We start from the raw sequence: 72,089 nt of genomic DNA, 5'->3' as shown, positions 1-72,089 counted from the left end.
TTTTAAAAAGTATGACAGGAAAATGCTTTGTGTCTCTTGAGTACATATCTGCTTGGGCATATAAAAGGCATTATTTACCATTTGCAGATGAAACAAAAAACCCAGATTTAGTGCTTCAAAATAGTTCTAAAATGTGAGTCAGGGATAGAAACAACCAATGTAAAAAGGTTTTTCAGTATAATCAATGTTAAGTATTGTCCAACATACAAAATGTGAACAGTAGTTGTAATAATTTTTTTTTTCTAGACTAAACCGTCTACACTCACAGTTTATTTAGAAAAATAGTGATATTTCCTTATATTCTAGGCTTTATTGTGAATTTTTTTGTATGGTATGATGTTTTGTGATAAACTGACTATACACATATGCATCAAATGTGCTAACTTGAACATTTTTTAAATCACTGCTCCCAATGGTAAACAATACATCTAAAGCCCATTGTATATATGTATATATATAGTATTTTTTTTTTTTTTGGGGGGGTATTCTATAGGTTATCAAAAATCAGAGTTTGATTCTGACATCTGACCTTGGTTTAGAATGGTTGATTGTACTGTAAGACTGTTGAAGACTGTAAAACAGTTTTTCTTCTTTTACTATGGGAAAGAATTAGGGGATCATTTAGCCAATCAGTACATTTGACAAATCCTTTTCAGTTAAAGATATGCATATAGCATTTTAGTAATTTGACAAAATCATGCATTTTTTAAATCAGAATTTGTAACAGTATTGACTTCTAGTGTCAATCTCCTATGATGTACTCTTGATATGATAATAATATATATATATATATATATATATATTTTTTTTTTTTTAGATATGACATTCTTTTAGATATTAAAGCAACCCTGTATTACATGTGAGGGAGTGTAATGAGTAAAACTAATGAGGTACATGTATATAGTTACATGTATACATAAAACTTGAAAGTACACTTTGCTAAGATGTCACAGTAATGTGCGTTTCTTTTATAGGTGAAACTTGTTTGTTTTCTATGCCTATATTATATCATGATAGCTGGCTTGCAGAAATTCAATAGGTCATAACGCTTCATTATTTGCCATAAATCTAATGATCAGATGCTTCTGCCTTATGGATTTCATTAAAAGTAATGGCCTCTCCTGTTGCAATTTCTCCTGTTAAGCATTACTCTAAAAATGATTCTCCAAGCCCTTGAAGAGACTAAAGATCCTTTACGTTCCTACTATTTTGTTACATGTACGTCCTAATTTGATTTGAGATTTTAAGTTTCCCCTGCACAAGTTCCATAAAGATCGCAATGCTTTCTACTCTCGTCTGCGACCTTTCCACTAATCCAGGGACCCGATAGTAACAGCTAGCAGACACTCCCTCTTTTGATGTTTAATTACGAGGCTGCATCATTGATACGGTCCAGCCCCCCTTTGTCATTTCCGGGATGGCAAGTGGGTGGGTTGGGGGGGGGGGGGGGGGGAAGGGGGAGTAGGAAGCAGCTGGTTGAGAGAGAATGGATTGGCGTGACATATATATAGACGACCTTTTCTCACGCAGGCTTGGAAGAATGCAATTCACATCACAGTCTTGCCCAAAGAATCAATTTCTTCATGAGGAAATATTGATTGGGACAGTGGGAATGTATTTGTCTGCCTGTGACATTCTTGCGATCAGTCAATGGTCGTATTTCTTCTTTTTATCTCTTTTCTCTTTTTGAACTGGGAAAAAAGGTTCCCTCGGGATTGGCTTAGCAGGTTGAACAATCTTCTTTCATTTGTTGTGTTTTTTGTTTTGTTTTGTTTTTGTTCATTTTTTTGTCAGTTCAGCAGCATTTAGAATGTATTGCCGTATGTCAGTATTCATATTTGGTCCACACAGGGTAATCGAGACACTATACCGTATTACTTTGGGACCCTCTGCGACAATAACTTTAAAAATAGTGAATCAATCCCAATACAATTTCGTGGTATGAAACTACATGTATAACTTTTTAAACTACCTGCATCTTACAGTAAACTCCATCCAGTTTGCTTCAGTGGTCAAGGAGATATGAGGATCTTTGTAGAGCATGTCAGGAATCCCTTCTGTCCATTGTGTTCACACATTACTGTGCTGTTCCAAGAGCATCCAAGTACTAAACTTGGAAGAAACAGACCCACGACATGCTTTGCAACGATCCGCATTTCTCTGTGACCACCACTTAACCAAATTGAATGGGGTTTTCTGCAAAATGTAGGTAAGATGTTATATTTTTAGGCCCTGAAATATCAGTCAGACAGTTTAATCATATTGAAAGTTATCAATGCGAAAATCCAATTGTAATTTTTTGGGGGACATACTGTACTTCGAGTCCTCAGTCAGTCCATTAGTTTTTTCCCTCTTTTAAAAAGAGGGGGAAACAGTTATTAATCGTCCATTGAAACTGAATGCTAACCAGTCACTTGATGTCCTGTTTCATTTCAGATATTAAGATAAATGACGAAAGTGCAGTGTCAGATATATTTCTCTTTGCTGTTACTCCTCGCAAGTTAGATTGCATGTTCAATCTGTTTTCAATTGACCAAAATGAAAACACCAATTGGCAGTGCCGCTGCACAGCAAGCAGTAGGTGACAGGTTCAATGCCCAGACCAGGATCCATTTGTTCATCATTGATGTATACTTTGTGGATACGCTAAGATGCCTCTGAGGTGTATACACACAACATGGGTATTGCCTTACATGGCACGTATATGTAAAGCTCACACGGTCTTTTTTTTACGTGATGGTTAAACTTGACAACCACAAATCAGTGATGATACCCCATCCCGCGAAATTTACTCTGTATGCGATTTTTGCTTCAAACAAAAGTCGCTGTATTTTATGACTCACTTTGGTGTTTATTCAGTTAGTCTATTAAAGTGATGACAGAAAATATGAATGACTGGGAAGGTAACATTATTTGTCCATCATATCATGTCTTTTTTTTCTCTTTCTTAATCATTAACAGATTGACGCAGAGGAGGTTGCAGACATCAACGATGCACTCATTTTATCCTTCCGAGCTCACAACTTGGATAAGAAGGTAAGACGGAAAGAGAGAACTAGAGCTGGCCATGGTTCGACAACACATTTTGATTGGCCAATTTGACCTATTCAATGTCGTTGCAGCAATGATCTGGCCTATGGGTGCTGATAAAAGAGCCTCGTCATGCTGACAATTACAAACCTCTCATATATTGTATAAATAGTGCGTGATTGTGAATGCACTATACTAGATTAGATGCGTGATAAATACATAATTTACTCATGTGCAGTTTTATTGATCGAATTGCCCAAGACCACCATTTTTAGTGTATATGGACTAGAATAGACCATGATGGAGCATGCACTATTTGTTATAGTTAATGAGCGTATTTATGACATTGATTTATGATGTACTATTTGTTAAACGCGGAATTCCCCATACAAGAATCAAATAGTATTGTTCAAGGCCATGAAATGTAAAGAAAAATCAATGAATGTCATGTGGTACAAATTTGACCAGTCACAAATTTGACCAATTATAAATCTTGTTATAGATACAATATTTACGACAAATGGTAAGAAATTAATAAAGATCACAAGCTATAGTTTCCAAACCATTTGGTTGTGGCATTGTTCTGAAAAGTGCAGTGAATTTTGCAGCGGCATAAGTCAACTACAGATTATTTTATAAAGTTGAGGATAACAAATCAGGGTGAATCATCTGTAATCATGTTTTTAAGGGCAAGGTCGAGGTGAAGCATGAATATTGTCATCAAAGCCACCCATCTGTTGATATCTTGTGAGGGCGATGTGGCGTCGGACTGCAGTTGTGTGCGTGTGCATGTGTGTTTGGGAGCGGGGAAAAGGAGAGTTACCTTAGAGATGATTGGTTAAGCCATGTTTGGATTAGTAGACCCGCGGGAGCACCGGTCGTGACTGATCCGGCTTAAGGTCGTATTGGAACTTAACGAAGCCTGTCATGGCCGCGACTTAAGCCACACAGCGATGTCTTGCGTCTGGGGCATTCCGCTGAAACCAAGCATGCTGTTGATGGGCTGGCTCGGCTGAATCCCTGTTAATGAAAAATTACTTCAGGATATGAATGCAAGTTGATAGGGAAGATGCAGGCAGTCACCATAGCAACGTGCCAATTTATTTATATTGTATAGTAACATTAGTGTCATTAATTTCATCATCTTGATCATGTGCATCTTTCCTGAGATGTTGCCGATTGAATCAAATGCTACATGCAAAAAAAAGTAAGTGTGAAATAATATACCTGTATGAAAGATTAGTAATTGGTTGCTTGGGTGAATTTATTTATGTCTGACAACTCCGATGATTTTGATCATTAATGCTCCCATCATATATTTGTTTTTTCCTGTAAGATTTTGCTGTGGTGAGTATTATTCCACTCTCCAAGAACACAGAAAAAGAAGAGCTCTTTCGTTTGTCAATACATTTGCCATGAATAAAAACAATGAAACTGTCATACAGAGGGACATGTAAACAAACTCATGGCTAGTCTCAGGTATGTTTCAATATGTTCAGTTGATAGAGAGTCGAGCATCACCGAATGCTAGTTTGAACTTCATTGTCAGGACCCATGTAGGGTAGCTTTGGTACTGTTTCTCGCTGGGGTTATTGCACCCAAGAGAATCAGAACTTTTTTAGCACAGATTCTGTTAGATTGATCGGAGAGCCATGGGTGTTACAGTTGGTGGTACGGTTGGTCCCATTAATAGCATAGCTGGCTCAATTTGATTCATTATAGCCAGTTATGCCGAGGGTTCAGCGACACTTTCCCCCTGCAGGGATGCAGTGGCCCATCCAAGGGGTGGTTGGTTGGAGTAGACGACAAATTTGAAACAAATCTAGTTTTGGTAGGTCTCAATTAAGGGAAATGTTTCATATACACATCTGGCAACTTTAATGAATGTGTTTACTTCTGTCGATTATTTACCACAGCCCTTCAGCCCTTTAGCATTGCGATAAACTTTCTGAAAACTTTCTCAAAATCTTACCCTCTGTGTATTCTTGAAGGTACTATAGGTTAAGTACACAAACTGTAGATGTACCCCCCCCCCCTTCACAGCCAGAATGAGAATGCTCAGATAACCATAGTGTGATAATGAACACTTCTGATGTAGCTTTATTTTGTATTTCATTTAGCATTATTCTTTATTTTGGCCATAGTTTGCTGACCGCATTATTGCCCGTATTGGGCTTTTGCTCCGTTAACTTGTCGCAGCGTTATTAGGAAGGGGCCTACTCGGGGTCATTATGTGACGGCGTACAAAGCAGGCATGCGGAGGGGAGAGTCGTAGATTGGCGTGCCATTAGCAGGGGGGCACCAGTTAGTGTCGCATTACCAAACGAGGTGTGAGAGTGTAATGGGTCTAATTATGCGACTTAAATTGCAGAAAATTTCTCATTGCGTGAATTAGGGTAGAAGCGTGCCAACTTGACGTGATGTAAAGTAAACCTTTTAGCCTCGGATCCAGAGTAAGGGGTATTAATCTGTTTCATGGCCATTTGGTGTTGCATCAAGCATGGCATTGATGGTGTGATAATCTGGGGGCATTTCATGAAGGAACTTATCAGATAAAATATCTGACAAGTCAATTATATCCGACAAGTTTTGAGAAATTCTTTAGTCTGATTGGCTGATTTCTCTGAACTTGTCGGATATAATTGACTTGTCGGACATTTTATCTGACAAGTTCCTTCATGAAATGCCCCCTGTTTGTTTGTTTGTTTTTAAAGAAGAAAAATCTTTCCTATGTTCATATAAAATAAAGAAGAAGTGTTTTACTGGTGATTTCTTCAAGAAATGTTATCAGAATCATATCTATCCTTAGAAAACACAGGCTAATATTCAAATATGTTTTGTCATTATGATGGCAGAATATTAGTAAAGTGGTGTTGATTGTTGTGGAGTCTTCAGTCAATCTGTTCAGTAGCAGTACTGGTAACTAATGACATCATTTGTCAACATTTCTTATCTAAAGTTACAAAGTTTCTGCTGGAGTTAATCAAGTTAAAAATCTTGAAGTTTGAGGCAGGGGGGAAATATAAGTTGTTGTGGTCGAAGACAATCACCACTGCTAGCCAAATACAGTTATGATTCTGAATATGATCCTAGATGTGTGTTTATGTTTGGTTATCAAACCTTTTAGATATTCAGTGGATCAAATCACAGCAGAGTGTACTTTGTGAAGGTCAATTCTTAAAAACTCATTGATTCTGAAACTTTTTAAAAAAATATATTTCCCCTTCGCCCTTGAAACCAATGATGATATTGATCACTTGTAAGGCCACATGCTCTCAAGCGATATACTCCAGGATCAACACAGTGAAATTAAAATTGATTGGAGAGCACCATATCTAGATGAGATGTGGAGAGAGTACGAGTCCATGGCAAGTGAGGAGAAGGAGTCCAAACTGTCAAATGAATCCCCCCCCCCATGTACATGTAGTTCTTGCACTGCAGGAGTACTTAATGTGACAATGGATAGTAGGCATTCCATTCATTAATGCCATGTACAGATCTGAATAATGCTTACCAGTACTTATCCACAGTATTTTTTTTAATCCCTTATTAATGTTAATCTCTGTTACTGCTGCCATCTTGATTGTATAATGTACGCCGAGTACTGGTACTAATCTGAGCTACAGAGCATTAAGTTGCATTGATTCTCATTTCTCACAGGAATGGATGATGGGGGGGGGGGGGGTTGGGGAAGCAAGTTGGATGGAGTGTTATGGGGGGGGGGCAGGTAGGGGGTGGAGGGGAGAATGAGGGCTCACTTCAATGGCAGCGTAGTGTTTGACTTGCAAGGAGCCAGACCACCTGAGCTCGGCAGGGAAAGAGGGTTCTATAAATAACGTTGACGTGTGACAAACTGTCGGATCCTTGACGCTGTCTAATATGTGTGATTTGCTCGGGCTGCCATTCCCGAGAATCGTGCCATCTTGTAGCGAGGCATGACGCTCTACGTACACGAAACCCAGATAAAAGAAGAAAACCCCTTTGCTGCCCTTTCTGTGCTTGGTAGGATTAACACATGGATCCAACCTTGTGGAAACTGAGAGAGAAAAAAAAATGCAAAGAGAGTGAATGTTACTGATGATCTTGTCAAGCTCTTGCCCAAGATTCTATGCATCCCTGATGAAATGTGAAGACCTGTATACATAATTATCAGGTGCACATCGAAGGTGTCCTTTTTGGTACAAGGTTTTGTTCGAAGTCAAGCAATACAAAGTACAGTGGTAACAAGATGCCATGGTATACCATATGTTTGAGTCCAGTCGAACTGCAGAAGTTGTGGATGATGCAAATGTTCCTACTTAAGATATATCATTTTTTCAGTGCAACCAACCTGCCAAGATATTTCTCTTTCTATTCTTAGAAGTATTTGTGTGATGCTACAGATGCATTTCTTAAAATATTTCATTGTTTCTTAAAATCAGAAAGTAAAGCAAAAGATCAATGAAGTTAGTAGGGAAAACAGATAAGAATCAGGGACAATTTTTTTATCATCTGAATAGCATCTATATGCCTTTTATTTTTTACCTTTTGGTAGGGAGAAGGATTGGGTAGTGTATCCATGCGCTAGGAAACTTGATTGAACCATGTTGACGAGGGGGTTATTATCTTCTTAGTCCCGCAACAACCTCTCTTGCATTCGTGGAACATGGTTAGTACATGATGACAGTGATGACGATAGTGATTATGGTGATAATGTTTGCTCTATGGCTTCATGCACACATGCTTACAGATACAAGAGAAACACATGAACACAGATGCACATGTTTTTACAAACAAATAAACTGAAAATGTTTTCCACCCTCTCTCTTTCTCTCTCTTTCCTGTGTATGTGTGTGTGTGTGTGTGTGTGTGCAGATGTTTTTTTTTATAGATATATTTTTCTATTTATACCAATCAGTGATACAAATGTGAACATGTTTTTTGTGAGTTTGTTATATACAGACATGTACATATGGTATGTTTTTTTCTGATTTTGTATAGTGCCAGAAAGGGGTGAATTTCTGTATTCATTTTAACAGACAATAAAGTACCTTGAATCCTTGAATGTCTTTCTTTCTCTCTACATCTACAGGATGTGATGGGGAAGTCTGACCCGTTCCTGGAATTCTACAAGGCAGGAAGCTCTCCCGACGATTGGCACAAAGTTCACGTCACAGAGGTAAAGATAACTTCCTCATAAGATATTCTGTTGTGTGTGATTTCAGCAGTTTGGTATGCTTCATTTGTTCATTGCTTCTGTCACGGTTGACCACGGGTAGACCAGGGCCTCGTTTTATCAAAAGATAAAATCGATTTTAAATTTCTTTACCACACAGGCTGCCATACACTTACAGTTGAAATCAACTATAATTATAATCAATTTTAACTCTTCATAAAACAGGGCCCAATTTGCCAAGTCATATAGGCCTACAGTGCGCTTCCAGTGTAATAAACCTGGTTGTAACGAAATGTTGTTACAACGAAGTAACATTTCATGTCCCCAAATCACTATCTATATATGTCCCTATATGCTGTATTTGTTTGCCTACAATGAAATTGTCAATATAACGAAAGAAAAATGCCTGTCCTGAGGACTTTGTTGTAATGATAGTTGTCGGTATTCAACTTACTGACAAAAGTTACTCCAGGTTACATAAGATCCCCTTGGAAGACATAAAGTGACAGTCATTGTCACTTTCTGAAAGATGTGCCCGCCTGTGATTACACAAGCTGTAAGTGTGTCTTGGTCGTACTTTTTGTTGTACATTTGAGACCTAGAAGGACATTAATGCTGTACAAAAAAAAAAAAAAATCCATGGAGTCAGTGACCTTCTGCTCCTCGATTTGGGTCTTCTAAAGCAGCACATCGAGGAGCGTAGACGCTCAATGCCACTTCTGCACAGCCGACTGACTTTCACCCCCACCCAAACGGAGGCACCAGACTCGATCAAGACTCCAGCCTATGAGGGTTTTAATGAGATTTGGCCTGTCTGGGCATAAAAGCTAGCATTAAATGTGCTGATAGGGTCCTCTGCATGATTTTTTTTTTCCTTCTGTCTTCTTCATTTTTTTTTTTCTATTTTATTCCTTTAATCATGGGGCGCCGCAAAAATAGAGCTGGAGAGCGAATTAGACGCCAGTCGCTGACAGGTCATAACCACAATGAAGAAATGCAATAGGCATTGTTTGCGGTGTGTGAATGTCTGTGATGTTGCAAAGAAGAACATTTTAAATATGGTGTTCGTATGTATTGTGCATATACACACTATTATGCCTTCTAACAAGGATACTGTAGTGTGTGGCGCAGGTGATCTCGCTTGATTGAGAGTTGCACAGTGAATCCTAAGTTGGATTTTCGTGTGTAGATTTCTTAATTTACTGAAATCATTCAAACTGTTCAAACTGGCAAAATGCTCGCATCAAGTATGCTAGAAGTCCATTCAGTTACATGGTGTAAATGACGGTGTCTTGCATGGGTTTCTTTCAACTTTGTTTTTTCTGTATTGGGTCTAAACATATTGTAAACATAGAATTTATATCACATAATTCAAGGTCTTCTTGGCACTTCAAGGAGAATATGCCTATGTGTGGGTATGTCAATGTGTGTGGATGTTTGTGTGTTTGTTTATGTGTGTGTGAGTGAGGTTTAGTTTGTGTGACCATGGGATTGTTCGCATGTGGATTTGCAGGTTAATAGAACAAAAAGGGAAAAAATTAAATGCTGCATGTATTTGTGACACCACTGTGTTATAAACAGCTTCTAATAATACTATTGCAATCCCAGCAGAAAAGTACATGTACTGGACCACCAAACACAAATGAAAGGATATTTTAATAACCATTCTTTTTCTAAGTGTAATGATATTCATGTCGACAGTGTCCTTCAGAATTGACTACTTATTTCAGCTGTGATATAACATAATGCATACAACTGTACGTCAGTCATGACAAGCCACCGGTAGAATCTTTATTTTCATTGTTGGTCTTATATTATATCCATTTGAGAGCATCAATTTGTTGTGATATTTTGTAATCAGTGTTTTAACAGTTTTAACCTTTTTATCTTTGTTTTGTTGTTTTTTTTAAAGAATTTGGCGCTCTGATAAGCCTTTACTTCTATGATGATCATCTGCAGGTAATCAAGAATACACTGAAGCCGACATGGAAGCCATTCAAGATAGACCTCAAAACCCTTTGCAATGCAGACTACGACAAGAGAATTAAGGTAAAAGAACAAACGTTCCCACATTTGTCGCCCCCTTCCATATATGTCTCAAAAACTATCAAATGTTTGCATATATACACCTCACTGGAGTACAGTGACCCCTCCTTGCCCAGACCAGGTTGGGTTGAAATGCACAGACTGTATTTCAAGAGTCCAACAGAATGATGAAGATATCATGAATACTGATATGAAATGGATTAAACATGGATTAAAAATTGACTGAGTGTTGAGTCTGATTGATCTCCTTTGTAACATGTTTCCCTTTCTATTGCAGGTGGATACATCTCGGCTTAAGTGGGAGATGTACTTCGAAGGTCTTTCATTCTCTGTTACCCTATATCCATTTTAACTATTCCAATCAATGATGATCAGTAACTGTTTCTTTCCCATTAATTGTTTTAGCAGAAGCTCATCAAAGCAGTTATGCTGGGCAATGCTCTCATCAGTACGTTGATGATTGCTTGATTTGTGGGGTTTACTCTTTTAGCAGAGCAAGTTAAGCATAAACCTTCCCCCCCCCCAAAAAAAAAAAAAAAGAGAGAAGAAGTCTTTGCAATTCAGAACATAATTGCCTTGTAGATGAAATTAAAAGGGGGTGGGGTGGGGAGCAGTATACCAGCTTAAATCAATGATTATGTGATAAACCTGTCTGGGTAAGAATCACTCACCCACACTACATGAGACTGTAAAATGCTAAGTACAGCATTGAAACAAGGATTTGGTATCATTTACACATGATGAATCGTTCTGAAAAGATGATAGTAAGACATCATAAGAGGTACAAGCACATTGATGTGCCTTGCAAAAAAAAAAGAAGAAGAAGAAGAAAAGAGCCCACAAAAAACCCAAATCTTTCACGATGCGGTCCCATTCGTTCTCCTGCCTAACCCCTGGAGGAGTCCGTTTACTCCTGTGATCAGGGTTATGAGATGCTGGTGAGAGATGTATGTGGGATGTAATATTGTCACGTGATAAAAGGAGAGAGATGGAGGCATCTGTACTCCGTGGCGAAACATTTCTTCATTGCTTAGGGAAGTGGGATTTAAGGACAGCCGCAACGTACACCCACCCCCCTCTTGTCAAGTTGCAGACCCGTTACCCCATTTCCAACACAAATGCTGTTATGAGATGAACAGCTATAAATTTGATTGAATTTTAGGGTGAAATATTAAGGAGGAGACTGGGGCACCATATGATGGTCGAAAGGTGTCCTCTTAAAGATTGGTACTAAGATTACTCACTTCAAGAATGTAAGAAATCCAACATCTGTGGTAGTCTGGGCTTTTGTTTTTATATTTATTTGTAAATTCAGTTCATCTTTTTTTTTTCATGTTTGGCTGATATCTGCCAAAGTCACTCAGGTCTAGCGGGTACTTGAGGAAACCAAGAATTAAATTGTGTCACAAGCCAGCTTACGTCAAGATGTGCAAATGGGACTGAGGGAGGGGTAAAATAAAGAAAGATAAATGGAAGGTGAGGGGGGAGAGAAGATGATCACCCCCCTCCTCCAAACATATATATTCCCGTAAAAGATCCCGTGGGATTTGTCTTATATTATGCCGTGAAATGAAGCGAGAGAATCAACTTTTTTTTTTCTTTCTTGCTCCCCCGTACACCGCTCTCGCTTGTCGGTTCATTGTGCATCGGCCGGCCGGGGCAGGGAGGACCGAAGCCTGGGTGAGCCTTCCCAGGGTTGGGGGTATTAGATTGACGTCATCAAACACCTTCGATTATTAGACGGCTGGAGCCGGGGAGGACGGTAGCTGAAGTCATGTGACATTGGCGCAAGTAAAGCGCAGCTGTAATACGAGCCTCCGGGTGCCCCTCTCGTGACGTAGACCTCAGCGGACTCGCTGTTTTCTTGTTTGATCTTCTGGTGGAAAGGGAAAAAAAAAAACAGAGAGACCATTCTGTTATTTTTTTCCCCCTGCTTTTTACGACAGATTAAAATTACAGGAAAGCAACTGACTGCAATTAAGTTTTGACAGGTTCTGAGTGACCTCATGTTCATGCCAAAAATCATTACTGGAGGAGCAGAACAGACTTCTTGTTGTTTTCTGTCTGTAAGGTTGAAGTTTCCCAACCAATCCATATTATGCCTTTCTATAAAATAAAATAAAATGTGGACTTTATAGGGTTTTATCAATATCTAGTATAGAAGAAACAGAAAAAGACCCTGAGGTACTATCCTAATTTACTGTATTTTTCCAAGATGTTTTTGCATGACTAATCTATTTCTTCCCCACAGCAGTTTGAGCGCAGGTGATGATCTCAATGTTACCACATGTTCACCTTTTTCTCTCCCCTCACTCTCCAAGAATCAGATATGAATGTTGTAAAGGCTGATATTTTTTTGAAATTCATAGATAAGCCCTCTATCCCAAAACTAAAAGTACGCAAAAAAATACTGACAAAAGTGGAATTAAAGATTTGCCCTGCAAGCTTTGTCCAAGGCCAGCACCCTACCTAGTGTTGCAACAGCAAGCGACTACTAGTAGCACTTGTTTTTTGTTTTTTTTTGAGATTCAATTTCATTTCAAGCAATGTGTTGGCAAAATCGTTTGTCTGTGAAGTTGCACTTTCTTCTGAACGTTTGTGTTTTTGTTTTGTTGCTATTAATATGATAATGAGAAGACCACAAAGCATGAAATTAAAATCACACAAATGCGTCTGATCAACTGCCCTTTGAGAAAATATCTTTACTTGAAAATATCAGCATTTGCAGTAATCAAAATCGTTGCCATTTCTGCTTTGTCGGTCCTTGTTTCTCAGTCAGATATGAATTTGGGATGAGTTTGAGTTCGAGATGAATCATTCATTGCAATCAAAGTGATTTCTTAGCTTGTTCATCAGGGATTACTTGGACATATATAAATGTTTGTTAATGTTTAAACAGCATTCTTGAATCATCCAACAGCAGCAACTTGCACGGTATTTCAAACAGCTAAACTTTGATTATGCCCCCAGTTTGAATGCAGTTAAAGATTTCCCTCGCTCTGAATTATCATCCTGAGCAATTAAGTGGGTGATATTAATGGTTTGCCAAATTAAGTGTATCGTGTGAATTGATTCTCATTTTTTTTTTGAGAGGTACCAGCCAATCTTTCTTTGTGCCAGGTTCTTTGCTAACAATGACCCCACCCCCTCTCACAGATAGCTTGCTTCGATTACGACTTCGACGGGAGGCACGATCTCATCGGGGCGTGCGAAACGACGCTCAGAGAGATGGCGCACCATAACAAGAAAGAGGTAGCCGAGGGCGGGTTTGATCTTTGCCATGAGCAATGGATGGCGTTTGAAGTAGCACACCTGGTTTGCCGTGGCATGCCAAACGTGGATATATATATATTTTTTTATCCGCCCCAATTTCTTTACTTCAGTGTGCGATATTTTATATGTGCCCATATTTTTTTTTTTTGCCACCCACACTTCACCAGATCCTGCTCACAAGTTCAGCTATATGGCCATCTCACGTATGTTCCCATCCCCCCATCCCCCACCCCCCCATCCCCTCCCCACACATCACCTGTGTGAGGTATGAAGCCCATGCAATCCCCCACTCCCACATACCTACCCCACCCCCACACAAGCTCAGTGCCAGAGACTGCATCATCCTAGACTTGTTTCCATAGCAACATGCGCATCAATCATTGCAAGTGTTTGTGAAGACATCATGGGCTAGGAGGAGGGGGTCAATGACCTGCTTTTGTTTTGAGTCAATCTGTGTTCACTTTCTAGAGTCGCAGGATACCTTGTCAGCATTGTTATGATGACGTTCACACGAATGATCATTTCATTTCTGTTGACGTTCACGTGAACGATAGTTTCATTTCTGTTGACGAACCAAAGTTGCAACGAGGTCCAGGAGTTTACGCCTTTTAACTCTCATCTCTACCACTGAGTGACTGAAGTATATTGCACCTGATCAGTCATTATTTTATTATGTATACGCAAATGTGCAAGTGGCACATTTCACTTATACATTGCACCAGAATTGAGAGACAGAGGTCAGGTAACAAGAAGAGATGCGTCACTTAAGTATGACCATCACTGTTTATGTTACAAAGACTCTGTTACAAAAAAAAAAAATGTGTTTCCTAGAGGCCATTTGACTTTAATAGAGTAAAGCTTCGTTTTTGCTACAGTCATTTTTCAAAATCATTTATCAGTTCTAGTGTTCATTGCTTTGCTATCAAAACCAAGTTTGTGCGAAATTTGGGTGATAGACTAGCGCCAAATGTGACACCATAGTATATCAATATGAATTTGGTGCAAATACATACTGTGTACTGTGAAACGAGGAACGTTCGCGTGCATTTAATATCGCAAATTTTGTGGGAGCACGCAAAAGTTCTTGTCTACACATATGCATTGAATGGTAGAGGCAACTCTCAGAAAAATTCAATGCTGCACAAGAAAGGGCCGTCGGCTCCAATTCGCGAAAATTTCATGATGCGAAAATATCTTGTTTTACACTACTTCCCGATGTATGAAAGTGAAGATAGACGCATTGGCAGGTCAAATACACGTAGTCTGTCTTCGTGTCGTCACATAGCAGTCTCTGGCTCTGAGCTCCAGCCCCTCGATAACGGCACTGCCACGCAGTTGTTGTTGTTTTGGGGTTTTTTTGACGCTCCAGAACTAACACACAGTGTATCGCCATTTATTGTCGTGAAATCGTCGTCGATTTTACCTATGAGTTTTTTCTCTTTTTCTGTTCATCTCTCTTTCTCTCCGCTGAGCAGGTCATGTGTTTCGACCATGATGAGGGCAGTGCTAACGATTTGATTGGCGAATTCTACACCTCGGCCCGTCAATTTATTGAAAACGGCAAACGTGAGGTACTAAAAAAAGTCTCTCTCTGAAGCGAAAGTCTTTTATTTGCTTCAGTGCCCTCTGAAGTATATTCCCTTTCATCTTTGATTAAAGTCTATTCTAACTAATCACTCAATTTCACTGAGATAACTATATATTGAAACTTGCATAGCGTTTCCAATTTTTTTGCCATTCATCTTTAAACTTCAAAGCCTGCATATTTTCTTCTTAGCAAAAAACAAAAAAAAAAGCACTCAAAATTCGATACTTTCATATTTCTCCTTTGCTATCAAAAATATAACCGTTGTCCCAGACTTCCATCAAATGGAACTTCTGCATCTATTCTCTGGGAAATTGCACAACTTTCCACTGACTCGATTATTTTGAATACTTTGTTTAATTCTGTTCTCTTCTTTCTTCTTTCAGTGAATTGATATCCGCATTTATCACTGATCCCATAACACTTCCGGCATGATGAGTTTCAATTCTTCACAGATTTGATTATTATACACTTATAATTTTGAACACCGCCCTCTTTTGTCTATGTTGTGTTACTAACGACTCACTGACCATCCCATTATGCACAAATTAACACGAGCACTCCATGTAACGATTGGTTTCTTTAACTTCCCTCACACTCCTTTTTTTTCTTTTATCTACTAACACAGCTCAGCACTTTAAGTTTGATTATTACACATGTTATGCATTCTTTATTTTATGCCATTGTATTTGTGACGTCATTATTTGCTTGAAGATATTTGATTTACTACATACCGTTCACTTCGTGGTTAATACATATTTTGATCGTAGGTACTAAGTTGTAGTCTACATCGAAACTGCTAAACTTGCCGATGCAATTATCATTACTCATGCGTTATTGGCAAACAATAGGCACTTGTCGACCAAATTCGTACACACCATTAAGCACTTCGTTTCATTTCATCGTAGAATGTTATTTGAAGTAGTGTAAGCAGCACTGTTTTGATACAGTGATCTGGTATCACATACATAGGAGATATAGTGCAAATTATGGTAGGAGGAGCTAGCGGAGAACACACAAGGCTAAACTAGGATTCGAGAAGATATTTATAAAGAAGTCATAAGGCATACTTGCAATGCAAATCACCAAGATACGTGGGCATAGACAGTGAGTGCACACAGATTATGACAGTGAATGTGCTAAAACATGTTAGCAAAATATGAATGTATGAATGAATCTCGGTAGGGGTGGGGGGGGGGGGGGAAACAAACAACATTAACAACAACTCTACTTTGTTTCTTCAAGATGTGTTTACTTGTATTAAATAATCTTGCCTGCCAGATTGAGGGGTGAATTTTAGAGTGAGAATTATCAATATGAAAGAGTATCCTTTGCAGCATTATGAACTATTTGTCAAGCACATATTGTTGCTGGGGTGACAAGACCTTGTATCTTAAATTTTGGTGAAAGTGATTTTTTTAGATCAATGGCCAGATAATCAGTTAAGCGATGTCCTGTCCAAATCCTAGCTGTCTTATCCCCAAAATGAGCCACCACAGCATGTCAAAGGAAAGGCTATCCCATTGGATATAGTGCTGTGGCTGCCATGTTTTTTTGCTCTCCTGAACATCTGACATTTTGTAGATAACGAGGTCTTATCGCCCCAGCGACAATATATTACAGCTCACTGGAAGAGAGAGAGAGAGAGAGAAGAGAAATGGTTAATGGTTGAGTAGAAGAAAGTAAAGTAGAGAGGTAAACACACAGATTTGTTTTGTTTTTGTACATAAGAATAAACTTTGATGTGCCATGAGCTTAGCATACTGTTTATCAGATGCAGAAGTTTTGAAAGAAAAGAGAAAATATGACTGGGAAAAGAAACATGGGAATCCATTTGCATTATGCTTTCTGAGGTTTAGAATAGATTGTATAGGGACAGCCTTCCATTGGTACTGAAACAACTTTGTAAACAAATGCTCTCACCTGCCAAAACAACTTTTTTTTTTTCCTTTACGATTAGCAGTGCACTCCGGGCTGCTTAGTCCAAATCAATTACTCCCCCTTTCTCAATCAGGTTCCCCCCCTCCGTTCGGTTCAGTGACCTTGTATTTTACGAAACGGCCGGGCGACATAATTTCTCTCGTATCCCAGTATGAGATGGAAGATATTCTCATTGGAGCAGATAAATCTGTTGGAGTGTGTTTGTGAGTGTCTGTGTGTGTGTGTGTGTGTGTGTGTGTGTGTGAGTGAGTTTGTGGGTGTGTTTGTGTGTGTTGATGTGGGAGGATGCGTGGATGTTCCTGTGATTGTGTGCAAGGAAAATGAGGAAGGAATCTAATAGGTATGACCCTCAATTTCGACCGCACTGTATCACACGCAGACTAAAGGGGCAGTGTAGCATCTCTGATTACCGGTGTTCACCTGGACAGGAAAGATGATGGAATTTTGGAATTGGATGAGGCTAGAAAAAGATGGATAGGCCAAATTGGCAAGAGAAGTGAGATTTAAAGCAGAAATTTCTGCTGATATCCAAGCACAGTCTTTCTTGATTAGTTGTAGAATAAGATGCATAGAAGCACTCAGTTTGAAAAGAGTAAGATGTTACATTGGCAGTTGCTCAAAGTTAAAAAGAGCTCACCAAAGATATGTCCACTCCATCTACTCAAAATGAAAGGATGCAAGCGTTCGCCAACTTTTTGTGAAATGGAAGAATTGTCTCCTTCTTCAGAAATTTCTCTTTGTTGTTTTTGTTTTTGGAGCAGCAAGTTTTCTAATTCATGGTATTTTATAAGTTTGGTATAATATACCATCTTATTAAAGGATATATACATAGTTGGATAGTCAGAGGTGGGGCTTGAATTGGCAAAGAGCCTGGGGTTGTGGGCTGTATAAAGTGGAGTGTAGACAAGTTTTCTGAACCCAATATACCGCACGAGCGGAAAGGGCAAGAGTTTCGAGCATGCACAGCAAATGTCATGTTGAATGTTGGGATTGGCGGTTAGTAAAGAGAGTGGTGGCTGGGATGCGAATGAAAACTTGCTCACGGCTTCCGAGTCCCTTTTTTTTTGGGGGGGGGGGGTCTCATCCCGTTTACAACCGATCTTACTGGAATCCTGTGTTGATGCAGGGTCGCGTTTGTTTGTTTGATCAGGTGCGCAGGAGGCATTTGCTTACCTCCACTCATGCCAAATCGATGGGTGACCTTCCCTTGGATTTCTGCACGGTGCCCTTCCATTAGAACAACACTTTCTCCAAGCCACATACCATTTGATGTAAGATGGTTTGGGAAAGCATCATTTCCCCAATCTCCATTTCTCTTTTATTTTCATATCAATATGTTCTTTGGCAGCACTTTTTTTGTTGTTATTCAATTAAGGGAAAGCTTAGGGAAAGCTTTTTGTTTGTTACCCCATATTGCTCTTTATGCATTATTAAGCAGAGATAGTTTTGATGAACAAGAAATTGATTGCAATTGAGCAAATGGTGACTAGTGTTCTAGAAGCATCTTAATGATACCATTCATATATATCCAAATCTGGGAGCTTGTTGTTACAGCCAATTTTATATTGAAATAAATTTTAATGAACTCGTAATTCATATTTTTGCATATATGCAGTATGGCTAGGATCGCCCACTAAATGTACCTTGATTAAGATAGCTAAAACATAGTTCCATCAATTGTTTCAACAAAGTAACAGATTAGCCCTCGTTATCATTTCATTCATTAGAGACTGTATCAAAGGCACTCCAAAAGTGAGCTTGTGTTTTGAAGACAAACCTCTGTCTAGACGAGCACTCTCCGATCATAATTGTCGTTTTGCCACTTCACTTTGCAATCGATCCGTGGCCCCCCTTCGCAATTTGTTCCCGATGTCCCGTCATCTGCACCAATTTAAATGTCGAGGCCGGAGAGCTTTGGATGAACCTTCCCGTCCCTGTCTGTTTAATTTGCCCATCAGCGCGGCCAGTTTATGCCACGAGATTGAGAGACTGGTCTCCTCGCCGCCGTTGTCGGAATCATACCCTGTCGGTCCTAGCATTAAAGGCAGAGCTTGGCTGCTGTAGGAAACATTGCTGATCCAATGTTGCTGGAAGGGTTTAATATTCACGAGCAGTTATCCAAAAGGGACAAAACTATGCATGTATTATTTAGGGGAGATCCCCCAAATTTTATTTTTCAGCAGCTCAGTATTAATTTCTCTAAGTTGCTGACTGCTAAAAAAAGGATCAAAAAAAGAAAAGTATGCCCAATCTGATGTCTGCATTTTGTATCTTAAGAGTTTTGCCTGCATTATGGGGACAGAAACCTTTGTTAAAAAAAAAAAAAAGAACTCGCAGAAACAGAACAAAATCATGGCTTAGTTGATATTGATGTTTGAAATTTCTATAAACGACAGCCTTTCCTGTAGGCAAATCCACTGGCTCAACTGTTTCTGTTCATGTAACAATGATCTGATATCCCATTGCGCTGAACAGGAAGTTGTTCTACACATTGGGAGGATATAAGGAGAAATTTTGTGCACCCTCTCGCACCTACTAGCACTTGAATGTCTTTGTAGTTTGAGTAAAATTTGACATCATGTCATTCTGATCAGGAAGTTTGTTCCAGCTACATTGTACAAGCAATTTGTTGTCCAAGATCTGCAAAAGGGGCTGTAGCCGGGAAGGTCTGCAGTTCATCTTGTGGAATTTTTGTTTAGAGAAAAAAAATGCACTTCATACAACTATTTCAATGCTCTCAATACTTTTCTAGAATATGTAAAAATTAGAAGGTCACTGACAATAGATAAAGAAATGCATCATTTACATGTGGGAGCAGACCAGTTATATTTTTTCTTAGGGTCGCTGTCTACTGAAGATGTGAACATTCTATATCCAGATTTTCTCTTTGTTTTTTGCTACCAATTGTGATGCCTTGCCAGAATTCAATAGCGGATTTCCTGAAATGAGTGGAAAGGACATTTGTTACTCTCAAGTTAGAAATAATCCAATATAACTTAACAAAAGAAAGTGGGTGGAATGCAATCAATGCATTGTGCCAATGGAAGTGAACATCTCTCTTCGATTGTCTACAGGAGCAGACATTTTTAGAAAAATCATGTGTGCCACAACTAGCAGATACCTGGTAAACATAATACAACTCTATGCAGTTGCAGCGTAGAGTTTCAGGTGTATACATGAGTTCTGTAACGCCGTGATATTAATCTTTAGGCCTGTAATCATTGTTGGTACACGTAATTTGTTTGCCTTTTATTTGTCATGAATGTGGAGTTACTTTCCTTTTTTTGTGTGTGTGTGTGCGTGTTCTTCAAGACTTGCGTGATATTTGTAGCATGTTTCTACCCCTGTCGTCACATTGTTGCCTACTTTTTGTTCCCGTCACTAACACTTGTTATTTGTAGTATTGTTGTACCAGAGTGGCTTGCAACTTGCGTCTGCACGTGGTTTATCAAGTGTGTGCTTTTTTGTATCACAGGTCGTCATTGTCTCTGTATTGTTGTTCAGACTTTATCAATATTAATGTCATACACACCATCTGAGTTTCTGTGACTGTAAGTTGTCTGTCGTTGAAGAAGATACATTCAGCTAATGTATGTGAACATAGAATCACACACAACATGCATTCCTGTGATACATAACACTTAGTGGCATGTTGAACAAATATAAGGAGACCAAATTAGAAGACACATACACTGTAGGTACACACATGCTGCAGTGTTGTATGTAGGTATACTGTATGTACTATTTGTGTGGATTACGTAGTGAGTATAGAACGCATGTCCACGTACAGTGTGGTTTTGTGTGTCAAACAGTCTGTCTCGATAGGTCAGGCTCTCAATATACTGACGACACGAAAAGTCGCAGCGAAGGTTGTCAGCATGTGGGAATGTAAGTAACGTGTGAAATTCCTGGAATTTACGATGTAGGATGTCATGGTTTGTTTACGTTATGTCCGTCAGAATAAAAACCATGTCTGTCTTTGTTTGTGTCTTTCCGCCTAAACATCTGGTTCTTCTTACCACATTTTTTTTTTTTAATGTGGGTCAAAGATAGGAGCCGAGTATATTTGAAACATTTAGTTTATTTTCATAGTTTTGTATCTCTTGAAAACTTGTGAAATATGGAAAAGTTAGAAAGCTGTCATTAAAAGTTTACAAAAGTAACGACATAACTTCACTGATGGCTGTTATTTTATTCTTTATGCAACTAGTACTCCAATGGAGGAAAAAAGAGACTAGCCCCACTAAGTTTTGTGCTTATTAGTTTCTAAGAACTGATCACCCCTTACTAGGATCCCTAGCTAATTGAAAGACACTAAAATGGGGTGGTTGACCATTCAGATATGGAAAAATAAACTAAGCTGATCACTTTGCCTTTAAAGAAATTCAGGTGAATCCTTGATGTAGAATCCAGCAGAATGTTTACAGTCATCACCTCCACATAGATTTTTGTTTGAAGTTGATTATCCAGACATCAATGGATGTGTGATGAGATTAATATTTTTGGTTTAGAATGTGAGAATTTATCTTTTTTTTTGAAAAACTTGATTCATCACAATGATTATGAAATTAATCTTTGTATCCTTATAAGTCATGACATATTCAGTCTACACATGGTAATTTCATAGAGTATACAAGGCCATTTGCATATCATATACAGTTGTAAATCGGCTGAATGATAATCAAAAATTACATTTGCCCAAATAATTATCTTTTCCAAATTCACACTGTCAGGTGCTTTGTCCTTCTTGCAACATCATAGAGAATAGCGCACCTCACCTAATAAAGAAAAGGTCATTTAGTCCGGGGTAGTATCACTGTGACTCAACCTTGCTTTAGTCCCAGCCAGAGAAAGTCATGTTTTACGGCATCAGGTTGGATTTAGTTAATTGTGAGGTTATGCCTGGATGCTGTCTTTTTATTTCTTTTCTTTCCTTTTGATCTGTACAAGAGTGTGTCATTAACTCTCAGGAACTTTTCATATACAGTATGCAGACACCAAACTGGCCTTATTTCCCTTCTATTTCAGATCATTAGTTTCAGAGTTCCTCAATATCTTATTTCACATTTCTCCATTAGATCCACATAGATATTCAAAAGCTGTGTCTCATTCTCATTTTTTTTTTAATTTTCCGAATGATAAATGAAAACTGATAATGTAAAAATCCTTGGTAGACATGTAAGTAGTGAACAAATTTTATGAATCTTATCTTCACTGTGTGAAGAAAAATATTAATTAATTCAGACTTGGGCCAAAGTCAATGGTACTTTATTTGTTTTCCTAGTTTTGTGACATTCTGTCTCTTTTTGAGGCCTTTTTTTTTGCGTAGCAGTTGTGTTTATTTCAAGGGCAGAACCACAAATTATACAGTGCCCATGATGTACAAATTCTTGGCCTACCGATACTTAAATCTCTCTGACTCTTTCTGTATTAGCAGAGGACTACTGCATTTTTAGCTCACTTTTGTATGAGCGAGTTCACCTATAGAATGAGATGTTCCTCAAAAGGAAAAAAAAAAAGAGCTATATTAGATGTAAGCACACAAATGCTCAACCCAAACTGCTATGGGACTTTCTTTTTTTGGCTTTTATTTTTCAAACAGAAAGTTGCTCAAGTAAATTAAAGGACCATTCATACCTTCATTACACAAACATGTAGAACATGCCCTTGATTGGGCCAAATTAACCGTGCCAAGGGGGGAAAAGGTTGAAATATGGAGTAGCAGGCTACTTTGTCAGTCAGAATTCTCATATCAAAGAATTGTGTCGTGATGCGCAGAAGACTCACAGAGCTAGGAAGCTGGTTGAATATGTTTTATGTGTTTGGTAGCATTTTTGAAGGATCATTTGTCTTCATACAGACAAAAAGATAATTCCACAATTAACATTACAGCTTCTACTTCAATCTTCTCATCATAATGTGCTAGTTATATTGTAACACTTCGCATCAAGAGTACGAGTTATAAACCAGTCAGCAAATCGGGTATCACTCATCCATCCTGCTTCTTCAACATATCTTTCATCTTTGAGGATATTATTTCTCTCTGTTTCAATTGAAATGTGATCAAGTATTAGATTTTTTAGTTTTTTTTTTCCAGTATACTGAGGATAAGTTTAGTGGCATTTGAGTGAATGTGATACTGTACATACGAAGGGAAGACTAATACGGTTCCACTTTCCATCTTTCATTCAAGAACATTGATTTATCTATGAGGTAATTAGAAATGGTAGAATTTTTAATCAATATCCTGGTTTCTCATAAACAAACTCAATAAACAAACAAACAGACAAACCCTAGTATATTGTCCTTTCAAATAAAGCCCATTATAGAATGAACTTTCCTAGTAATATTGTCTTTTGTCAAAAAGTCTGTGCAGTCTGTGAGACGAGTGAGGCAGTGTTTGGATTAAAGCTAACAATGTGCATCCATTGGTGTCTCTTTCCCCCGACAGGTCGAGTGGCAGTGCATAAATCCCAAGAAGAAAGCCAAGAAAAAGAACTACCAGAACTCCGGCCTTATCTTCCTGACGTCATGCGAGGTAAGATGCTCCAATCAGCAAGCAGGTGTGTCTTTTATCTTATTTTTTTTTTCACTTTTTTTTCTCTCTCTGTCTCTTTATCTTTTTTTCTCTGTATGTTTCTCTGTATCTGTGACAGTTTTATTGCCAATCTACTTTATAAATTGTTTCTGCAAATGGGAAGTCCAGTTTTGTGACTTTGAAGCGACCCTGCCCCGTAGTGGTAGTAGCCCTCATTCATAAATCTTTGTGGAGGCTAGGCCCCGTGACAGAATGGGGCAGAGAAATCCGTGATGGAGCAACTCTTACGATTATTTAGTTCTGAGATTGTTTGTCCAAGTTAATGCCATGGCAAACAACGAAGGTTTTACAGATTACTTTATAAAGTACCATGGTTAGTAAAGGAATACGGAATGACGTAACGCCTCAATTTTTACAGCGATAGAGCTATTCGAATGTAGGTATTTTGTGCTTGGATTTGATATTGTCCATTCTTTTTACGCTGGTAGCAATCAAAAGTAGAATCCCAAGATAAGCTTTTGTTGGAACTATAAGGGTTAGGGAGTGAAAATGGAGGATGCAGGAGCTACCCTATGTAAAAGTTTGTTTGAGTGTGTGTATGTGTATAGATGTGTGTGAGTTATGTTGTGTGTGTGTTGCCTGTGTGTATTATGTGTGATGTATATGTGGCATGTATGTGTTGTGTGTGTGTGATTTGTATGCATTGCATGTGTATGTGTTGTGTGTGTGTTGGTGTTGTGTGTGTGCATGTGTGTGTGTGTGTGTGTGTGTGTGCGTGTTTAGAGAGCCACCTCAGATTGATATTGTTGAGAAATGCGCGAACGTTGTTGGGACACTCTGACGTGAGAGTGGGTGTATGTGATGGATCGCAGATCGAGGGATGAGACTGCTAGGCCAATTCTGAGAAATAAACTTCAGAGCAATTCTACGATGCTTGCTTGAAGTGGTCCTGTCCGGCATTTAATCCGACAGGCCATCAAGAAAATCCAAACAGAGCCAGGGAGAAATTTTGAAATGTGATAAATTATAACTTGCTATATAATGAGATGTTTTTATCCCCCACCACCACTAGTACATATTATAAAATGATGCTGAAATGTCCGATGATTTTAAGTATACATGTCATCCAGCTCTTCTTGAACATGGAGACATCAGGAGAATTATATTTTGAGAATGTTTCATAGATAATAATGAACTCAAGTATTCCGTTACCATATGCAGATTTTAAGGATGGAGTAGATTGTATGTTTGTGTGTGTGAGTGTGTAAAGGGAAAATTTTGAAATGTGTTTTGGCTAGTTTGTGTGCAAGAGTGTAAGACCAAAACGAGGAGGAGCCAGTGGAAAAATTTTGAACCCTGTCCTTTCGTGATGTGACCACGGTAGAATAGGAGGATGGCGTTTGCGGGAGGATTAAGATGAGGTGGGGGAGTGACGTCGGGGCGTCCAGGGGGTGTTGACACTGCACATGATTAGCCATGAATGCCAAATGAGCTGTGGTGTTCCGATGACGTACCAGTCGTCTGAGTCATCCCCAGGTTGCGACCCCACCCATCCCCCATCCCCCCACATCCCCCCACCCCTTTCCCCAGCAGACGACAGTTAACGCCGCATCGTGGTTTGCACGGAGACAGAGGATAGGTTGTTTTTCCCCATCAGAAGGGTGACGCTGGCTCATCTTAGTTTCCTGTCCGTTGGTGATAACCCATTAAGTGGAGCTCGTTCACTTCACTTCCTGCCGATAATCGGTCATCTTTTTTTTTTTCCCCACCCCATTTCAAGTCTTGGAGTACGTGGTAATTGTAACAATTGCCATTATTGCGTGTATCGCTGCCTCCAGAAGTGCACAGCCCCTCTGACATACAGCTACCACCATCTCCTTTGTTTCCTATCATGGAAACAGCTTCAAAGGACAAAGCCTCCTTTTACACCAATACACCAGTCTCATTCAAACCCTCCCCATCTCTCCTTCTCTTTCTCCCTCTGTCACTTTTTTTTTCCCTCTAGGTCTCCCTTTCTATTTTCCTTTTCTTTGTCTTCCTTTCCTTAGCTCTTGCTCTCTTCTGTCTTGTACCATGTTTTTCTTTACCTTTTTTTTCTCTCTCTCTCTTCCTTCCATTTCTCTCTGTCTATTATTGTATTGGCCGCAACACGAGAGAAGGGCCTTAAAGGGATCGTATAGTTTTGGTTGAGACTTAACTTCAGGTTTTTATCATTCTTTTGGTGAGATAATGAGAAATCTCAAATGAAATATAAAAGAGCATGTATTGTAATTCCATGAGGATTTCAATGTTTATTTGATGAAAATTGATTTTGAAATGCCCTAGATATCCAAAACAGAGTGATCCTAATAGAGTGTGGGACCCACACTTTATTACGATCTTTTTGTTTTACTTTGTTATTGGATGTTTCAGCTATTCCAAACCCGATTTTCATCAAATAAACTTTGAATTCCTCTTAAAATGGTATGCTCTGTACTATTTCATAAGTGTTTTCTTGGTATATCGCAAAAAAGTTAAAGCCCTATTATCATCTCCACCAATACTGTACCATCCCTTTAAGCGCTGTTACACACGAACGCCTTAAAACGGCACGGAAGTTTGACAAACCAGTACTTGGAAAAAAAAAAAAAGATCAGCTAGCTAGCTGCGCATGCATGCATAAATGCATAAAAAAGTGGCAGAATTTTGGCAAAACATACTTTTTGAAATTTTATAATTGGGGCATTTAGGAGTGGAATTGCAGAAAATGGTGTGCATATCTAAATACGTCAGAGTTCACTCTACATGTTCATGTTGGCAGTGAAAACTCATTTACTGCCATAAGGGCCTTTTTCACATGCCGCGGCCCGCAGAATTTCAATCTAAATCTTATGTCTGAATGGTATGTGCTTTAAAATAGATAATTCAGTCAAATTCAAAGTGATTCTTGCTTTTTTTCCTCTCCCTCTCTGTCTTACGCTGTCTCTCTCTATCTCAGGTTCATTGATTAGTTTTGTAGAAGTGAAATCAGAAAACTGCTAAAGACCATTCCAGCCAAGTGAAACTTTGGCTTTTCCAAGATAATACTTCCTCCCTGTATCTCTATATTCCTACCATCCTTTTTCATTCTGACCTTGTCTATGTGTCTTCCTGTATGTCTGTCTGTCTGTCCCTCTCTTTCTTTTTTCTCTCTTTCATCACTGAAAAGGTTGTTTTGGTTTTACGTTTTCCTATCTTTATGGCTCTGGTTTCCCTCTCCCCCAGCCATTTATAAAATTGGGAGGTAAAACATTTTTATTGCCAGAGTGCATCCGTTCAGGTTCCAATTCATTTGATTACCCCCCCCCCCCAAAAAAAAAAGAAAAAAAAAGAAAAAGAAAAAAAAAAGATCAAAACAAAATAGAGTGGAAGAAAAAAAATCAGCAATGAATCTTTTAGTGGTAAACATCCTCCTCCATTTTCTTACAGTGAATATCAAGCAGAGGAGTCCAATTGATGACTTTCAGTTTTGGAAGTAGATAGCACTACCCCATCTCCCCCTTTCCCCCCCCCCCCAAAAAAAAAAGCCATGCATCTGTCATATATGCAAGTATGGCATCTAATAAGCTAAGCTGCGCAAACAAGGAATCTAATTGGGGACATGGTGATTTGCAGCGGCCCGGGCCATTGCGTCATCGGGGCTCGAAATAACAGAGCAGGAACATGGTGTTGTCATGGCGATGGCTAATTTATGTCCACTTGAGCGATTAAATGCAACCAGAAGATGATACATGGCCTGTCGTTTCGGGCCACGTTATGAGCTCACTGAGACTGCCCAAACTGTCGAATCTTGATTGTGGGCGAAAGCAAGGCACATCAAAACTTGGAATTCACAATGTCCATGGATGTAGTCCTCATATCAAACTCACCTATAAGGGCATTTTAACTTTAAATGAAAGTGGAGTGAATAAATCATTTAGAATCACACTCATTGCTTATGTATTTTCTTTTCTGTTTTTTTTTCCCCCACAGAAAATACACTTTATGCCTACTTCATATTGTAAAGCGAGATTTCGTAATTCAACATTACAAGCATTTGATCAGCATTTTACTACTAGTTATAGCTGTATGTACTCAAAAGTATCTGTGAGTGAATGGACCAATGAACTGGTGAATCATGGAAGTGTGTACATTTGGTCACAGATGCTTTCTGATGCGGACAAGCCTATTTGTGACCGTGCATCACAAAACGAACAAAAAGTCGCACACACTGATTTTGCGTGAGGACTGAAAATAAGTGAAATGGGTCAACCTAGCCGATCTTGACTTTTTCATATTTTGTGAAAGAACAAGTCTTCTTTTATATTATGGTAAAATTTGGGATCATAAAACGGGCAGGAAAGTGTGTTTTTTAGCAGTTTATCTCAAACATTTTTGGTAGAATATTGTGATTAGGTGTGTCTTTAGAGTCCCCTTTTCATTTCTGAAAAACCTTGTACACACTCTTCACTTTCAACTTTAATAACTTTTGAAAGGATAATGCTACTGCTTTGAAAGTTGGCATTAATAATGGACAGAATGTGTTAATGAGGCATGTTCAATTTCAGTTTAATCCGATAATCCCTTCATTGTTGTTATTCTGGTGGTTTACTTCCTGTTTTTTGTCCCATTCATTGCACAGCCTGCACGGCTTGGTAAAGATTAAGCACTTGAATAGACACTGTACTTCAAAGCCTCTTTTCTCAGTTCATACTTTTCCTGAGTTTGTGCTTTCTTTCCAATATTTAGATAGGTTAGGAGCATCCATTTGATTTGAGTTATACATAATTTTAAAGCTTAAAGTCTGTTCTTTCAGAATATGGTCTTACCTAAAAATTCATGTCTGGCGACTTTTTGTTTGTTTTGTGATGCAGGGTCACATTTGTTCCAAGTCAGTTTTTTTTTCTTTTTTTTTTTTTGTCGTGGTTTGTGGTGAAAATCATTTTTGTTTTTGACTGCCAATTGTGGCTCTTGCACCTTTTGTTTGGGGGTTAGCATGTGCTCTGTCCTAGTGAGGGTGGGCGTAGGTCGAGGATGGGGATTGGATGGGGATTGGGTGGGGGTGGGGGTTGGGGAGTGAAGAAGTCAGCGTTAGAGACTTTAACTGTCTTAATGTATGAATTTGTGGGTGTGTTGGAATGCAGGCAGTCTGGTAGAGAGTGTGAAATGTTTGTTATGCTCATACAAGTGATGAATGCTTTGGAATGAAGTTGTGAGAGATATTCCTCCCCGGGAAATAATCCCTCTTTTGCATGACTGTTTGCATCTGTTAGGAGGGCAAGTGGAGAAAGTTCTTGCAGTACACTGTCAACATTTCTTGAAGCAAAATAACTAACCTTTTTTTTTTTCTTATCTAGATTTTGCCACGTTTTTGATACAAGCTTCTTCCTCTTTATATTTTGGTCGCTCCCAATTACCTATTGTCAAAAGAATAACTTGTTTTCAGTCGCCTCACATCTACAAAAGTCTCCAACCTAAAAACAAAGGGATGAGCAAAGCAATAAGTACTGAGGTGCTATTCGCGAAATTAAAGACATGCGAAAATATTGACTCTGATCCTAATGTGAATGTGACATACGCGTTTACATTTTTGTGTTCAGTACAGGACTCCATGATTGCGAATTTAACCACTCGTGAAATCGTCGAGAATTCCTGATTCGCGAAAATTTAGACTCGCGAAATATATGGCGTATACAGTAGATGTTTCTCATGCTCTCTTACTCTCCATAATTAACATTGAATATCCGATGAACAAATTTTTCGCTTGGGTCTGTGATGATAATACAGATCAAACATTTGATCTAACTGATGGAAAGTGACAGCGAATCAAAAGATAAAAATTCTTTTCCTACTTTAAGTGAAGTGAGGAAAATTACACTGACTGAAATTCTACCACAAACTTGGTAAAATAGATACCGTAACTGGCAGCTGAGAAAATCTACTAAAAGGAATTGAGGCATTCTCTTTCTTTCTAATGTCAGAGAACAAAGGTCAAGGTACGGTATGTGACAGAACTTGACTTACCACTTAGTGGGGATAATTGAACAAAGATAGATGTGGGTGGGGAGAGGCGTGATCAAATAAGTTAAGGTGAAGTGGGACATAAAAAGGTTCTCTTGTAAAAAAAAAAATTCATAACCCAGAAATTCTCTTCTTTTTTTTCCCCCCTTTATCTCTCTGTCTTCCTCTGCAGGTGAAACGAGTATACACATTCTTAGATTACATCCTTGGGGGCTGCCAAATCAACTTTACGGTGAGTTCACGGAAACGGGATTGACAGTCTGAGATCTGTGTGCTGGTATTTTAGTAGAGGAACATTCTTGTATGCTCTTGTAATTACCGATGTCAAAAACAAAACAAAACAAAACGTGAACACCCTGTTTTGAGTTTCTTGTTAGCTATGCTGTTCATTGATACATACACATCCGGCAAACGCATCCATCGGGATGTGTTAATGGACAGCGGTACACGTGCAAAGCGAATGATAGACATCACATTCTCTTGGGTTGCCAAGTTTCACACTTACATGCACACCTTGCCCTCTCATTTGCTGATCAATTTACCACATATTCAGTGCGTGTATTTCTCCCTCTTTTCTCCTGCTACGTTTTTTTGTTCCTATTGACGACTTTCCCCGCCATGTTTGTTTACCCCCATACCCTTTTCTCGTCTCGCTCTCTCCTCTTTTCCGACATCCAGGTTGGAATAGACTTCACAGGCTCAAACGGCGACCCCAACGAAGAGACCTCACTACACTTCATTAACCCCGAAGCTCCCAACCAGTACACGCAAGCCATTGTATCGGTAGGAGAGGTCATACAGGACTACGACAGGTTGGTGAACTCTATCTTGACCTATGATTATTTCTGTGACGGCCCATCTCAAAACTCACAATAAGTCACAGATTGTGATTCTCTGTAATGGACCAAAATATGTCATTTGGGTCGACTGACTCAAATCTTTTGAAGTTTGCTTTTCTTAGGAGAGTAATCTTTCTCTACCTATTTCAAAATTTTTGCAGCTTAAAGTAAAACTGAAATTGAGATATTCACAGTTTTTTTGGACCAAAATTATTTTCGGCCAGGTGCTGCTTTCAGTGAGAAATAGAATGTGTTTGCATTGATACTTTTGCCCCACATGCCTGAGTGGCCCTGATTTTTAAATCCTCTTTTGTCCCTTTTCTTATGAAACTGCACCTCCTAACTCTCTCTTATATAGTCACTTTTTGAATGGGTGAGGATAATAATTATGATAATTCACAATATTTATATAGTGCATTATCACATGAAATGTCACTAAGCGCTAGGGGGAAGAAATGGTGAAGGAGGAAGGATAGTCCAATTTTAACAATTTTATGGCATTTTATAGCTTTGAGCTTAATAAACTTTCTTAAATTGTATAATAGAAATGTGAAAATCCACTTTGGCCTGCTTCTTGTGGGTTTTGAGCTGGGCGGTCACATGTGCAAATCTGAGAGATAAATGCAGTCGTATCTTTTCATCTTTTCATCCTAAGACTTTGGTGCTTCACAATTAACTGTTGTCAGTATGGTTTTCCCAGTCAGCAGTAGAAATGATTGAACGGATCTTTGCAGACATTGAGATAAGTGGTAATGTTAAGAATCCAGGGAAATCAATGATTGTGTCGTTCACCTACATCAATGCCTCCGAGCAGACTTTTGTTAACATTTCATCATTTCAACTTCCTAGAGATTTAAAAGAAAAAAAGATGACGTACTTGTTAGCTTTGAATACCGAGCAAAGACATGGTGTGATTGTGTTTTTATTTCTTCCTGCAGTGACAAGTTATTTCCAGCGCTAGGGTTTGGTGCCAAGATTCCACCCAACGGAACAGTCTCACATGAATTCCCACTCAACTTCCAGCCTAACAACCCCTTCTGTGCAGGTAAATCAAACGAAAATATTATTTGTTCTTTTTTGTTTTTTGAATGTATATAAAGAGATACTGGTTCTACCTAGGAAATTGTCACATCTGAAATACCCGAGGTACAAGCGGCAAGAGCAGACATAAGACCTAAGTGGTAATTTCTAGCAAGGCTTAGCAGCTATATTTGCACCAATTGCTCTCACTCTCTTGTTTTTTGATCAATCAAATTCTTTAGGCTTGAGCAGCGATCATTCCTCCATGGACTAATCCTATATATCAAGAAATCACCAAAATGGTAGACACTTTCATATTATACCTGTATACAGTCATGCTTGTTCATACATTGTATGCAGTAGTACCATGGATGTGAATATGTGGAGGCATAAAGAGAATGTTTATTAGACAACCTGTCGTTTGAACTGAAATATCAAATATTTCATTAAATCAAGCAAATTCAGCAAAATCAACAACAGTAGCACTAGATTGATCCATAGGATGGTATTTTTATTTAAGGTGGTACAGGTGTATATGTGACCCTGCACCACAAAAGAAACATAAAGTCGCCAGACATGAATTTTTAGTTAAGACCATATTCTGAAAGAGCAGTCTTTAAGCTTTAAAATGATGTATAACTCATATCAAATGGACTCTCTCAACTTATCTAAATATAGGAAAGAAAGCACAAACTCAGGAAAAGTGTGAACTGAGGAAAGAGGATCTGAAGTACAGTGTCTATTCAAGCGGTTAATCTTTACCTAACCGCACTGGCTGTGCAATGAATGGGACAAAAAACATGAAGTAAACCACCAGAGTAACAACAATGAAGGGATTATCAGATTAAACTGAAATTAAACATGCCTCATAAACACACTCTATCCATAATTAATGCCAACTTTCAATGCAGAAGCATTATTCTTTCAAAAGTTATTAGAGTTGAAAGTGAAAAGTGTGTACAAGGTTTTTCAGAAATGAAAAGGGGACTCTAAAGATGCACCTAATCACACTATTCTACCAAAAAAAGTCGAGATAAACTGCTAAAAAAACACACTTTCCTGCCCGTTTTATGATCCCAAATTTTAGCATAATATAAAAGAAGACTTCCTCTTTCAGAAAAAATGAGAAAGTCAAGATCGGTTAGGTTGACCCATTTCACTTATTTTTCAGTCCTCACGCAAAATCAGTGTGTGCGACTTTTTGTTCGTTTTGTGGTGCACGGTCACATGTGGAAGCAAAAGAAGAAAGAGACCTTTCATGAAGTAATTCCGTGTGAAGGGGAATAACATTGCACCCTTTTGGCATTCCCCTAAACAACTCCTTTTTTCTTACCTGGGGGTTTGGATATCATCATGCAGGGATTTGTGGTTTGGCACATAGGAGATCTACCATAACAATGAAAATGACATATCATTGTGTATATATTTTGTTTGTATGATATATACTTCCAATCTCTGCCTTTTGAGTAATACTATGCGTATATTACATTGCTTACAAATTATCAAAGATTTATGATTTGTTAATATATCCTTTGTAATTACATTACTTTTCTGTTGGATGGAAAATAAAAGTTCAATTGAATCAAACTGATTTGAAATGAACTGAATATTGTATATAAATACCTTCTTCTTACTGTAAGCTGTTATTTTCTTGTACAGATATTTTCGCGAATTAGAAGGTCACAGACATTTTCGCGAGATGTTGTTTTTGCGAATTGACACCAACGCTATCTTGCATGCATTGTTACTCTAGTGTATGATGACATTTTTGCGTGTTGTTAAATTTGCGATCCAACTGTGATTCGCGAAATTCGCGAAAGTTTAACCCACTTATTAATAATGATAATCACTTATACAGTATTTGTGGTATATTCCTTCACTTTTTGTCAATGTAATTAATCTTCTGTGTTCTGCGAAAGTTAAACCCTCGCGAAAATAACCACTTATACAGTATTTATGGTATATTCCTTTACCTTTTGTCAATGTAATGAACCTTCTGTGTTCTGCGAAAGTTAAACCCTCGTGAAAATAACCACTTATACAGTATTTATGGTATATTCCTTTACTTTTTGTCAATGTAATGAACCTTCTGTGTTCTGCGAAAGTTAAACCTGTGAAAATTACCACTTATACAGTATTTATGGTATATTCCTTTACTTTTTGTCAATGTAATGAACCTTCTGTGTTCTGCGAAAGTTAAACCCTCGTGAAAATAACCACTTATACAGTATTTATGGTATATTCCTTTACTTTTTGTCAATGTAATGAACCTTCTGTGTTCTGCGAAAGTTAAACCCGTGAAAATTACCACTTATACAGTATTTATGGTATATTCCTTTACTTTTTGTCAATGTAATGAACCTTCTATAAGTTATTCTCTTCTTTGCGTCTCAATCTTTATTGCATCTATCAGGTGTCAGCGGCGTAGTCGCAGCATACCAAGCCTGCCTCAGGCAAGTCTCGTTGTGGGGTCCCACCAACGTGGCACCGATCATCAACCACGTGGCAAAGTTTGCCCAGGCTGCCGTCAATGAGAGCAAGATGGCGTCGGTGAGTCCCACCTCTGGTCTTCGCTTACACCGCTCTGAAAGGACAAGCTCACCCAAATATATATGTGTAGATTGAGTGAATGCAGTTGTGAAAGCAGAACACATCAATGAAAGTTTGAGGAAAATCAGACAGTCTATTTAAAAGAGTTTTGGTTGAGCCATCGCTGGATGAGAAGATGACTACAGCTCATGACATCACATATGAAGAATGATAATTAAATAAAAGAAAATATAAAGAAAATTCAACATTCTCACTTTTCTAGCATGATGAAAGAGCACTTCAATTACCTCTTTCAGAAATTAGGGGGAATTATGCATTACCCTTAACATATGTCAGTAACAAGTCGAGGAAATGTGCATTTTTCGTGAAAAATTAAATTGTGTTGAATGTTCTGTCTATTTTCTTTATATTGTTCTTCATATGTGACATCACAAACCGTAGTAGTCTCCTCATCCAGCGATGGTTGCTCCAAAACTTTAAAAATTTATAAATTTTGAACTGTTTACTGATGTGTTCTACTAATATTGCTGCATTCACTCAATCCACATGCATATTTGGGGTTTGGTTTCCTTTAACTTTCACTGGAAGTAGGATGCTTGTGATATCCTCCCATGGAGCAGATGATGGTCGAGAAAATAGCACACAGCATTTGCTATTCTATTCATTTGTAGCACAAGTTCTAGATTGGCTTAAAAAAGGTACAAAATGAGAGGAAAATTCTCCATTTGGAAAGTGAAAATTCTACAGTGGCATTGAAAATCTTGCAGGTGATATCAACCTACCTTGTATCAGCAAAAAAAAAAGAAAGAAAAAAAGAATGATTTAGGTTATTTTGTATTTCATCCTTACAACTCCTGCGATTACATTTCAAATGTGAGTAAGTTTATCAGTTATCTGAGGTCATCTATATTGTAAAAAGTTCTTCTGATGTGTGCAATAGGACAACGTATCGATAAAACTCCAATAGCACAGTCATGGTGATCTTAAAAGTCTCCATGTACTCCAAGGAAAATCTAATTGTACCATCTCGGATCAAAGATGTTGCTTCTCTGGAGTTTGTCAGAGCTCTCAGCAACGGACTGATCGATACGATCGCATTTCCTGTTCGCTCCTGACAAAACAATTAGCCCTGGTATCTGTAGCGAGACTCCAGTGTCTGATGTTCATTTAGTCACAGGTGAAAAGTGAGATGAGGTTTTTACACCAGTCTGCATTTGTCGTTTACCATTGCCTCAGGCTACAGTGACAAATTGGATCGTGGTGTCTTCCAAGGGTTCACCTAGACCTTTTCTTCACAAAGTCACCCCACCTTTTTTTTTTCTTTCTTTTTTTCGTGAAGAGAACAAATGACACGCAGCGGAGAATGATGAATGTGTTTTTGCAAGGAAAAACAAGCATGCTAAATCCATCAATTACCGTCAATGCAGATGCTAGAATTGTATAATTATCGGTGTGTAGTTTGCGTGGTGTGCTCAACAGTTTTATATCAAGTTAGTGTATCACTGATATTTAACCCTTTCAGAACCACATCGTTAATAAGTATTGTTGATGCTCGCAGGACAATTTATATGTCATTAGTAACAGCAGACTGAAAATAGAGGTGAGCCAAAGAAGAATATTTTGAAAAGATGCTGCCACTTTATACTAAAAAGATGGAGGAGTATGGTCTGGTTTGTCTCAACGAAATACAAGGGCGTGACAGAATTTTTACCAGTGCCAAAGAGGTCATGTCTTTGTTGGTGTTTGGTTATTTGTTTGCTTGTTTCTTCACTTCTTTGTCTGCTGGCAGTAATACTTGAAAAGGTACAAACAAAACAAATTTACAATGAAATTTTCCAGGATGGGACCACTGTGAGAAAATCAACAGGTGATTAGCTGTTGGTGGTGATCCAAATCATGATCTAAATCAAGGATTTTAAAAAAAAAAATTTTGTGGGGGGGGGGGTCTTAAAGGATGTATGCATAGTGCTTTGGTGTAAGTGATCCTGAGGCTGTGACAAAAGTTTGCACTTTCCATTCTAGTATGGACATTTGAAGGATAGGTATGAACATAAAGGAATAAATGGTGCTGTATTGTGGTAAGAGGAAGCAAGTGACCAAAAAGTTATTTATCATAATGAGGCCAAATCCGTTAACATTGACATCGTTGCAAAGTGAATGATATATTGACTTGGATATCTTCCAGTTGGTTAAAAGTTACTGCTCAGTAAGTATTGACATGTGTGATGGAAATATTGGGCAGTGAAAAATACAAGAGAGTGTATGTGTATTAGAAAACTGACAGTTGTTTGAAAATTCATTGCCACTTTGAATTCCAGCTCTTGAACACCCTTGCTGTGATCAAAGAGAAGTTGGTCATGTTTAGTTTCTTGGCATGCTAACATTTCTATCCTCCAGCAATACTACATCCTCCTCCTGCTGACGGACGGCGTGATAACAGACATCTACGAGACCAGGGACGCGGTCGTCAAGGCCTCCCACCTACCGATGTCCATCATCATCGTCGGCATCGGCGAGGCGGACTTCACGGACATGCGGATGCTGGACGGGGACGACGGCGTCCTGAAGTCGCCGAGCGGGGCGCCGGCAGCGAGAGACATCGTTCAGTTTGTGCCCTTCAGGGATTTCAAACAGGTAGGACAGAGGGGCGTTGTCAGAGACCCCAACTGTCCCACTTTCAGTGGGAGATCTCCCGCTTTGAGACCATTTTCTAAAAATCTCCCACTCTCCTGCTCGGATTCGAATTTCTCCCTCTCTAGCTGTGTGTCACCTGCTTAGGATTTACTTTCTCCCGCTTAAAAATTTAGCTTCCTCCTGCCCAATTTTATTTCGTCATGTACAGTATGTTCAAAGATAAGACTAAGAAAGCACCAGGGAGCATCTAAAACTCTAGAGCTTGGACCCGAAACCATAGCTGTAAGGGATGTCGCTCTATGCACACACAATATTTTGTCCATGTTATATACCAATATGTTAAAAATTAAGAGCTCAGATAGCACCAGAATGCATCTACAATCCTAGTGCTTGGACCGTAGACCCCAGCCGCAAGGGGTGTTGCCCTATGTGCGAGCTGAACAGTATTGTGCGTATGGTCACACTATAAGAGTCTCCAGTTTCATACTTGCCAACTAGTAAGATTTTATCAGATTCAGTAAGATTTTTTACGTTAAAAATAGCAAAATCAGATTTTCTGTCAGAGAAATCAGATTTTCAAAAAATATTTAGATATACCTTTCATGTGTATTTTCTGAAGATTTGACCGAAAGTAAGATTTTAAACTTCAGTTTGCATATAAAATAAGATTTTTGCAATACACAAGTAAGATATTTCGTCTTGAAATGTTGGCAGGTATGCAGTTTACTAGGGGTTTCAGGCAGGAGAATCTTCTGTTCAGGGGATGTGTGGGGTTGGAATCTCTGCATTGTAAATCCCTTCCGGTTTGAGAGAAAATTATGGGTAATGGCTATCAACATTTTGAAGAATTGTCATGTGCCATTTTTACTCTTTTTTTTTAGAATGAGAAATGCATTGGACAAATAAAAATGCAGCATCTTGTTACTTTGTGGTTGTTGTCCTCTTAAATAGTAGCTGAATGAAGGAGACTTAAAGCCATTACTTGATCCCTTGTGTAGGAGAGTTATATCCTATGTGTGCACATGAAGGAGGCCACTTCCCATCTCTCATAGAGAGTAGGGAGAAGTCCCTGTTAAGTGGTCAAACGCCCCAAAACAAGCTGATATACTTGGTTGTTGAGGCCTTGTGGTCACAGTCTCAAATTTTTCTTTCTCCTGCCATGACAGACCAGGAGATTTGCCAGTGATTTGATAATAAGAATGATAGTAATGAAGATAAAAATTATGATGTGAATTTTCATGGTCAGATATCAAGGATCTAAAATTTAATTTTTGTATATCTTCTCCTTTTGCGTAGACCTATATCAGGAATCGCAAAGATGCAATTTAATGATTATCATTTTCATGAGAAAAACTCTACTGACTGACTGTCCCCAACTTAGCGATTATGATGTCTTTTGAAGTAGGAGGCTTTTTTTTTTTCATTGATTTAATCGCTTTCTGTTTGTGCTATTTTGTCAATGATGATTATTAAAGCCAAAACATAGTTCTCATGTGCATGCAGAACTATTCAGTGATTTTTGCTCTTAAATGTACACATACATGTATGCATTAGATAGGTGTGAAATGATGCTGAAATAACACAGCCTCAGTTGGGTAACAACAAAAATGTGAAATATTAGTCACTGGAAGCACTACAGTCTCAGAGTATACTTGACCATGGTTGCTACATAATTTATTTGTAATCGATTATCAATAATGGACAGATAGTACTACAACAGTATCCCCCAGTCTTCCACACTGGGGTGAATTGCATACTGTTTGCTGAAAAATACAATTGCTAGGGCGTGAAAGATCATCACATAACATTCTATGTACTGACTACTAAATGGGTAAGACACTTAAGGAATAAAAGCTGTCTGCATACGATCAAAATTATTCTATGCTTATGATTTCAAAACATTCCAAAACAACTTGCTACACTGTCAAATCTCATCAGCCAGGTAAATTTCGTGGTAGACCCTTTCAATGTATTTCAAGCAAATTCCAAATGATGGAAGATGAACGTTTAGCTCTTCCGACAACTTTTTTTGAGCTTTGAAGCTAAGTTGGCTATTATCATGCAATCAGCAATGGAATCGTAATCTCGACAGTGTTGCAGATTAGTCACAGAAGATGTGATGAAACTTTTCTTTCTGTGCAATGTGCAGCAGTTGTATTAACCCGTTGAGGACGAGTCCTGAGTATACTCGGGCAGGTGTCTATGAGAAATGCGTGTTGTAGCAAAATCAGTCCGTCCTCAACTGGTTAAGAGTGGAGATTACATTGGTTTGTTTTTCACTTCTCCCACTCTTACCCCAAGGCATCACCTGCACAGCTAGCCAAGTGTGTGTTGGCCGAGGTTCCCAAGCAGGTGTCGGAATATTTCGAAAAGAAAGACCTGTCTCCGCCTGTCCTCCACCGGTAATGTATTTGAATAGCCCCCTCGTGTGTGTGTGTGACACCGCGTTCCAGTCTCGTGTCCAGCGTAGAGATGTGCATCGTTGTGTGGTCGTCCGTCGTGTGATCAGTTGGCCTCATCGTTGCCTGGCAACAGTATTTTTTTTTCTTTGTTTTTGTTTTACAGTAGAGGGCTTTATATGTTTTAGAATCAATATCTACATACGCTTCATTTTCACTGCAAGTAGCCTTTTGTGCCAGTTACCCTTCTGTGAGTTCATCTACGTTTAGAATGGATTTAAGTGGCTTTAATTTTAGTAGCTTTAATTTGGGAAAAACCTGTGATGTAACATTGTGTAGTGTTTGATCAGTGGTTGCCTGCTTACAGAATAAGCCCCTTTCTTGCATGTAAAGTCGGCATACTAAGAATACGGAGGTCGAAAGGTGAACAAGGCCTTATTACCACTCTCATCTATTAGGGACAGATGGGGCATACAAAGTATGCTTGGGTGTATACATGGAAACTGTTTCCTTCATATATGTGGTAAATTGAAGAAAACTTCTATGTTGATCATCTGGCATTGTGATGGTCAAGGCTGCAGTATTTTAGACGTCATGCAGTATGACTCAATGACACCAAAGACACCAAAATTGTTTTCCATACACCTATCTGATTCAGCCGTTCTGTGTTCAACAAATTTAGGTTTTTGCGATGCATGTGGAAAGACATAGAGCTGCAATGGCTATGTAGTCTAATGCAAATGTGTGTTTTTAGTTTTGTATACATTTCCTTTACACCCTTTAGGATTGCTCATATATCACTGCAAGGGTAGATGCTATATGTATATCTTGTCACTGTTTTTATACACTTTACTCTCTGTAATGATTGTACAGTATGTTCCAAAGTATGTTTATACCATGTAGTTTGTCCTTCATTTGTTTGTATTTGGTAAAATTATTTTAAAAGGATGTGATTGTACTGTTTCAAGTGAAATGCAAGTAGGTTGGTGTTGATTGTCTTGCGCGTTCCACATACATTATTTTGAAGAGTCTGTTATGTTGTAGAATGCTATGCACCGACAGGCGTGTTTCTTCATTCCATCAATCAAGGCATTCCTACCCTGTTATGCTTCTTTTTTATTTTTAATTGAAGTCAATGCCAGACTGAATTCAAGAGCATTGTCTCAATAATACACTCCATTGTTGCAAACAGAGATTATCTAGTTGGCCAGTGCGTATGACATTAGATCAGCATTTGCAGAGAAGGACTACCAGGGATCAATGCACTATTCAATTATCCTCACCAGTGAAAAAGTGTCACATTGTTTTCAAAATGGAAAGTGGATTATTTTCATTCTATCCTTCTATAGTAAGTGAAATTTCTGTGGCTAAAATGTTGTCATGATCCTCAAGTTACCAACTAAAAGTCAGCTCGTGAACCAGGAAAATTGAAAGGAAAAGATAAAGAAAGTTGTGCCTATAAAGGACAGAATCATGAATATTTTTGAATTAACTAGGGAAATTCAGGCAATTCATGTGAATACACATTATCAGTGCCATGTGCAATCACTTTTTTTGTACAGATACAAATGTATTTTCAGTGTGAGTCTATAAAATGAAAATGCATTTTGTCCTAAAGATTTTATATTAGTGAAATTAGATTATATTTTGAAAGATCTGTCTGTAATGTAGGTTCAAGTCTAAGATATCCAGGCAATGGAAGCTGTTTCACACACTTCCATTGACTGGCAGTAGTTGATCAATGAGGGCTCACTTCAGCTGCATGTTAAACCTAATCTTTGTAGGGAAAAGAATCCTGGCTGGTTAGAGTGTATGAATGAGATGACAGTGAGCTTGGTCAGACACAAACTCACTAAAGGTTGATATAAAAAAAAAATAATAATAATAGTAGATACACTGTAAATGATAATGATAACCTTGGCATTGGCTAACATCTACCCAAGATCACTATTATATTAGTTCTATCTGAATTTCTGGACAGCTCCCATTTGGTATTTTACCAAAGTTATAAAGGAACATTTTGACAGTATACTCCAAGAAAGTCTTGAACAGATTTTTGCTTGCAATGTCCATGTGCTATTTTTACACAGGTGATGTGTAGCAGAAACTGGAAAAAGTTTTCAGAGGAAGGCATATTTCTTTAAAAATTAGCCCCTTTTTTTTTAGCTGGGAAGTAAATGTTAATCACTTAATAAACACAAGGTTGGATTGAATATCAATTGTTATTCATTTGCATCATATAAATTTGATGTGTTGAGAGTTCAGCTCTATTGTTGCAGCCACCTTTTATTCATTTCATCCTCATTTGCTCAATACAGTCACAGTAGTTGAGTTGAGTTGAGTTGTATAGAAAAATCCCAGTGCAATGTTGTACACCCAGATCTGAAATTGCAGATGAGAAAGCCTATGAGTTGGGTTTCATGTCTGTTTGTGTGTGGGTGTGTCTGTATTTAGTGTCATTTTTCTATATTTATACCCACTGTAGGTACAGACAATGTGTATACTATAGAGTGCATTTAAAGTGATTGATGTTGTTTTTTTTTTTTACAGCATACCCTCTGCTTTGCATGAATGTTATACAGCAGTCCATGAAAGAAGTCAATATTATGCATTACCTGAAAATAGTACGAAGTGGTGCCTGCATACTGTTAAAACATGTTTAAGACGTTATTCTTATTTTTTTTTTTAAAGACAAGCCATGGCTTTTTGTGTAAAAGACAAAGAAAATTTGTTTTGAAAACAGACGTATATTGCGGGGAAAAAATGTGTTCTGCATTTTTTTGACATAAAGTTTAGTTTTCATTAGATTTACTGGGCTATTAGAGACATAACTGCATCTGCTGGGAGCATGAATGCCGCATTACTTGCACGAATGTATTCTAGAATATTCCTAAATGTGTTCGGATGCATGATGCTCTCTATAGTACTGTATGTTAGACTACGTCACATGGCAAATATTGCGCTTGTGTATGATGTATTCATATACCAAAGCAGTATCTAAGAATTGTTACCCCTCTCCCCCATATTATGTATATACATATACAGAATGCATGGTAATGCCACCATTTATAGGGATGGTGAACATTGTATTGTATTGTAATCAAGTTGTGAGCATATCCAAATTACTTTCTAAAATCATGCATGAAATTAAATTGTATGATAAATATGATGCTAGGATGGCAGTTAAGATATATGTAAACTATGGGGTAGGTTGTGTGTCAAAAACGTATAAAGGTGTTGATCAATTTTAGATGAGCTACTTGATTTGACCGTACATGTACGTTTTGTTTGCATTGCCGTTTTAAAAGCCTGCTCTGATATTTTGCACCATCAAAATGATTGGCTCAACTCAAAATTATATTCTTTTTTAGCATTTTATTTATTTAAGGCAGAGTATTCCAGGTCTCTACCAGTATTCAAATTTCTTGAGTTTTCAGTTGTTAATGACACACTATTTGCAATCATCTCATGAACAATGTAATACACTTGCATTGTAAACTATGCTCATTAGTTTCTTTGATTGAAGTTATCAGGTCAAAGATTGTAATATTTATCTCTTCAGAATATCTATCTATCTATCTATCTATCTATCTATCTATCTATCTATCTATTTATCTATCAATCTACCTAGCTAGATATCTATTAGTATATATATATTTTTTACAATTATTTATTGGAGTATGATTGAATTTTTTTTTATGGCCTCATATGGAAGCCCCTTTTCTATATTTCTTCGAAGACAATTAGGAAAAAAGGAAGATTTTCTTTAGTACTTTTTGTTCAAATATGAATGTATTGTTATTGGTTGCGAAAACACGGTCTACCCACATTGAATCACGATAAGTTATGTATAGGAAGCAATAAGTCAAATTCGTAGTTGTTCAGCAAGATGTCTTCAGATACATGTTTTATTAGGTTCAGAAGATTTCCATCTCTGAATGCTTTTACAAGTCATGAAACATTGCAAATTCACCGCTAGGAGGAGTTGGGTAACATTGGCTATTCGTCATTTTACATATCTTGCCCTTCTTCACATGCTCTATGCTACTCTCTTTGTTCTGACATGTGGATGACGAACGTGGAAACTGCATGTTTCCATAATGGAGACTTGCATTCGTATCGTGCCGAACGTCACTCCTTTTTCTCTCATGCATAACTCTGACGGCGTTGTGATAACATCCCCCGTTTCTTCTTCTTGTTGTTTTTTTTCTTTTCCACTTCTCTCCTTCTCTTGCCTCCAAACAGATTATGAGCATGAACATGCCCCTTCCTCTTCCCATCATGCACTGCAACAGTGGAAGCATCCATTTATCGCATAAGGTGCACTTGCAACACCAGCTCGTTGATTTTCCAAGAATTTGCAGACTTTAATGTGTCGAGTAAATGAGAGATTTTGAATGTGTTTTTCAACTCGTGACTTTATGCACTTCTATTTCTATTGACATGTCAGTAGTTATAAATGACCGAGTTCTTCTTTTTTTTTTTCTACTAACATGTTAACTGATCAAATTTTGGTTCCACCTTCACAACATGATTGATATTCATAATATTTATGAAGTTGTAGATCAAATATTATTAAGTTAAGCTGTAGTTTTATAGGAATTAGTTTGACCTAGTTTGTGGCTGTAGGCTAAAATTATAACATGTATGAATCTATATCTTAGACTGTCTGATGAGATCAACACTGCGCAATTAGGATAAAATCTGAGATCAGTTGTACAGTCAGCTGCATATTTTATTTTAGAGCTATCTATACACAGTAAGATTTATCAGCGAGTCTCCATTTCCTTTGAGGGAGAAAGCAAAATCCAGCAGCTTTATCCAATGTTATTCGTAAGATGAAGGGATGTGTTGTGGTAACCCACAAGTCAGGGGAAACCACAAGTTCTGTAGGCAATGCCCTGACCCTTAGAGAGACACATTACAACCAAGGGAAGTTTTATGAAGTGTATACTTGTTTCGATTCTCATGCAAAAAAAAAAGAAGAAAAAAAGCCATAACTTTCAAATGTACAGAGTTGTATTGGTAACATTCATGATTCAGAACATTGAGGGCGCCCCATGAGCTCACAGTTTAGTCAGTTGCCGAGGAAGTGATTGGAAATCATTCTTGGCAGCCAGTGTCAGTAGTTACGTCACCCCATACGAGATTTTGTGATGAGGCTGCAAGCGAGAGATAGAGAAGTACCTCTTATCTAGCGCCACCTTGAGACCAAACAGGGAGAGCTGTCTCATATTAAAGCCATCAACCACAAACTTGCTTCATGATACTGTATGCGCTGACATTTTTGTGGTGATTTTATTTCGGGAATTTTCGTGAATAGCCTCTTGATTATGCAAAACAAAACAAAAAACCATTGACATTTGGACAAAATGACAACAATATGCCCCACAGGCACTGTACATGTCCCGGGCAAGCACGCTAAGCATTGCAATGTCAAGTGACTACTAGTGATAATTGAGCTTCAGTGCCATGCTATGAGAATCCGTGTTGAAAATCCTGGAATACTAGAACTCTTTATTCTGAGAGATTTCAGCTCATTTCTAGCAATGCTCTAATAAACAGTTTGTTTGTGAAATTGCACTATCTTCTGAGCACTTGTGTTTAGTGTTTTCATTTCCAATTACCGTATCATGACAATGATAAGACCCACACCCAAAGCGTGAAATAAACAACTCCATGAAAGTGGAAGATCAATTGCCATTCACGAAAATATCTGTGCCTGAGAATATCAGCGTGTACAGTATCTGCTTCCATGCCATTTCAGGTATATATATATTTTTTCTTTCTTGTATTTCTACACTTATTACACTAGTGGAGGTTTTCGGAATGTTCTCATACATTGCAGTTCTGCGGATTTACTACTGACTCAAGTATAATGCAGAAATATTGTAATTTTTTTTTTCTGCATTATTAATTGACTGTAGTTGCAGACTGCCAACAGGAGTGCTGCAGTAAATTTTGTTTTCCAAATTGTAAGTCTCATTACTCGTCCTGCACGGGTGCTGCGGCTATTGTGTATAAAAGTTGACAGCGGCTGAGTTTGAAAAGCGGGCTATAATGTTTGGAATTGAATCACATATCAGTAACCTTAAATTGTCGAGTTAGACTGAAAACTACACTCGTCAAACGTGTAGGACTTTGCCATATTCGGGAGCCAATTGCTGATATAGACAAAGACAGGATATGGTCTTGTAGCATTTTTTTTTCTTTTTATTTTAGATGAAAGAGGTACTTGTTTTAGATGAAATATTGGTCTTGCATAGGTTCAGTTTGTTTGAATAAAGGTGGCTCAAAAAAAAAAAAAAAACGGAGAGAGAGAAAAAAATTTAAATATATTCAGGCTATTTTGTTGATGTTGTTGGCAGGGTTGTTGCCAAGGTGTATATTCACACGAGCAAATAACTGCACTCTGGTTGAACTTTGACCCAGTCCACCTGCAGGTGTGAAAGGTCAAGGGTTCTTCCGACAGTGCATTCAAGTGTATCATAGTAATAAACATGACTACATTGTAGAAATGTACAGGTTGGTAGAGAATGTTTTCATCATTTATGTTCTCATAATGCCAGATATATTGTAGAAAAAGATGCATGAACTATAGCTCTTCTTCAAAAGTAGGACAAATTTTTGTATGGTACAATAAATCAGGTTTGATATTATAAACTGTAGATATTATACTTCCACACATACAGCTGTAAAGGTACTAGATTCTTCCTATATCCCATATTTGATGCAAGACTAGTCACAGCTAAAGCCTATTTAGCTGTGAAACTAAAATGCCAATGCAACTCAGTTCATGTACAATTGTATATGTTTACCACGGCAATGCGGGTGTGAGAGGTTGACATGCAGACTCATGGACTAGTGTTGTAGACTAGTCTAGCTGATGTAGCACCCTGCACCTGCTCACTTGTATAGGATTGTTCGAGCTGCAGGGGTTCAAAATGGAGTGTCTGCATTTGTAGACTACATCAGGTTTACTACACTGTCTTTTGCTCCCTCCCTCTCTCTTCCTTTTCTCTCTCACACATATATGGACACATATTTCTTCCATTATCTGATATCACCTCATTCTTTTACCTTTTCCAATTGCAATCCTGTTTCTCTCATCTTTTTCATTCTGTCTATATATAAACGTATATCTCTCTCTTCTGTCCATCTTTCCATATCTCTGTCTCTCTCTGTCTCATTCTCAATAATAGAATTTCTATAACATCATTTCTCGTAGGTAGTCAGTCTAGATTTTTATCAAGCCAATATTACGATACTAGATCGCAAATGAAGAAGTCTTTCAGACATTCGAAATATAGCCGTAGAAACTTATCCACTTCATTAATTACCTCATTCACGCTCTTTTGCAGAGTTTAATCTCACTCATCCGATCAAATACTGTACAGAAACGCATTGAAACAATAAAAGATGCTGCAACCGGTGAAACGTAGGTCATCACCGCAGCTACAGGCTGGTAAAGACTTGATCTTGAGTTTACCAGTCTTGATGTATCTGTGTCATCTGTGAATGGACAGGTGCACAGATAAACTCATCACTGTTATCCATTTTCTGTACTTGGTGCATTTCCGTTGCAACAAAATTGGATACGGATATTGCCATACATATCAAGTATCATGTACAAAGCACAATTGTAACCATAAAGAGGACAGTTTCTGTATTAAAAAAAAAAAAAAAGACTCATTTTAATACGCGGGCATCATCTTCCAAAATGTAAAACGTACACCATTCAGCAGGCATATATTTTGTAGCATAGCATGCAGATGTATAAATGACAATTTCACATAGATTATACATGTACTCGTACTATACCACCCCTGCTTCCTTCTTATTCCATTTTCTTCTGAGCTTCCTGTCTGAAAGATTTTTCTTATATAATAGTTATGGAATTCAAAGTCTTAAATTCAGAACTATATTTGAGTGTAGTAATATCTGCTTGAAAGTTAAAAGCAGTATCGGTAAGTACAAGAATTAATACTAGAGTACGATGTTGGGCGTGAGATTAAGTTTGAGAAAATTATACGTGTGGAAATCACCATGAGTTTGGGCATTAGTAATGTAGCAGTTTTTAGTTTGCGTTTTCGTACTTGACTTGCTTGTAATGCCAACAAAATGCTACTGACTGTGGCGGGGTTGGTTATTGTTTTCCTTCATGACTACATACAAAGTGGCCACGAGTAGTCATATTATAGCCAAGATTGTCAGCTCTTGCAGAGTTTGAGAGACTTTGCAGTATTTCTTTTTAATCCGCATGAATTAATTTTTTTTTTTATGTTCTCATGGTTTCAAATTTAAGGAAATAAGTATAATTGGAGTACAAGAGAAGAGAAAAAGTTGTGCAATGTGTACTGATGTTATAAACTCCCTGAGTGGAGATTGTATGTGATTAATACTTGAATGTGGCAACGTTTTCAGAGTCTGCAAAGTCATCTGGTACTAGTAGTTTACCAGGAAGATCTCTTCCCGAGCATGGCATTAAAAAGAGTCAAAATATGAAACCATGAATGCATTTACTAGTCAGTGGAGTATACAAATCAAAGTAGAATGCATTGTAGATGCACACTCCATGGTGAACTCAGAGCTCTTTAGACTTTCGTCTTTTCTTCGCATACAAGTACATAGCTGAAAATGTAATTAATATGACAAAGAGATTACAAAGACAAAGTAATTTTTGTATAAACATACTTGTACATAATAGTGCCATTTTATGACATTCTTGTATGTAGATCTGGATTGACGGCCTAGACTTTTGAGCCTTTTTCGTAGTGACAAGAGTACCCCGGTATTCCATTTTATTATTGTTATTTGGCAAACAAAACAAAAAAAATTGAACAAATAAATGTAGAGTAAACTTTTAAAATCTCTGCATATGTTCTCATGATGTAAGCAATATGTTCTTCTAAATTGTAAACTTCTTGATAACAAGTAAAAAGGGTTACTTGTGCTTTTATATGATATTGTATGTAGTATTATGGTGTACTCAAATTAATAAAGCTCATAATTAGAATGAACAACAAAACATGTTTCTGCTCTTTATGTATTGTGGATGGGATCACCTGGTATTGATCATGCAGTGTCTTTGTGGTTGTTGTTGGGTTTTTTTCCAGTGTTTGTTTTTATTTCTATTCCACTCGGTGGTATACCCTGCTGTATGTATGTACCGAACAAGAATTCAAAACAGAACATTTCATATCACAGAAGACAATAAATAAATGTTACTGAAATCTTGTCTAAAAGCTGCCACCCCCCATATAGATAGGCCTATACTATTCAACCTTTTTCAACATTTAGCTGTCAAAGAATTACTGTATGATTTAATTGATAATCATAATCATGCAAATACAGCATTTCTTCTTTTAAACAATAATTGTCGGCAATAAACTATATGGAACAATATAAGAATCAATGCAAAATAACAAGAATCTTGTCTTTCCCTCGTATGTCATGAATTCCCCCCCCCCCCCTCCTAGGAGAGAAAGCTCTCTCTACCCTTTGTGCAGGACATCCCCCCTAACCTTGCTTCCCTACCTCCTACCCCCTAGCCTTTTGCAAAGGCAGCTCACTGTAATTTGAGGACACACACACACAGTACAAGAGCGGCAAGCTGCAAGCACTGTGTGTGTGCGAGTCCACTGCTCTCTGCGCGTGTCATCAATTTACAGCGAGCTGCCTTTGGAAAAGGCTACTACCCCCCTATGACTTCCTGCTCCCATGTACTGATGTAATCCTAACCAACAAACACACACCCCCACACTCAAATAATACTCACAACACACACACACATCTCATCACTGACTGATTACCACACGCACACACGCACACGCACAACACACACACACACACACACATAGACGAACAAGCTTAAAGGAGAATGAAGCCAAAATATACATATATGTGAATTGAGGGGAAGCAGCAATATTAGTAGCACACATCAGTGAAGTTTGAGGAAAATGAGACAATCCCTTTAACAAAATGGTACAAATTGTTGAAATTTTGGTACAGCCATCACTGGATGAGAAGACTACACATCACTTTGAGAACACATGTACAGCCAACGGTATTAAGAAATATAAAAGCAATTTAACTTTTTAATTTTTTTTTTTTGTGCAAAATGAATGAGCACTTGACTAACCTCTTTCAGAAAGCAGGGGGAATAATATCGCTCTCAACACATGTCAGCGACAAAGTCAAGGGAAAGAGGACTTTTCATTGATAATTAAATTTTGTGAAATTTTCTTTTCCTTTTCTTTACATTTTGTGGAATTTTGTGGAATTTTCTTTATCTTTTTTTTTTTTTAATATTGTTGTACATACGAGACATCAAGAACTGCAGTAGTCTTCTCATCCAGCAATGGCTGCTCAAAAAACTTCAAAATTTCATACGTTATCAACAGGCTGTCCAAATTTCCTCAAACCAGTGTTCAAACTAATATTCACTCAATCCATACAGTCCCGTGTATGTATAGTGGGTTTCATACCCCTTAAAAGTCACTGATGATTGGAGGCTTCTACCTGATAAACCAAGCAGTGATGTTGGCTTGCCAATTTTCTTTGTATTTAAACTACAAGCAGCATATCTGTCTGTCACTCAGCAAAATGGAGCACAATTAAGGACCATGGAGTTAAAACACAGTAGTATCAATCTCTCCTGAAACATGACCACTGACTGGTCTTGCAACATCTGACGAACACCTTGCAGGAACACTGGAGTGCCACAATTAAAGTTATTGTTTACCAGTGGGAGCAGTGATTTAAACAACGATGTTCGAGTTATCACATTTGATGTATATGTGTAGGTCAGTTGTATCACAAAACATCCCACCATATAAAAATTTTGCAATGAAGCCTAAGATATAAGGAGATATCACTGTTTTTCTCACTAAACCATAACTGTCTGTAGACGGTTTACATTGTAGTCTAGAAACAATCTTATTATAATTATTGTTCACGTTTTGTACATTTATACTGATTAATATTTTAACATTGGATGTTTCTATCCCTAACTCACATTTTAGAACTATTTTGAAGCACAAAAGCTGTGTTTTTGTTTCATGTGCAAATGGTTAATAATGCCTTTAAAGTACTCCTGCAGAGACAATTACACAGCAGAGCATGTAATGTGAAGAACATTGCATTCTGTCAAAATAATTTTAATACGAAAAATAAAAATCAATGGCTGTCTTTCACCATGTATTACAAATAGTTGACAATAATATTGTTGGCAAATTAATACATATCGACAAACACAACATCATAAACAATTTAAATACCCAATCAGTGAGCAGTATCTCATTTCTGCATGTTTCGTTTGTATTCTTTAAAAAAAACAAAGTACAGAGTGATAACTCTCTAAGTGATTTAAATGTGTGTTTTTTTTTCTTTTTAATTGACGTCCCATTAACAACCTTCAGAAAAGACAAGTCAAAAGGAAATGTCTTACAAATGCTAATACAAAAGCGTATAATGTATTACGTGTGTACCAATACAGAAGACTTTCATCACAACACATAGTAGCAAGAAAAAAAAAATGTAGCACACACACCATCATGTGCTGGACAAAACCAAAAAGCCTCTTGAAAACAGAATTTAAAGGGGAACTCCATTCCCATGTACACTGGGAGACCTGAGCAAGGCCAGTATCCCCTCATCGAATTTGCATCTGCGACTGAGCATGACCTCACTGTTCACAGAAAATGTATAACTTAGAATTTAATAAATAATTCTATTTCCTGTCCAATTTGGGTGAGATTTTGTTGCTAAATTTTAATGTAGGTATGTGTATACATGTATGACTTTATATGACTTCCCCCATCCCAAGAAGAGAAAGAGAAAAAAGAAATGCTGTGACCAAGTGCCATGTTAAAAGAAACCAGCCCTCTTCAGATACACAAGTACTGTTGAGTGAAACACAATGATGGTAATCAAAACAATTTACAACAGAAATCTGCAAGAAATTAAATATCGCCAGTTGGGTTACTTGACTCGCACCGAGGTGATATCTGCAAACAAGAAAGTGTACTTCCAGAAATAATAGAACCATACATGACATGACCGATACTCAAAAACAATAGAATAAAGGATTTCCTTGTTTCTGGAAAAAGAAAAAGATGGCATGACTTTCCCGTACAGATCATGGTGTCACCACCAACTTTCAACAATGGGGTTATTTTACTGCAGAGATAGTTAGCTTAGCCTCATTAAAGGGCAAGTTTATCATAGTATATTTGTATGTAAAGTGAGTGAATGCAGCAATATTAGTAGAACACATTAATGAAAGTATGAAGAAAATCTGACAATCCATTCTACAGGTTGTGAATTTTTGAAGTTGCAGTGCTGCCATTCTGGATGAGAAGACTACAACATTTTGCAACATCATGTATGGACAATGATATGAAGAAAAAAGACAATTCAAAATATTTTCACTTTTCTCGCATACCAAAAGAGCACTTGACTTGCCTCTTTGATAAAGCAGGGGGATAATATTACGGTTGATTTTCGTCAGTAACAAGTCGAGGGAATACATAGTACTTTCCTCAAAATATGAATAAAATTTCATGGAGTTTCCTTTACATTTTCTTCATACATTGTATCATTCTATGCATGTGATATCACAAACTGTAGTGAAATGGAGATCAATTTGCCTGATCCAAATGAAGATGAATGACATCATTCATGCAATTCAATACTACTGTAAAAGTGGAAATTTTCACGGTGTAGAAATTTTCGTGCATTTCGCACAACTAGAAGCTAGTGCAAAAATAAAAGCATGTAAATATTTCTGCATGCCATACCTTAATACTTTCCAGTAGTTCATGTCCTGATTCTATAGAATTAAAAGCATGAGAAATTCATCTTAACCGGCCAAGCGCGTAAAAATTACTCACGTGAAACTATTCACTTTTACAGTAATGGATTTGTGCTAGACAGTTTAGAATTCATCCAAAAGAGAAAAGAAATTTCACTGCAATTACCATATCATCAAAAGACACAGGTATGTGAACTATAAAGGAAAACAAGCGCACACTTGGGAACTTTGAACTACATGTAGATCAAGATCGGACATAATGTCGAGGGGACTTGCTACTTTGAACATAAGGAGGTCAAGCTGCTGTGACATTGCTCTCAATTTTTTTAGTTTTGTTGACACAGCACCATTATTTCCATGAACTCATTTTCAAAATAAGTTGATTTGCTAACTCTGTGCTGGGATATCGTGGATTTCTGCACGATAAACTCAATTTCCGAAAGACAACAAACAGAACGTTTATAGCATCAGACCATTTGACATCAGTCTGCTTAGCTTGTGTCTAAGGATGCATTTTTAATAGATGCATGCCATGCAACCACAAAATTTGGCCAAAAATGCTATTGAGTGACAACTCTTGTCATGAATGTTAAAGCCAACAATGAGGTGGACAAACAGAACAATATTTTTCTTTGCATTCCAAAATATATTTCATTTGGCCTTGACTTTTACACTCTGACCTTTCTATAGGCATTGAACATTTTACACGTATATAAACCAAAGTTCAGTGCAGGCTTTCCTTTTTCAAAGCTGCCAAACCTAATGAAAGCATGAGCTCAAAATTTGTTATCGCTGTAGAAAATCAACCCAGCCCTGAATTTCAACTTCACTTCTTTAGAAAATTCATCTTGCATTTTTAAAATCTGTGAGTATATTCTGCCAGGTGATTATATCCAAATGGACACAAAGGATTGCAAAAAAAAAAAATAAAAAAAAAAATAAAAATCATAACTTGAATACATCAAGCAATGCAGGCAAAACATCCTCCCCCCTCCCCTCACACACACATTCTGAATTCAAAACAGCGGAAAAAAATCTTCCTTCTGACAGCAAGCGAGGTGCTGCTGACACTCTTAAGAATATTTCATGAAGATTCCTCAACGATAGACTGCCATACCCCTCCACAGTGTCCAGACCGCCCAAACAGAGGCTGGTAATCTGCATCCCAGTCATCCCACTGGTTGCTAGGGGCAACCACAGGTTCGTGCAGGGTCGTCCTCCTCCCCTGCCTCCCCCTGCTCCCTGATGCCTCCGAGTCTGTGAGAGATGTTGAGTTTACTCTCCTCCGCTGCGTCTTTGTTCGCATTTGCCTTCTCCTGGTCTTCCTCGGCGTGAGGCTTACAAAGCTGATGATGGAGTCCTCACTGTCACTATCCTCCTGGCAGACACGACCACCAGCCTTCTCCCCATGGAGTATATCGCGTGGGTCCTGTGTTGGAGCACTGGCGGAGTCACTGCTACAGATGTCAAAATCACTGGACGGTATCACAGCTGTCATCCCTTTGCTCCTACTTTGGCAACGCTTGGAAGTCTTGGACGTTTTGCCATCTCTGATACTCGTTGCAGTTCTTGCTGAATTGCTCTTCTTTCTCATCTCCTCTTTCTTTGGCTTTGCAGTTTTCTGTGCCTTCGAAACACTGACCTTTTTTAACTTGCAACTTGACATGGTGTTATCTTGTAAGTTACTATCACTAGAAGATTTCATGTGAGGCTTGGAATGGTTGTTATTGTTGTTTTTCCTTTTACTCCTCATTTTTCTCAGAGTGCAGATGTAGTTCTCCAAGCTGAGCCTTCCCCTTTTCAGATTCCTGTATGTGAGCAAATAGAAGAAAAAAAAGTTCGAGGAAATGATATTTTTTTTCTTGCAAGATGAGAAAATTAGAAAGATTAGTGACCCTGCTTTAGCAGCATCCCAGAAATGTGTTCATACACATTATTACAGATACTATCAATGACTGTGCCATTATCATTATTCAAAGCAGCTTAGCAATACTGATGTATGAGCTGAAATCTTTTATTTGGTGAATTTCGCAAATTACATTTGAACTGCAGAGAGCAATGCCCTAACATAACATACAAACATGCGAAAAACAACAGTGCACGAAACATAATTACTTTTTAAAAATCAAGCCACGCCAGCGCTGGATGGCTCACATCTAGTAACTACATGTACAGCGGACTCCCATTATAATAAAGTCCTCAGCACCGGCAGTTTTCTTTTGTTATATCGAAATTTCGTTACAAGCGCACAAATAAACAATACGAAGACATAGAGTGGATAATGTTGCAGTCTGAATTTTCACTTCGTTGTAACCAGAATTTCGTTATAACGTGAGTGCACTGTACTCCACGCCTAGCACACTGTGTGGGCCACAATGTAGTGATATCTGGGGCATGACAACACACTATATTTGTACAGTTCTCAAAAAGCAGAACACAAGACTTGTTTATGTACATATCAGGGAATCACTGAGTAAAAACACTCACTACTCATATCATCCCTTGTTACTCATTCTGTTTATTTCATGAGTACCAGATACATCAATGCATCTCCAAGAGCACCTTTTAACCCGTTGAGGACGAGTCCCGAGTATACTCCGGCAAGTGTCTATGGAAAATGCATGTTGTAGCAAAATCAGCCCGTCCTCAACGGGTTAACGACGCACTCATTAAGTGACCATAGCATGATTCAGGCTATCAACTTCACACACCAGTACACACTATAGGTACATGTAGATGTATACCATACTTGGAATGTAGCAGACATTTCTGCCTTGATTGCTACACTTTCATAAAGCCTCACCGATCTAAGAAGAGCTTCGCTGATTCTACTTCAGTCTCCTTGCCAGGCACAGTCCAACGATGCTGCCCTTTGACCCAGAGATCATCTAAATCCAGCTTACGCTTTTCCTTTTTCTTCTTCTTCTTCCTTTCTTTCTTTTTTCTCCTGCATCATGAAAACAAAACACAAAACACAAAGTGCTTGGAACACAATTCTCAGAAATATCTGAATATAGCAAAACTTAATAAGCCTACCATGCAAAATGTTGCATCTCACAGATCGTACACATAAGGCAAGTTCTGCAATGAGGTCATCAAATCAGAAAGTGCAAGAAAAAATTAGCAATCTCTTTCTCAAAGTAAACAAATGGACTTGTCCTTTGTCTTCCTTTAATCAAATTCTGGTACTTACACTGTCTGTATCTCACCACATCATCAATTGTTTGCTCAAATTTTGAGCAAAGAATTCTTGTTATTGCGTTTTTTTCAAATGGGATTCTGCTCATGCAAACTTACTTTAATCGAGGCTTGAACATCATGAAGAGAACGTCCTCGTCTGTCAGCACTGTAGCATTAGGCTCCTCTGACTGTTTAAGATCCTCCGCTACAGCAGTCTCTTTCACATCCCCTTGGTACATAAATTCTGGCTCCTGCAATGATGAGGCACCTCTCCTGCTGCTGACCCTGTGTGACACGATCCCACTGTCGTGCCCTGGAGGACTGTCCTCCTTCACGATTGTAAGATCTGTAAAACCACCACCATCAGTCTGCTCTCCTTCATCTGATCTACCACTACCACTGGGAGCATTGCCATCAGGGAGGATGTCGTGGTCGGAGTCGATGCTGAACACTCCACTGGAGAAGCTCGCCTGGTGGGTTAGTCCGTGGTCATTATCCAGCATCCCTCCCTCGTCACCTCTCCCCACAGGGGTTGCCACCGATGGCGTCTCGGTGGAACTGGTGCTCTGTAGCCGGCCACTACTGTTCCGAGACCCTCTCCGTCTTTTCTTGAATCTCGGCAGTTGCTGCACCGGAAGACTGCTGTACTTTTCAAACCTGAAATCGACACAATTTCATACCATTTTAAAGATCTTCCAGCTGTTTCAAGCAGGTTTCTGTGAGTGTTAGATACTGTACTTTCATGCATGCATCAAGTCTCATGACATTGTAAAAATGTACCTGACACTAATAACAGATCTCAGCATGCAGCAGCAGCTAGAGAGCAAAACATTTGTTGTCATTTGTATGCAATTATTTTACCATTGTAATACCAGTACCAGCAATTCCTTTGTTTGTGAGAAAAACATTGATCCATCTCTATCCCAGCACCATATTATAATACAGCCATGTTTTATTGTTGCCAATGTCTGCATAAATTTAAATGAAAATAAACAGTCTCAAAACAAAACAAATATTCAGCCTTTGATAGTTACTGAATTTAGACGCTGTCAATGCAATGAGTATGAGGGCATTGCAATGCCAAAGGCATGCAATGGAATGTCGTCTCCATGCCAACATCGATTTTCATGCATGGGACTAATATAAAAATCGCAAACGGTACGTTCCCACAAAAGAAAACAAATACTACATCTAGTAGACAAACTGGCAATAACCAAGTACTCACAAAAACTCGAATGCATCTTGTAAATCTCTTCCACGTTGCACATCTGAAAAATTCATTTTAAGTCATGATGGCTTACGCAGAGATGACAATAGCTTTCCTTTTGGACTGCAGCACACCATTCACTTTATTCACACTAATCTCGATCTCCAGTGCATGATAATGCAACAGCGCGCATCGCAGACAATCGCAGATTTATTTGTCGCAGGATCGCGTCGCGTGAGTTGTAGTCGCGATCTCCTACAATACCATATGCAAGCGTCGGAAGCGTTCGTGATTCGATTTCGATCGCACCCTCTCTCCCGGCTCAGAAAAATGTATAGGAACGGAGACGTTGTACATACATGAGCGAAAACCGGTAAAGACTCAGATGACTGCCGGTACATGTACAATCATTGGCGGGTTGTTTGGACCAGGGGACGGTAGTAAGCTGTTCCACAACTATTACACTAAGCTACAAGCTTCCTACGTTTTTGTTTTTTGTTTTTTAATCAAAACAAGCTCTAAGTTTGCAACTGATTGAATTTGAATAAGCTCTATGAAGTTGTGTGAGTCCTGGGTCAGAGTTTGAACATAATCAAAATAAAACCAGAACCGAAAAACTAGAAATGTCGCTAAGGCGACTGGTATGCCTCCGCCATAATGCATGATTCTCCTAATAGGTCTATAGTACATGTGGACAATGTGTGATTACTTTTTCACTAAATTGGCAAAATATTAAAATGACAAGTTTGTCACAAATGTGTTGAATGTTCATCTTCCTTGACCTAGGTTTCATTGGATGAATAGGAGAGCATGTATGTGGGAATTTAAGGACTTTAACTTGACTTTGACCCATTCATAAGTTTATGCATTGAGTAATTTTCAAGGTATGGATGGAGAAAAAGTGCAATTTCTGTATTGAAAAGTACATTGTTACCATTTTCATCTGGCCTTTGACCCTAAAATTCATAGGATAATCACTGTCAGGCAGAACATGCATAAATATGTACCGGTAGTAAGTTTCAATAAAGATAACTTGAGCCCCTTCCGAGATATGGAGGAAAAAGTTAGTTCAGCACCTTCCCTTGATCTTTGACCTTTTGACCTTTGAGGCAAAAAAAAAAAAAGAAAGTTTCCAGAGAATCTCTATTAGGTTATACATGCATAGTATACACAAAGTGTAAAAAAAAAAAATGATAATCCTGCTGGCATATTGCATAAATATGAGGGAAATAGTAAAATTTTGAAGTGTTGCCCTTGACCTTTGACCCCTGACCTTTGACCCCATGAACCCTAACTTCTCTAGATAATCACTGCCAGTCAGTACTATGTTCAATGAAGATACCTTGAACAATTTCCAAGATACGGAGAAAAAAGTGAAGTTTTAATATTTTTACTTGACCTTTTGACCTTTGACCTCATGACCCCGAACTGTCACCAACTTTCACTAAGTTTCAAGAAAATATCTTCATGCATTGCATAGATATGGTGGAAATAGTGAAATTTTATGTATTTGACCTTGACCTTTTGACCGTTGACCTTGAGCATGTGCACCAAAAAGTTGATAGGCACAACTTCACCCCCTAATACACATGCATGCCAAGTTTCATAAGGATACTTCAAAAGGATTTTTAGTTACGCTGTCTACAAAATTCATTACGGACGGACGGACGGACAACCCGAAAACATAATGCCTTACGGCGCCACTTTGTGGCGGAGGCATAAAAAAAAAGGTGTTTGAAAAACAATCAACAACTAAAAGCCATGAATGCTGAATCCTCACAACTCTTTATAAACTAAACATTCTATAGTTCATTTAAAAAAAGGATAAGAAGATTGGTGTGCTACTACTATGACAAATGTCTGACTGTCTAAGGCAATTACTAGTACATAATCTCATTTAATTTGATATTGTTTTGCTAAAATGCATTATCTGCACAAATTTGTCACCAGCAGTACTCATCATGTTGTTCAAGGGCTGATTCATTAATGGAGGGATATACACGATGGGGTGATTGTTGATAGTTGATAGTTGATAGTTGATATATCAAGAGTGATATAGTCCAAGTATTGAAGGACTGCAACTCGTAAGGATATCATTCTTAGCCAAGTTTTTATGTGTTACATGTACTTGAAAACTGTATAGGCCTACTCCCAAAATGCTAGAAATTTGCAAACATTGACACATATATTGTATATCCACACAAGCATACATTCAAAAGACTCAAACACTTAATACACCTGTAGGTACATTCCATTGGCATGGACCACAAGTACAGTGTAGCACTTGTCTACTCTGACCTAGAAAGGTTACATTTGCAGGCATTGGCAAGAGTACGGTACACACTCTTGAAAAGGATGTGCTGCTTGTTATCTATTGATTTCCAAATCCTACTTATTTTTCCAGCTCAAAGATCAATAAAGATGGTGACATTATCCAATGTCCACATAACACAGAAAAATAAGGCATAACCTTGTTTAGCCCAATTTGTGCCTTGATCACTTCTGGAACCCAAGGATGTACCACAGTACTGTACTGCAGATTAAAGGACAAGTTCACCTTCATAGACATGTGGGCTGAGTGAATGAAGCAATATTAGTAGAACACATCAGTGAGAGTTTGAGGAAAATCGGACAATCCGTTCAAAAGTTATGAATTTTCGAAGTTTCTGCTCAGTCACAGCTGGATGAGAAGACTACTATAGCTTGTGATGATATAAAGAAAGAATAAAGAGAATTCAACAAATTTCTATTTTTCTCGCATAACAAAAGAACACTCGACTTCTCTCTTTCAGACGGCAGGGGGAATAATATTACCCTAACATACGCCAGTAACAAGTGGAAGAAATGTGCACTTTATTCAAAAAGTAAAGTTTTGTGAAATTCTCTTTTCATTTTCCTTATATTGTTGTACGCATGTGATATCATACACTGTAGTAGTCTTCTCATCCAGCAGTGACTGCACAGATAATTTAAAAATTCATAACTTTTGAACGGATTGTCCGATTTTCCCCAAACTTTCACTGATGTGTTCTACTAATATTGTTGCCTTCACTCAATCCACATGTATATGAAGGTGGACTTGTCTTTTAATGTTGAACACATGGAATGTACCAGTGGTAAGTCGTATTGAAAGGATGGTACATGTACAGCTTTGGTTGAGATGGGGTTTCAGGTTTCTAATGGTTTTTATGATGATTTTTTGTTGTTTAAGAGATAATGAGGAATCTCTTACAAAATATAAAAGAGCATAAATTCTAGGAGGAATTTCAGAGTTTATTTGATGAAAATTGGTTTTGAAATGGCCGAGATATCCAAAACAAAGCAATCCTTATACAAGATGGGGCGCACCTTTTATTAGATGGCTTTGTTTACGGTGTACTTTGTTTTTGGATATCTCAGCCATTTCAAAACCGATGTTCATCAAGTAAACTTTGAAATCCTCTTTAACATTAATTCCTAAAGTATCTCACAAAAAGTTAAAAGCTCAATCCTCACCTCAACTAGCCTTTTGACAAGACCTCGTGGCTGAAGATTGAGACTAACTCGCCACACCGAGCACTGTGAGAAACGCGAGACCGAGTGGCGTAGCAACGAGGCCTTTTGAAACCTGGGTTTTTTTCCCTACCGCCTCCTGATGAAGGCGAGTATGAATTATTCATATATTCATGAGTCAGATCACAGTTGGTATGCTAATGAGGACGTGTCAACGCTGGCAATGCAGGCAGCTACCGCAGGCAGGATGGATACGGATGAGCGAACCGCCGACATGCATACTTATGCATATTCATTAGATACGATGGCGTGGTGAGCAATGCGGTCACTGATTGGCTGCTACCCTTTTTGGGAGCAGAATCGGCGAGAAACAACGCTCAAGATAAGAAATTCATGTCAGGTTTCAAAGGCCTCGCGGCTGCGCCGCTCGGTCACGTGTTCACCCGTTCTCTCGCAGTTAGTCTCTTTTTCAGCCAGGAGGCCTTGCCAAAAGGCTACACCTCAACCCATACTACACCATCCCTTTAAACCACTGATATATTTTCAATGGGTTTCAGTGATTGACAGATGCATCTAAATTCTTGCTGTTGTCTGTGATTGACGGCATTACACACACACACACACACACACAAACAAACATGTACACATACAGTAGTCCACCAGCAGCATAAATCTACATGTATCATCTACAGTAACACACAATACTGACCAAGCCTCGTGAATGAAAAAGGAAATGACAAGATTTACAAATAGACTTGTTATGCATTGCTGTGTATGGTCATGTTACATTCTAACAGTGACAAGCTTGGGCATACAATGTATCTTTAACTGTAAAACAAATAATGCATCAGTTACCTTTCTATCCTTATCGAAATTTGATTACAGGCACATTCTCTGGAAATCCATACGATGCTTCGGTCTATTCAGAAAAAGAGTGATCATTCATACACTTTAACAAATCAATATAATCACCATTTCTTCACTGCTCAAAATAACCACCAACAAGAAAACTACATTAAAAGCAGAAAAAACAATTAAAATATGTTTGGCAATAAATTAAGTACACTGTATGTTTGCATCTTATCTTATTTTCTTGTCTATGATTAAAAATTCTAAAATTTTCAATAATACAGTGCATTTACTTGTAATCTGGACAGCTTCTTAGACTCAGCTGTGCAGGAACTAGGATATATTGTATTTAAAATGGATCAATGTAACAGGTGAAATGAATGACAAGAAAATGAATATCTAAATACTACTTGCATCATGAAATGACATACAAATTTGTTTTGAAGGACTCCAATACACATACTCTTGACTTGTCAAACATTTGCTACAGATAGCAGCCACAGCACAGTCACAGCATATACTGTAAAACCACAAATATTCGCATGCATTTTAATTTCGCGACTTTCATGACATCCAAGATTTGCGAAATTAAAATGCACAAGCAAGTTTTTTGTCTGCACCAATATGCATTGAATGTCAATGGCAATTCATGAAAAAAAGTTCATGCTGCAAAAATACCTTCCTTTACAGTATGTCTGTCTAAATGTTACACATAATGTACATTGCATTTCCACTTGTTCATGGCACAAGAATAGTGTCACATTTATTCCAGTCCAGCTGGAACTCAAGTATTGTAGCAGACTCGTAGGTACGACCATGAAGTGGGAGTATAGTAATCACCATTGGCAATGACAGACCTGACACAAGCATGATTCTCAGTGTGCTACAAATGATTAAATGATGTACGGGTCTTCCTGCTCAGTGTACAGAACACTTATTCAAAACACAATCCAATCAGAATGAAGTCATCGATGGCTGGCTTAGATTACTGGCAGCGTCTTATTGCCTGCTGGAATGGCAATTCAACATATCGTCGCTGGGGTGACAAGACCTTGATCTCAAATTTTGGTGAAAATGACTTTTTTGCATTAGTGGTCAAATAATCGGTTAAGTGATGTCCTGTCCAAATCCCAGCTGTCTTACCCAAAAAATGAAGCCACCACGGTATGTCAAAGGAACGGCTATCCCATTCAGTATAGTGCGTTGGCCGCCATGTTTTTTGGCTCTCCTGAACATTTGACATTTTTGAGATACGAGGTCTTGTCGCCCCAGCGACGATATGTTTATGTTGACATTGACAAAATAAGATGAGCACAGAAGCTGGTTTGGTTTTTTAGAAAATCTGGATGTACAATATGAAATTTGAGGATTTGCTATTAAAGGATTCACATACGTGTATTCATGTCATGGCCATACAGTACATCACATGTCTCCTATTGACATGCCACAAATTTTAACTACATTTTTTTCCTTTTTTTTTTTTTAAAGAGGGGGGGGGGGGGCATGACATCAAAATGAAAACCTGTATCCTTAACATCATTTCTTGTTGTTGTTGTTGTTGTTGTGTTGCTTTTACATAGAAATGACTTTTGGTGGTAGCTGTTGATTTATTGCAAAAAAGAACGGGAAAAAAGACTAATGGGAGAGCTACTGTATGAGCTGTTGACTTCATCATCAGGTTCTAAATTAGTGTTGTAGTCAACTTGACTCTGCTATGGAATTGCACTTCAAATGAGTCATGGCAATCTATAAAGACAACACATTCTTGGGTGCCATTTTCGGTGGTCACAACTCTCACTCCATTATGGGAGGTCCTGCATGGAAACAGGTGTACTGCTACAGCGAATGAAAGGTCTGTTTGGGATGGAATGAAGACTACACACTGTACAGCTGTAGCTTCAATACACATCACTGAATGCTTGCGTACCCACGGGTGCAACCATTGAGCTGCAATAAAGCAGACACTACTCATTATCTCTGTGCAAAATTTATGGCTATTGAATGTTCTCCTTGCAAGAACCCACAATCTAAGAACATAAGAATATCTAAACTTATTCTCACAGTACATACATACATGTAGGGCATCACAAATACCACTGTTTGGTCATGATGTGGAAAGTAAATGTAATCAAGATGCTTTTATCTTGATGTCTTTGCATGACATAACAAACAGACTCACAGGGGGAATCAAGATAAATTTGTATAGGGTATGAAAAAACAATTTCTCCTACTAGCCCAAATGGGAGTTTTGACAAATGTCAATGTTTTACCAGCACGTACCAATTAATTTTACAGTTTTCTTGCCTGCCTACAGAGTTATAGTTGTCCTGGGCAAGTGAGCTGTTAAGATCACAGCACCTTGTTGGTACTTCTTGCAAAGACACAAAGTCCAACTCATCAAATTACTGACTCAGACTGAGATACTTTCTGTATATAATTATGTAAATATATTACATGTAATGATGTAATTCTTGTGCATAAAGTGCATAGTTTTATGCTACCTGGCAACTGCTCTACAAGTAGCTTTTAGGGACCCTTTCTCTACACATGTATTTATTATTGAACTCTCCCATTTTTTTTTTTTTTTATGCATGCAACATGTGGTTTTCACTCATATATTATTATTTCCTCGTTCCTGTTTAATGCCACATGTAATACACTATAAATATTACACTACTTCACTTTCTTTATCAGATCATGTAGGGTTTGAGAATTTACTATGAATACAATATCTAAGCCCTCAGAGATACCAAGCACACATGCAAGCAATTACTCACGATAAAAACATGCACCACATCTCTCGTATTTCCTTTATAAGTGTGGTATTTCAGTGATTGCACTATTATATAATAACATGTCCACTGGTAAAAACAATTCAAAGTAAAATCATGGAAATGAGGACAGCACAAAATTCACTGCAGATACATAATACTATGACACTGCTGTATGAACTGATGACATACATAATTGTAGTTGCTCACATCACATGAAGCCACAATATGATTCTGTCTCATTTATCTATGAACACAATATGCACTGTTCTGAACACCAAATTCAAAAGGTATACTTCATGTCTAACATCTAGATAAGTTTTCACTCACTGTGTCATGACAGAAAGAAATTTCTGCCTTTATTTTCATCCGTTAGCAATTCTATGGATTCCCAGTTTCCGGAGATGTGAGACTGACGAATGGCATCGAGAACCGTCTGCACATATAAAGCATCCTCAAAAGTTGCAGCGAATGCAACAGGCTCACCATCCCAATTTAGGCGTTCTTTCTTTCTCTCAAACGACTCCTTCAGAGCATCGGTAAGCTTCAGGAGTCCCTTGTAGTACGGAAGAGGCAGCTCCGGGGTTGGAGCCATGCTGTACTTCTGGCGTTCAGGGACATGTTGAATGTCGGCCATAATCAGCGTCTCCCTGGTGTGGGACGACGTCTGGCCGTAGAGATCTGCGTCCTTGATCAGCAAGCGCCCTTCCGACCCTATCACCATGATTTCCTGTCGAAACTGCCCAGGAAAGTGGGCATTGAGGGTCACTGTGGCACAGGCTCCCCGGCTCAGCTCCATCTGAAACGTGCAGAAGTCATCGCTGGTGATGTGCCGGATGCCGTTGATGCGGTCGTTCTGCTTGATGAAGGTCTTGAGCATGCCGCGAACCTTGGTGGCTCGCTGCCCGATGAGAAAACTGATGATGTCTATGATGTGTGAGCCGAGGGTATTCAGCAACCCTCCGCCCATATTCTCGTCACACATCCAGTTGAACTTGTCCGTTAGCAAGCTCCCACATGATAGGCGCACGTCACACAGGAAGACCTCACCTATCTCTCCTTCCTGGATCATTCGCTTCGTCCTCACAAATGCTGGCAAGAATCTCAGACCGTGCGTCATGATGGACACAAGTGAAGGGTAGTATTGGGCTGCCGTCACCATCTTCAGCGCGTCGGCCTGCTTCAGCCCTGCAGGACGTTCACAGAGAACGTGCTTGCCGATGCCCAGTGCCTTGGAAGCAACCTCTCCATGGAGGTGCGGAGGGCAGGTCACCCAGACCAGGTCGACCTCTTGGTGCAGGAGAACCTCATCCACCTTGCTGGTGTGAAACGGGATGCGGTACTGCCTGGCCACTTCACGGGCTTCCTGGTCTGTGGGGCCCCAGAGGGCGACGACCTTGATACCAACAGCTTGCAGGGTATTGATGAGTATGCTGGTCAAGGACCCTGTCCCCACCACTCCTACACCCTCCAACATCATGTAATTTGGTGTTTACTTTGCAGTATCTGTGGGGGAAACAAAAAATCAATCCATATTGACAAAAGCATGGCATAAGGAACAAAGAACTGAAGAATTCACAATACAATATGTGACAATAAGCTGAACAACTGATAATTTAGATGAATCACACTAGCATTGAAAGACAGGTAAAACAAGAAAGTGGTACATCGATGTGCTGTAGACTTTCACATAGCACATGCCAGGAGACTACATGTACAATACATGTACTTCTGGCAGTCTAAAACCTACATGTAACTGCAGCAGCGACCCCAATACGTACCGTTACAGCGCCCCGCGCCGGGGTTATGTAAAACCCTGATCCTGACCACTTAGGCATACTGAATGACACTTTAAATGGACATTTATAGAAGAAAGAATGCCCAAGGGGCTGAAGCTCTGATTAGCTTCTTTTTTTTTTTCCTCTTTTATAGATCACAGACCTGTGCAGACATGTGTGCTCTGTATTGCTGACTACATCACAAATCTAAACATGCGTTTCACTTTAAATACATCTTCTGAGAATACATTGGTCAGCTTTGATGCTCAATCATTGTAATAGAGTAATATTTTCATGCAAGTATCAAGTGCTGGCAGCTTCTTCAGGAGTGGTATATTGTAAATCCCCACTTTTCAGCAAGTTTTTCACTGTTCACTACTTTAAAATGTATTGGAGTCCAGGTAATATATTAATTGCAATACAATAAATACAAACAATCAATTCAATTTCTTTTTTTTTTGGGGGGGGGGGGAGGGGTAAAGGTCAGTGAAACACTGTTCAACATTCCGTTAACCCCATTCTAATGTTCAAGTGGATATTTCTGTGCTAGTAGTTTTTCAAGCTATGGATTTCATGTGCTTTCAATTCCGCAGAATCAAGACATAATACTGCTACTGGTACATGTAAGCAAAACTATTTACAGATGTATATACATGTATGCTTTTATTTTTGCACTAGTTTCTGGTCATACAAAACACACAAAAAAAATTCAACATAACAAAAATTTCCACTCTCAAAGTGGAAATCCACCCCGTCTCAATTCTAGTCCGAAGAAGTCTGATCCACTGTAGTCAGTGGTCCGATCACAGTTCGGCTCATGATTCGGCTGAGGGAGACGACAGCTTTAGCAAACTTCTTTTATGATGTCATACTAAGAAGCCTCTACGCACGCACCCTGGCATTACTACATGTACAGGCTGCGTGATGCGCAGAGAAGACAACGAAGGCAATGTTACCTAGCAAGACCTATGCTCTTTACTGGAAAAGACTTCCATATGTACCCCCCACTATTATACACCTACAATGTATGAGCTTCCTCTGAAGTCCACATTTCCCTAGGACACCGAGATCAATGTTACCCTAACTCTAACCCTAATCCTAAACTGAGTATAAACGCGCTGCCTCGCCAAACTAGAGTAGTGTGATTGATCGTTAATGACTTGAGTCGAAAAGAGTGAAAGGAAGAAGGGCTGCCAGCTGTGATGACGCCATCACGTTCAAAATAGTTCTGGCCGGATTTTTTTTATGGTCGATATACTCGAGTTATCTTGATTTTATAGAGCAGTTTTCCTCCCAAACCACTCCATTTTCATAAAAATTGTGTGGTCAACCTACTTTTTGACAGCCGTTCCGTTCCCAGGTTTTTTAGGGGCCCCAGATGACTGGAAAGACAAATTTCAACCCTTTGGGCTGAAATTCATCTTTAAGGGAGAGCCGCCTCCGGCAGCTCTTATACGCACCAATATGCAAATCTATATGACGCAAAACCGGTATACTGTAGGCCTACTGTAATCCCAAAACCACCTAAACTTATTCATGTTACTTATACATAATGCATAGTGAGGGATACATGGAAGTCTTGCCCTTTTACTCTTGATGACAGCTTAACTTCGGCAATCTAAGGTAAGCTTTGTATCAATGCTAATTCGACTGGTGATCACAGAATCATCAACAGCGCCCCCACACCCAACGGGACTATGCGCCTTTAATTATGGTAGGCCTTCCAATACCTTGGCCAACAGTAACCCCCGGGCGCTGCTTGTAATTTAGTTTCTACTCAGTTATACAGTGGCCATGGGAGCTACACTGTACACGTTTTGGGGTTGGTTGCAGTTAGGCCAACAGTAACTACACGCAGCCGCTGTCGCTTTGCTACAGCGGCTGCACATCTACCCTCTTGTAGGCGTTGCCATTTTCAGCGGTAGGTGTATGTTTCCTTCATGAATATCTTTATTTATTGTAGAAAACTAAAACATAAGGAATCCCCATAGTCTATGATATTCATTCAATAATCGGTATGTGATTAAAAAAAAAAAAATTACGTCAAAAACCCACCCAAATCCGTGATTAAAATCAGGTCTATAAGCGTCCGTACTGCTGCACTCCTCATCTTCTGCGTGTTATTTGAATGGCAATCACTCTTGTATACTACAACGTAGCGAGTCGGAAAAGTTCATATGACCTAATCGCCCCGACTAGGTCATGACCTTGTCAGAGCGAAGTGACGCAGCAAAGGTCAGATCATGAGAGCAGCATGCGCGGAAATACATGTACAAAACGTAGCAGATGACAAGCTTTACGTAACACACAAAACGCACAGGCATACGTAAAATGTTACCACTGGGACGGTACTTCCGGTTGAGTGTTTGTGGTAGTTCGTTGATTTTGTGAATCAGCGCACAATCTTTCCTACGAAAAATTCAACAATTTTAAAGGTCTGGATGTAAAAACACCAAATTCAACTCGCTCATCAACAAAATACGATGTACAATGTAGGTGAGTGGTAAAAATCATCTTACTGTTAAAATCAAACAAAATAAAAGACATTTTATGTGATTTTTCCGGCATACTCGTGAAATAGGCCCCACCACTGCGTGTCCGTACTAATACTACGGCGGCTCGCCTGTTTATACTCGTGAGTTCAGCCCCACCGTGTGGCGTTCATCGGTAGGTAAGCACGGTGGCCGGCGGCGGGGCTTCCTTCCACAGTATATGGTTGGACCTACTACTAATCGACCGCCTAATGTTTATTTGCTAGATAAGAATATTTAACACTGAAATTCACGTAAAAAACTTGACCTACGTGATTGAGAAAATCCAGCTCTATCAAATGCTGTTGTTCCCTTTTCGATTCGAAGTTTCAGTGCAAAAATATCGCCGACGAACTTGTGTGGCCTCGTTTCAGCTCCCCGCGGTAAATCGCGTTGTTAGGATCGACCGCTGTTTTTGCATTGACAATGTACGCAAACCGAGTTGTATTGAACACCATGTTGTACGAAGCTTTTTAGAAGCCTTTTAGAAACTTCCATAGACATTACATTGTGCTGTCATTACGATTCGGTGAAAATATTCATTCGAAATTTTGCCCTTGATTAAAACCATTAATGAACAGTTAATTATCGCGTTTTCCCACACCATCCTCATCTACATTCAAAGCCAATCCATTTTTATACTGTGTGCTTTGCGCGCAGAGAAGTGCGTACTACAGTGTTCAGTGCGCGAATTATACGCGGTCGGTTTCAATAAGGGTGGTCGATATGTAGTACTAGTAGGGCTACCATACTCGTGAAGTTGAGTGTTGCTCTACCAGGGCTGATCAACGTACACCATCAAGATCAAGATCAAGATTAATGCAGCCCCACCAAACGGCGTTTACGCGAGATTGATACAGCGGTGGGGCCGATTTCCACAGCATTTAAAGCATCTTTCGTCCTCCCTTTCTCCCGTTTTTTATTCTCGGAAGGACTCCCTAATGTCCCTCGACTAATTTAACAGCCAATTTAGGCCTAACCATAATTTACAACCCTAACGCCAGTAACGGTTAATTTTGGCCTACCAAACGAGTTAACGGAGTTAACCCTAATAAACCCTAACCCTAACCCTAGCTAGCTAGGACCTACCCTTGCTTGCTATCGCACGCGTGCACGCACACTGCGGTGGGGCCTATTTCACGATTTTGCCATTTTTCCGTCAAAAGCGACAATCGTTTACAACGTTTAAACACTATCACATTAATTATGTCAGACTGCTGTGCAAAGCACAGCGGTCGACATGGTCAGGCTAGGCCAACACTGCAACAGCTACTTCAATACGCGGGACTGTAATATATCAATGACTGCTATTCCAAAGGCGGAAGCCCACACCTGACACCCCTTATTAGCTAAGCCAATGTTAGGAATCTAATTCTAGAGTGCAATTTAACTAAGCAGCTAGGAACCAGTTAACTCATTCACGAATTAACTTATTAGTTTCTTACCTAAATGATTTAGTGTGAGCCGCTAGAGTGACTCCAAAACAGGATAACCTTATCCCCTTGTCAGCCAGATGTGCATCGCGTCGAATTGGATTTGACGGATCGGACAGTTATGCAGTACATGATTGTGTACACAATGTAAGTCGCGTCGCGTCGCGTCGCATCGGAATCCACAACCAGTGCGCAACGCAAGCCACGAGTGCAGCAGACTAAGAACTAACCTTCGTCTCCGATAGCCATATGACAATCCCCATTTTATGCTATGGCAATCTATGTTCACAACTACTTTGTACTTCAGTACGCATTTTACAGCGGACCAGGCAAGATAATTATTATACCCACGGAGGTGGAAAGAGACGCGTCTCTTTCAACGGCGTAAATCCATACTGAGGAGTGGGGGGGATGATCGGCGATAGTCACCATCACCACGATTACAAGCCCATAACCGAACCGGCGCAGCCTTGAGGGGGACGGGGGGTGAGAGAAGCTTGGTAACCCCCCCCCCCCCCCCCCCACACACACACACACTTTACAGGGATCGGATGTCTCACTCTTTTGCATGAAATATAAAGTGGGAGGAGAGTGATATATTTCTGACAAACTGTTACAAGCGAGCTTGAAAATTGTGACATTTTACAGTCCCAAAACTGCAGTTTGTGACTGTATTTTGTCCGCTTTGGAAATTAAGGGGGGGGGGGGCACCGGGTGAAGCTGCTGGCAATTACTACTGACAGCAACATCAAGAGAATGGCATAACAATTAAATGCGAGCGAGCGAAGCGAGCGAGCTTGAAAATTTTGACATTTTACAGTAAAAAAAAACTGCCGTTTTGGGCTGTATGTTTTTCGCTTTGGAAATTAAGGGGGGCGCACAGGGCGCAACTGCTGGCAGTTCGTACTGGCAGCAACATCAGGAGAATGGCATAACGATTAAATGCGAGCGAGCGAAGCGAGTGAGCTTGAAAATTTTGACATTTTACAGTCCCAAAACTGCCGTTTGTAGCTTTATTTTTAGCTTTGGAAATTAAGGGGTAGCACCGGGCGAAAACTGAAAACTGGTGGCAATTACTGGCAGCAACATCATGAGAATGGCATAATGATTAAATGCGAGTGTGCGAAGCGAGCGAGCTTGAAAATTTTGACATCTTACAGTCCCCAAAACTGCCATTTGTAGTTATATTTTTCGCTTTGGAAATTAAAGGGGACGCACCGGGCACAACTGCTGTCAATCACTGGCAGCAACATCAGGAGAATGCCATAGCGATTAAATGCGAGCAAGCGGAGCAAGCGAGTCTTAAAATTTTGACATTTTGCAATCCCAGACAATGTCGTTTGTAGCTGCATTTTTTCGCTTTGGAAATTAAGGGGAGGCACACCGGGCGAAAACTGCTGGCAATTACTGGCAGCAACATCAGGAGAATGGCATAATGATTGAGCGAGTGAGCGGAGCGAGCGAGCTTCAAAGTTTTTGACTTATTACAGTCCCAAAACTGCCGTTTGTAGCTTTATTTTTAGCTTTGGAAATTAAGGGGGGGGGGCACCGGGTGAAACTGCTGGCAATTACTGACAGCAACATCAAGAGAATGGCATAACAATAAAATGCGAGCGAGCGAAGCGAGCGAGCTTGAAAATTTTGGCATTTTACAGTAAAAAACTGCCGTTTTGGGCTGTATTTTTTCGCTTTGGAAATTAAGGGGGCGCACAGGGCGCAACTGCTGGCAGTTCGTACTGGCAGCAACATCAGGAGAATGGCATAACGATTAAATGCGAGCGAGCGAAGCGAGTGAGCTTGAAAATTTTGACATTTTACATTCCCCCAAACTGTCGTTTGTGGCTGTATTTTGTCGCTTTGGAAATTAAGGGGGAGCACCGGGCGAAAACTGGTGGCAATTACTGGCAGCAACATCAGGAGAATGGCATAATGATTAAATGCGAGCGAGCGAAGCGAGCGAGCTTGAAAATTTTGACTTATTACAGTCCCAAAACTGCCGTTTGTAGCTATATTTTTCGCTTTGGAAATTAAGGGGGGAGCACCGGGCGAAAACTGCTGGCAATAACTGGCAGCAACATCAGGAGAATAGCATAATGATTAAATGCGAGCGAGCTTGAAAATTTTGACTTATTACAGTCCCAAAACTGCCGTTTGTAGCTATATTTTTCGCTTTGGAAATTAAGGGGGGGGGAGCACCGGGCGAAAACTGCTGGCAATAACTGGCAGCAACATCAGGAGAATGGCATAATGATTAAATGCGAGTGAGTGAAGCGAGCTTCAAAATTTTGACATCTTACAGTCCCAAAACTGCCGTTTGTAGCTATGTTTTTCGCTGTGGAGATTAAGGGGGGGGGGAGCACCGGGCGAAAACTGCTGGCAATTACTGGCAGCAACATCATGAGAATGGCATAATGATTAAATGCGAGTGTGCGAAGCGAGCGAGCTTGAAAAATTTTGACATCTTACAGTCCCCCAAACTGCCATTTGTAGCTATATATTTTTTTTTTTTTGCTTTGGAGATTAGGCGGGGGGGGGGGGGCGCACCGGGCGCAACTGCTGTCAATCACTGGTAGCAACATCAGGGGAATGGCTTAGCGCTTAAATGCGAGCGAGCGGAGCGAGCGAGCTTTAAGATTTTGACATTTTACACCCCAAAAACTGCCGTTTTTTGCTATATTTTTGCGATTTGGTTTGTCTCACATTTATGGGGGAACCATCCCCCCCCCCCCCATCGACGCCTCTGCATATGAGGGACTTTTTGTTAAGTGAAAGATATGCTGCACACTCTTTGACAAATTAGGGAAATATACGTCAAGCTCAACAGTGTACTTATCGAAAGGGATCCAGTATAGCGGAGCTTTTGCATGTTTATGATTGCAATTCAGCGATTTGGTGCATAGTTCTGGCGGTATTTGGACAATAATTCCATTAAGAAAGTTCGAAATTTGTCCTCATCTCGGAAATTGCTTGGGGGATAAATGATTTGCCTGCCTAAACACTTTCGTA

At 38.9% G+C, this 72,089-nt stretch overlaps 3 protein-coding genes across 3 annotated transcripts in view; 1 reads left to right on the top strand and 2 right to left on the bottom strand.

Annotated features, from left to right (window-relative positions):
- Window positions 1-40,557, top strand: part of LOC140233001 (copine-3-like) — a 142,902-nt gene extending 102,345 nt beyond the window's left edge. Inside the window, exons 5-15 of the mRNA XM_072313108.1 lie at window positions 2,962-3,036; window positions 8,102-8,188; window positions 10,145-10,234; window positions 14,980-15,075; window positions 23,482-23,568; window positions 29,759-29,818; window positions 30,265-30,398; window positions 31,364-31,470; window positions 33,859-33,995; window positions 36,393-36,629; window positions 38,931-40,557. Coding sequence (XP_072169209.1) covers window positions 2,962-3,036; window positions 8,102-8,188; window positions 10,145-10,234; window positions 14,980-15,075; window positions 23,482-23,568; window positions 29,759-29,818; window positions 30,265-30,398; window positions 31,364-31,470; window positions 33,859-33,995; window positions 36,393-36,629; window positions 38,931-39,035 — 1,215 coding nt within the window. The 3' untranslated portion in view covers window positions 39,036-40,557. The remainder of the gene's footprint in view (window positions 1-2,961; window positions 3,037-8,101; window positions 8,189-10,144; window positions 10,235-14,979; window positions 15,076-23,481; window positions 23,569-29,758; window positions 29,819-30,264; window positions 30,399-31,363; window positions 31,471-33,858; window positions 33,996-36,392; window positions 36,630-38,930) is intronic.
- A 12,369-nt stretch (window positions 40,558-52,926) lies between these two features.
- Window positions 52,927-56,380, bottom strand: LOC140233156 (uncharacterized). Its single transcript, XM_072313272.1, has 4 exons — window positions 56,248-56,380; window positions 55,140-55,679; window positions 54,646-54,789; window positions 52,927-53,650 (listed from the first exon to the last, which is right to left on the bottom strand). Exons 1-4 carry the CDS (start codon window positions 56,301-56,303, stop codon window positions 52,927-52,929), a joined length of 1,464 nt encoding a protein of 487 aa, XP_072169373.1. The 5' UTR covers window positions 56,304-56,380.
- A 4,107-nt stretch (window positions 56,381-60,487) lies between these two features.
- Window positions 60,488-69,162, bottom strand: LOC140232498 (glucose-fructose oxidoreductase domain-containing protein 2-like). The gene is made up of 2 exons (XM_072312592.1): window positions 69,096-69,162; window positions 60,488-64,847 (listed from the first exon to the last, which is right to left on the bottom strand). The coding sequence occupies exon 2, from the start codon at window positions 64,819-64,821 to the stop codon at window positions 63,676-63,678; it is 1,146 nt and encodes a 381-aa protein (XP_072168693.1). The 5' UTR covers window positions 64,822-64,847; window positions 69,096-69,162; the 3' UTR covers window positions 60,488-63,675.
- Window positions 69,163-72,089: the final 2,927 nt, after the last annotated feature.

The sequence above is a fragment of the Diadema setosum genome, chromosome 9 (assembly GCF_964275005.1).
Source record: "Diadema setosum chromosome 9, eeDiaSeto1, whole genome shotgun sequence".
Classification (NCBI taxonomy): Eukaryota; Metazoa; Echinodermata; class Echinoidea; order Diadematoida; family Diadematidae; genus Diadema; species Diadema setosum.
Note: the sequence above shows the minus strand (reverse complement) of the source record. Positions and strands in the feature narration are given on the sequence as shown.

What these genes read in the sequence shown, in the direction of transcription:
- LOC140233156 (XM_072313272.1), bottom strand. Translation starts at nt 56,303, where the DNA reads ATGAATTTTTCAGATGTGCAACGTGGAAGAGATTTACAAGATGCATTC. An exon ending in CAAGATGCATTCGAGTTTTT is followed by an intron (nt 55,680 to 56,247) that starts GTGAGTACTTGG and finishes TGTCGATTTCAG; the next exon opens with GTTTGAAAAGTACAGCAGTC. An exon ending in GCGAAGCTCTTCTTAGATCG is followed by an intron (nt 53,651 to 54,645) that starts GTGAGGCTTTAT and finishes GCTCACATACAG; the next exon opens with GAATCTGAAAAGGGGAAGGC.
- LOC140232498 (XM_072312592.1), bottom strand. Translation starts at nt 64,821, where the DNA reads ATGATGTTGGAGGGTGTAGGAGTGGTGGGGACAGGGTCCTTGACCAGC.